At 40.0% G+C, this 72,089-nt stretch overlaps 1 protein-coding gene across 5 annotated transcripts; it reads right to left on the bottom strand.

The window, feature by feature from the left end:
• Nucleotides 1-17,696: 17,696 nt before the first annotated feature.
• FAM204A (family with sequence similarity 204 member A) lies at nt 17,697-58,993 on the bottom strand. Of its 5 annotated transcripts, none has more exons than XM_061192792.1 (8): nt 58,947-58,993; nt 52,812-53,053; nt 52,178-52,265; nt 52,016-52,046; nt 51,729-51,828; nt 39,705-39,794; nt 18,201-18,307; nt 17,697-17,898 (listed from the first exon to the last, which is right to left on the bottom strand). In XM_061192792.1, the coding sequence occupies exons 2-8, from the start codon at nt 53,043-53,045 to the stop codon at nt 17,847-17,849; spliced, it is 702 nt and encodes a 233-aa protein (XP_061048775.1). In that variant the 5' UTR covers nt 53,046-53,053; nt 58,947-58,993; the 3' UTR covers nt 17,697-17,846. The 5 variants fall into 5 exon arrangements, with proteins under 5 accessions (XP_061048775.1, XP_061048782.1, XP_061048768.1 ...); XM_061192799.1 differs by having other exon boundaries at nt 52,812-53,050; nt 58,947-58,986; XM_061192785.1 differs by lacking the exon at nt 58,947-58,993 and adding an exon at nt 58,416-58,633.
• Between the last annotated feature and the right edge of the window lie 13,096 nt (nt 58,994-72,089).

Below are 72,089 nucleotides of genomic sequence, written 5' to 3'. Positions count from 1 at the left end.
ACACAAAAGCCCAGGACCAGATGGCTTCACAGGCGAATTCTATCAAACATTTAGAGAAGAGCTAACACCTATCCTTCTCAAACTCTTCCAAAATATTGCAGAGGGAGGAACACTCCCCAACTCATTCTACGAGGCCACCATCACCCTGATACCAAAACCAGACAAAGATGTCACAAAGAAAGAAAACTACAGGCCAATATCACTGATGAACATAGATGCAAAAATCCTCAACAAAATACTAGCAAACAGAATCCAACAGCACATTAAAAGGATCATACACCATGATCAAGTGGGGTTTATTCCAGGAATGCAAGGATTCTTCAATATACGCAAATCAATCAACGTGATACATCATATTAACAAATTGAAGGAGAAAAACCATATGATCATCTCAATAGATGCAGAGAAAGCTTTCGACAAAATTCAACACCCATTTATGATAAAAGTCCTGCAGAAAGTAGGCATAGAGGGAACTTTCCTCAACATAATAAAGGCCGTATATGACAAACCCACAGCCAACATTGTCCTCAATGGTGAAAAACTGAAACCATTTCCACTAAGATCAGGAGCAAGACAAGGTTGCCCACTCTCACCACTATTATTCAACATAGTTTCGAACTTTTAGCCACAGCAATCAGAGAAGAAAAAGAAATAAAAGGAATCCAAATCGGAAAAGAAGAAGTAAAGCTGTCACTGTTTGCAGATGACATGATACTATACATAGAGAATCCAAAAGATGCTACCAGAAAACTACTAGAGCTAATCAATGAATTTGGTAAAGTAGCAGGATACAAAATTAATGCACAGAAATCTCTTGCATTCCTGTATACTAATGATGAAAAATCTGAAAGTGAAATTAAGAAAACACTCCCGTTTACCATTGCAACAAAAAGAATAAAATATCTAGGAATAAACCTACCTAAGGAGACAAAAGACCTGTATGCAGAAAATTATAGGACACTGATGAAAGAAATTAAAGATGATACAAATAGATGGAGAGATATACCATGTTCTTGGATTGGAAGAATCAACATTGTGAAAATGACTCTGCTACCCAAAGCAATCTACAGATTCAATGCAATCCCTATCAAACTACCACTGGCATTTTTCACAGAACTAGAACAAAAAATTTCACAATTTGTATGGAAACACAAAAGACCCCGAATAGCCAAAGCAATCTTGAGAACGAAAAATGGAGCTGGAGGAATCAGGCTCCCTGACTTCAGACTATATTACAAAGCTACAGTAATCAAGACAGTTTGGTACTGGCACAAAAACAGAAATATAGATCAATGGAACAGGATAGAAAGCCCAGAGATAAGCCCACGCACATATGGTCACCTTATCTTTGATAAAGGAGGCAAGCATATACAGTGGAGAAAAGACAGCCTCTTCAATAAGTGGTGCTGGGAAAATTGGACAGGTACATGTAAAAGTATGAAATTAGAACACTCCCTGACACCATACACAAAAATAAACTCAAAATGGATTAAAGACCTAAGTGTAAGGCCAGACACTATCAAACTCTTAGAGGAAAACATAGGCAGAACACTCTATGACATAAATCACAGCAAGATCCTTTTTGACCCAGGTCCTAGAGAAATGGAAATAAAAACACAAATAAACAAATGGGACCTAATGAAACTTAAAAGCTTTTGCACAGCAAAGGAAACCATAAACAAGACCAAAAGACAACCCTCAGAATGGGAGAAAATATTTGCAAATGAAGCAACGGACAAAGGATTAATCTCCAAGATTTACAAGCAGCTCATGCAGCTCAATAACAAAAAAACAAACAACCCAATCCAAAAATGGGCAGAAGACCTAAATAGACATTTCTCCAAAGAAGATATACAGATTGCCAACACACACATGCAAGAATGCTCAACATCATTAATCATTAGAGAAATGCAAATCAAAACTACAATGAGGTATCATCTCACACCGGTCAGAATGGCCATCATCAAAAAATCTAGAAACAATAAATGCTGGAGAGGGTGTGGAGAAAAGGGAACACTCTTGCACTGTTGGTGGGAATGTAAATTGATACAGCCACTATGGAGAACAGTATGGAGGTTCCTTAAAAAACTAAAAATAGAACTACCATACGACCCAGCAATCCCACTACTGGGCATATACCCTGAGAAAACCATAATTCAGAAAGAGTCATGTACCAAAATATTCATTGCAGCTCTGTTTACAATAGCCAGGACATGGAAGCAACCTAGGTGTCCATCATCGGATGAATGGATAAAGAAGATGTGGCACATATATACAATGGAATATTACTCAGCCATAAAAAGAAATGAAATGGAGGTGTTTGTAATGAGGTGGATGGAGTTAGAGTCTGTCATACAGAGTGAAGTAAGTCAGAAAGAGAAAAAGAAATACAGTATGCTAACACATATATATGGAATCTAAGGGAAAAAAAAAAAAAAAGAGGTCATGAAGAACCTAGTGGCAAGATGGGAATAAAGACACAGACCTACTAGAGAATGGACTTGAGGATATGGGGAGGGGGAGGGGTGAGATGTGACAGGGTGAGAGAGTGTCATGGACATATATACACTACCAAATGTAAAATAGATAGCTAGTGGGAAGCAGCCGCATAGCACAGGGAGATCAGCTCGGTGCTTTGTGACCACCTAGAGGGGTGGGATAGGGAGGGTGGGAGGGAGGGAGATGCAAGAGGGAAGAGATATGGGAACATATGTATATGTATAACTGATTCACTTTGTTATAAAGCAGAAGCTAACACACCATTGTAAAGCAATTATACTTCAATAAAGATGTTTAAAAAAAAAAAAAAAGAGGAAAGTGACTGCAAGAGGGAAGCCTACATTCTTTTCTTTTCTTTTTTTAACGTAAAGACAAATTTTTTAGAGCAGTTTTAGGTTTACAACAAAATTGAGAAGAAGGTACAGAGCTACCTCATACACCCTGCTCCCACACATGCATAGTCTCCTCCCTTATCAATATCACTCACCAGAGTGGTACATTTGTTACCAAGGATGAACCTATATTGTCACATCATAATCACCCAAAGTCCACTGTTGACCTTAGGGTTCACTCTTGGTGTTGTACATTCAAATGTATAATGGCATATATCCGTCATTATAACATCATACAGAGTGTGTTCACTGCCCCCCAAATCCTCTGTGCTCCACCTTTTTGTCTCTCCTCTTCTCCCCAGCTCCAGCCCTGGTAACCCGTGATCTTTTTTACTGTCTCCAAAGTTTGGCCTTTTCCAGAAGGTCACATAGTTGGCATCATACGGTGTATACACTCTTCTAGCCCAGATGCAGTTGCATTTAGAACACTCAGTGCAGCCTGGAGGCATAACAGACATCTGAAAGGGGCAGCGTGAAGCCAGGTTTCTCTACTGTAGAGGAACAGTGTTGGTAGTGAGGTGGTGTTAGTAGCAACAATAAAGTAATAATAATAATAATGGTGGCTGCCATTTACCATCCATTATATCGTTTAATTCTCATAACAGCCCTGATGAAGTAGATATTATTCCCCTCACTTGCAAACAAAGAACACAGGAAAGTTGCCCAAGGTCACACAACTTGTGAGCAAGAGAACCAGGCTTGGAACCTAGTGATTTGCATATTTGACTCTCCCAGGCCCTACACCCATTCTCATCTCCTTACCTTGGGTGTGTATGGAAGTGAGAGAACTAACTTTATATGTGCGGCTTTAAGTGTTTGAGCCCCAGTCCATGGAATCAGCCCATCTTCTTTCCCTGAATCCCTTCCCAGACGGGTCCCCTGAGTCAGACAGTGAACCCACTGGAATTTTAAAACAAGACCCTATGTGCGTAGTGCATGGCAGGCTACCAGTAACTCTCCTAATCCTGACTTTATACCCTTTTGCTAGGTACCGCCTCATCCTCTTGTAAAAGTCACAAATCTATCTCTAAACCTTGAAGGCACGTGGGTTTCTGAACAAAGACTCATACTGTCTCCTTTCAGGTACTTTTCATTTTTATGTTCCAGAAATTGTTCCTTACATAAACAGGAGGTATTTCCCTGTCTCTGCTCAGATACTGTGAATAATATGCTTTCAGCTGTCTGCAAAGCTGATCAGAGACAGAACTCCATTTCACCACCTCTAACAACCATTCTTTTCCGGTAGAGAAACTTGCCATAGGACAAGCTCTAGCTTGGGGTAGGTCATAGCAGAGCACTGAGAGGATTATTCAGACTGGATCAATGTAAAAATCTCTGACCTTAAGTTTTACAACGTTCAGAGATTATTGTTATGTCTCCAGTGTTATTTTTGGCATCGGGAAACATGAGGTCAAGTGATGAAACATTTGGGGGAAGAGGTTTCAGTCAACGGTCAATATTTTTAACATCCCACCCAGGAGTGATCTAACCTTTGCAAAAACCTTTACCTCAAATGTATTTTTATTGTTAGGTCACACTGATAATTCTGTTGCATTACCTTTCCTGTTTAAAAAAATAAATTAAGACAATCTAAGAAGGGAGATAATGTTTAATGGAAAAGGGCAGCGATGAGCTAATGGTTGCCTAGCAACTACTAGACATTGTTTTGCTGCTTCAATCTAGAGAAGCCAAAATGGCGGCTATAATCCTTCTCTAGCCCCCTGGACAGTGTAGGTATGAGTGACAGCTCCCTCTGGGCCCAAATCATTTTCTTCTTTGTCTTGGGCAGCAGATCATTCTTTTTTTTAGCTTCCCAAAGGAGAAAACTTGCTGCCTAATTCTTGAGTACGCTAAAGCCTATACTTTCATCTTTGCAGAAAATCTATGCCTGAACTTTTCAGGTTCTTTCTCTGGGCAGTTTTACTTAAGTATTTTCATCCATTCCCCATTTCTCCCTTTGAGTTTCCCTGTCTATCAATTACCAACCCTGGTGAAGTATTTTTTGAGGTCAAACAAGGCACTTGACATGATTTAGTTTTAGAAAGTCTTCTCCTGTCCAGTCCTCCTAGGGCCCAGAGAAGGTTGCTAAATCTTTGACCATTGGGTATTCTCACAACTAGAGAATGGAGGGAGAGAAGAAACTTAGTTACAGAAAGTATGTTAAGACTTTTCAGGATGATAAGCATGATCAGTAAGACTGAATGAACCTATTTTTACAATAACATTTCCCTGAGCTTATTCAAAAACCACAAATCTATTTTAAGGAACCCAAAATATCTGAAGTGCTTTCAGGTTTGCTCTTCTAAAACACAAGTAATTGGAAGTAGGTCTTATGTGGCCTTGACTAAAGGGATGAAATAGCCACTGTGTTATAGGTTGTCCATACTAGTTTGCTGATTTGGGACAGATAGAGGGGATCCCATCCCCTCTTGGCCTTCTTATCTTAGTGGGCTGGGTACTCTAGAACAGGAGTTTTAAGTAGGGTCCTCTAGATAGGAAGTGTTTAGGAGATCCAAGAACCACTGGAATCATATCAGAATACAGTGTATATCTTCACATGTGTGTCTTTTCAGAGAGAGGGTCTGTCTGTGGCCTCCAGAAGTTTAAAAGTCAGTGGCAGAGAGGAAGCTGAGGATCTTTGTCAAGAATCGTTTGGTTTCAGAAAAATATACTGAGGACATTTTAAAGCAAAAATGTCTCCAAAGGAAGGGAAAATAAGAATTTATTAATTAGCAGGTACTTCGGTTCATTCAGTCAGTCAAAATTTTTTATTGAACACCTATTATGTGCTAGTCATTGTGAAAAGTCCTAGGGATGCAGTCATGAAAAAGGAATGGTCCATTAAACCATGCTGTTGCAGCCAAGGGGACTGAATAACGTTGGTTGAATATATATTATGTGCTAGAGTTTTATGTTCAGTAATAAAATCTTTACAAACAACCATATAAACTTCAAATTATTATCATATTAAACCTCAAATTATATATGAACTGAGAGCTTTCTGACTAAAGTCAGTCCTTTATCCACCGCACCTATAGGAGCTTAATTTGGAGAATTTTTTGGGCAGAATCCAGAAATACACTGAGTTGGGGTTTGGGTAGTTGAAAAGCAGCTTCTGCCTGGAATACGGTACAGTATTGGGTCTGACTTCCCTAAAGATCCAGGGAGAGGATAGAAAATGCTCTGACCGTATTTTACACACAAAATTAATACAGTAATACGAGCCAATGGTAATTGAGCGCTTACTGAATGCCAGGTCTCGGGTTAAACTTTCTACGTGCATGATCTTAACGTCCACAACAAGTTCACAAGGTAAGCATTATTACTAACACCACTTGACAACTAAGATATTGAGGCTTAGAGAGTTCCCACAGAGTGAGAGTCCAGAGCCTAGATTCAAACCCATTTTACTGTCTTTCCTGTCATCTTTATACAGATATTTAACCTCTTTGGGTCATTAGGAAGCTCTCTGAAGGCTGGAGTCACCAGTTGTATTTTTGTTTCTTCCAGAAATTTGGCACATGTGGGGAGTAATAACAGTAATACTAACACACACCCAAACATTCATACAAGTATCATCAAGAACTATGAAGGGGCTGAGATTTCGCCCTACTTAAAGTCAGCAAGTCAGCCTGCCACTGTTTCATGGATGCTGGTAGAGGATACTAGACTCCTGGATCAGAGACAAAGGACAATTTATTACTCACAAGCAGTAGCCATTGTCTCAGCACTTTTTTGCACCGATTCCAATAGTGCGATACTAAGAGGGCCAGATGACACCTGCCCCAGATCTTTATAATGGGAATAGGCATGGCTGCCTTAGCTCCAAAGGAAGACATTCTTTATCATACTGGACAGTAAGCAAGGCTGCTCTTTGATCCAGAGGGAGACACGATCTCAATCTGCCAAGGCTGTTTATACATAAATGTCCTCGCAAAGATAGTCTGCAACAAAAGGGTAGTTCCGCCTTGCTTGCAAGATGTGAGTAATGCAAGAAACCCCAGAGAACTGTCTCCCCATGAGGATATTATTTGCTATGTATCAGGATCTGCGCACTTTCATATTCATCAGTTCCTTTAATCCTCACAGCCCTGTCACATAGGTACTATTAGTAGCTCCACCGTTCAGGAGGAGAACCAAGATACAGAGAGGTTAAGTGACCTGCTTGAGGTGACACAGTTCATAGTGGTAGTGCTGGCATTTGAATCTGGGCTGCTCCAGAGTCCAGGGTGCAACTGCTTCACTATTTTAACGTTTGCTGGTATCAGCAACACCCGCTCTGGACACTGTCTTTTTCTCCATAGCTTCTCACCACACGAGAGCTCAGTGGTTCTCAAACTGAGTGTACATGAGAGTCACCTGCAGGGTTTGTTATACCAATTTCTGACTCGGGTCTGGCCTGGAACTTGAAAACATGCATTTCTCCATCTCCCAGGTGCTGCTGGTCCAGCATCTCACCTTGGGAACCACTGTGATGTTGTCTAGTTTGTTTAGGGTCTGTCTTTCCCACTAAAATGTGGGCTCCATGAAGTTCAGGATTTTTCTGTTTTGCTCACTGCCGTATCCTCAGTGCTTACAATTGTACCTGGAGCATAACAAGCCCTCAACACATATTTATTGAAAGACTCAGGAAAGAAAATGCAGGGAAGTCCATTTCTTCCAGATTCTGTCATTTGACTGTAACTGTGGAAAACACTCTAGTGCCATCCTGGAGCAGTCAGTGCTTCCCACCACGAGACTCGAGGGAAAGGAACCAGGACAGGAATCCTGAAGAGGGCGGCGTGCTCCTGATGCAGCGAGGCCATTTACAAAGCTTTTGACCTCGAGAACTGTTGGAGCCACTTCTAGTAATATGTGAATTTCATAAAAATGCCTTCCAAGCTGCAGAGAAACATCTGAGGACTTTAATTAAGCCTTCCGCCATGGGGAATGGAACTTTTATGCACACGGACTTTGGATTTTCTCCTTTTCTTTTCTTTTTGAGCACTGCTGGTAAGGAAGCGAGTCCCAAGTGAGGATTCCAATTGAGTTCTTTGACACGGAACTTTTCTTTTTCTGTTCCTTTTTTTTTTTTATTAATGAATATGGTTTATGAGTAGAGCTAGGCTTTTTGGGAATATGAGCATATATATTAATGGAATTAGACTCAATATTTATACTGAGGTATCCCTCCCTCCCTATGGTTTGTGATAAGACGTGCAAGTTTCACTGGCTTGTTTTTGTCTTTCCCGTCCCAGCTTACCTGCATAGGAAGGAGGTGCTACTCCAAGACAACAATCCTTCAGAATTAATGTGCATTAATCACAGAGGAGCTTATTAAAATGCAGAATCCCAGGCCCCACCCCCAGAGAGGGACCCTGGAGTTCACATTTTTAACAAGTGATTCTTCTGCTTGCTGGTAGTGCATGGATCACACTCTAAGAATCACTGGAAGAGGGATAAAGAGCCAAGGCCTGGCCTGGGCCCTAATCCCAGCTCTTGTATGCTAGAGAGGGGGACAGATTTAGAGCTCTCTCTTAACCTCCTGGCATCTCAGTTTCCTCATCTATAAAAAAATATAATATGGGGCTTCCCTGGTGGTGCAGTGGTTGAGAATCTGCCCGCCAATGCAGGGGACACGGGCTCGAGCCCTGGTCTGGGAAGATCCCACATGTCGCGGAGAGACTAGGCCCGTGAGCCACAGTTGCTGAGCCTGCGCGTCTGGAGCCTGTGCTCCGCAGCAAGAGAGGCCGCGATAGTGAGAGGCCCGCACACCACGATGAAGAGTGGCCCCCACTTGCCGCAACTAGAGAAAGTCCTCGCACAGAAACGAAGACCCAACACAGCCATAAATAAATAAATAAATAAATAAAATTTTAAAAATAAATAAATAAAGCAAATAATTTAAAAAAAAAAAAGTATAATATGTATTGTCTTCCTTAGAGGGATGCTTCCAAGAGTATGGAACGTGTAATGAAAACATTTTAGCTTTTCAACCGCCAAGACTTTTATATGATGTATGTAGAATTAAGGTGTTTCTTTGAGGCAGGAGCATATACAATACTGATTCTCAGCATGTTTAAAAGTTTTTTTCAGTAGAACGATACCAATAGTTCCAAGGCTTATATTCTCAATGAGTCATGAATATTTAATACAGACATCAAGACTTCAAATGGTTCAACTGGAAGGACCAGGTATGTATATATTCACCCATCCACCCATCCATCCAACCACCATCCTTCCATTCACATAAAATGTTGGCCTGTAATCCTGTGCCAGTCTAGCTGCATTAGAATCACTGGAGACCTTGAAAATCAAACAAAACAGTTCCAGACCACATGCTCAGAGATCCAGTAGGTCTGGGTTGAACTCAGAAATCTACATAATATAAGCGTTCAGAGGATGTGATTTCCACACCCTGGGGGGAGATCCAAAGGAAAACTTGAGAGAATGGGGGTATAAGATGAGCCTCAAATAAAGGATGGATTTGGCTAGACAGGGGGGAGGGGAGGGGCTCAGCACAAACACAGAGGGGGAAAGCACAGAGGCCCTTCCCAGACAGGGTTCCCGGAAGCAAAAGCAGTGTTAGATAGTCTAAAATGTTACCATTCTAGATGTTGTACAGTTAGGTTTGTGTTTCCCAGAGCATTAAATACGCGGATTCATTCACGTGGATTGTTAATAAGTGGTAGGTGAAAAAGAAAAAAGATCACATTGTTAAACAAATTTGAGAAGCATTGTGATAAACAGCAGGAGGTTACTGACTTCTCAGAGGCCTTGATGTGCTGATGATGTGCACTGTCAAGGTCACAGTGGCGTTAACATGCAGTGTTTCCCAAATGTATTTAACCACAGAAACCTGTTTTTCTTAATGGGCCAAGATTCCACGGAACTTCCTATGGGAGCTCCTCCTCTCTACATCTATATGTACGTATCAATATATGTACATACATTTATCTACACATTGATATTTAAGCACATATCTTATAGTAGTAGATGGTTTCAATTTCTACCGTGTACTCACGGTTGCAGGCGCTCACGAGTTTTTTAAATCTTTAAGCAGCTCGGTTTTCATACTATCTCAGGGAGGGTTATTAAGGGGTTTCACTTATTATTGGAATCAATAATCACAACACTTATGATTTCAAATCCAGCAGGCTTCTACCCAGCTCCATGAGGCATCTCTATTTCTCATGTAATCAAGACACCAGGCAAGGTGGGGATGATTTAAACCCTTCTGACCTGAAGTTTACCACCCCACACCGTTTGTCCAAATTATCTCCCCCGGATAGAGCTGGGCCCAACTGCCATGATGAGGGCTGTCCGTCCTGTCCCGCACACACATCCACACTCCCTGCATCTCCCTTTACTGGGTGGGCCTATCTATCCCCCAGCTGCCACTTCAGCTGTTAACAGTGCCCGGCTGTCCCTCTTTGAGAGAACTGCCCTCCACTGAGGGAGGCCACTTTGCCCAGGGAAGTGACGCCCCAGGGAAGGCCCACAGCCACTGGCCGACTGGGATAAGGGCAGGAGAGGCTGGCTCCTTTGCCATGAGGCGCCAAGGCTTGACCAGCTCTTTCCCTTCCTCATCGGCTTCACTCTCTCCCTTACAGGTTTTTCCAGACATGCACACCTTTATACATCACTTTCAGAAGACATCTGAGACGTTGCTTCTCAGAAACCTGACCTGAGGTACCACTTATTGTGATCCAGATTTAAATCTCTGATTTGGCCAAGATGACCAGGGCCTTCTGAAGCCGCTGTCATCTTACTCGACGGGCTCAGCAGTGTTTGTTGCTGTTGACACTCCACCTTTTAAATAAGCCTCTTTCCTTTTAAATAAGCCTCTTTCCTGTCTTCTGCAACAACCTTCTCTTCTGACCTTCCAGAAGGAAATTCCACATGAACCTTGCCACAGTGAGTCTAAGTATCACCAGCATTGCTAAAAATGACCTATTACTCAATGTCTGATTTCACACGACGAAATTCGACTAAATTCATGGGTGAATAAATACGACCTACATTTCCTGCTCTCTGCTACCTGCCTCACTCATCCCACGTCACCGTCCATAGGCACCCAACCCTCCCGCACCCCTGTGCAAACAGTCAGCAAGTCTCATCAAGTCTCCCCCCAAACACCCCTGACATTCATGCTCTCCCCTCAATTCCCACAGCCTTGGTTTAGGTTCTCATCAGTTCTTCCCTGGGCTATTGAAATACCCTCGCTGCCCTACCTTCAGGTTTGCCTCCCAACCCATTTCTCATTATGCGAACATGCATTTCGTGCTTGCTTAATATGAGTCGATGTGTCCTCGCTCCCTAGAGACACAAGTCCAAACTCCCCCACGCGTCTCACCGTCTGGGTGCCAGGGGGCTCCAGCCACCCTCTCCAGCACCGTCGTTCTCCGGCTCGGCCTCCATCCTCCCACACTACCCCATTGCTAAACTCCTCGCTGGGCCCCCAATGTGTCATGCTGCTCCTTCCGCCTGGGATGATCTTGCTTCAGCTGGTCTCCTGTATGAAGTCCCAGTTTTACCCTTTTCGACTTAAACTAAGCATCGCCTCTGCCGTGACCTTGAATGACTTTCCGCGGGTGGCAACTACATTCTCATTTGAGTCTTGTTGAAATGTGATTCTACTTCAGCACTTATCATACATTGTGGGCGATGCTCGGGACCTCTACCATGCGCATTACCTGGCAATATGAGCGGCTATTTTGATCAGCTCTGTCAACACATCCAAGTAAAATGCTTACATCAAACCACAAATAGCAGTTTGTGGTATTCAACATCATGCCTCAGTAACACCTGGCTACTACAAGTCAAGGTCACATGTGATGGTCACATGTGGCAGACACGGCTAGCTCTTTACTAAATGTATTTCCTCCCCTTCCTGGGAAACAGTCTACATTTCCAAGCCTCCCTTGCAGTTAGGTGAAGTAATGAGGTTCTAGGTGGTACAAAGTGAGCAAAAGTAATGTATTCCCCTTCCGGGCCAGGCCCATCACCTCCCCTGAGTGCTATTCTATGGTTACTTCCCTTCCAGTTGACTGGGATGGTGACCCCCCAGGGTTACTAGGAAGAGGAAGTCAGAGAGCTGCTGTCAGCCTGGATCTCTGAATGACTGCATGGAGCAGAGCCCCCTGGTGACAGGAACATCCTCCTTTGTCCCATGAGCAGGAAATAAACTTCTATTGTGTTTGAGTCATTGTAGTTTGGGGACATATTTCTTGTAGTAGTTAACATTTCCCTAACATGGGCAGGCACTGTGACACAGCCATTGTAGTATAAGGGACGTGTTGGTACAGCCTAAGAAAAACCTTAAGCTTAAAATTAGGACGTATTGTGCAAAACAGTTGCATTCACCCCCTAGTCTCACCCCATCAGTGACCCTCACCTCTGCATAAGTCTAAGAAATAAGGTGAAAGTCAGGGTGTCAATCCCACTCACTGCGAGGTGAGTGCTAAGCTAGTGAGTGACTGTAAGCAGCTGCCCAGCGAGGGGACTTCACACCCTGGAGAGAACGTATACCCACAGAACTAAAAATTTTACATCTAAGTTATTTAATTTATTACATGTAGGTTATTCCTTTGTGTTAACAGCCTACCTAAAAATCAAGTTGTCCAAAACATGCTATATATATGTTTCCCATATGTTTCCCAATCACACTGTGCTTATTCATTTTTGCATCAGCACGAGTTAGTGTCTAACATTGAGTAGGTGTTCAGTGAATGTCTCTCAGATATCAAGTAGGGAGGAATTCAAAGAAACGCAAGGCTTCATTGTTTCACTACTCCTTGTGACATTCATAATTACTTCTAGTATCACTCACGTTACAAATGAAAACACTTTTTATTCTGGGCAGTCATAATTGGATACTATCCATCAAAAAATAAAACGTTTATAGCTGAGGCATATGCAGCCTGAAGATGAAGTGATATATTAACTTCTTGATCAAATGTCAGAACTTACAGATGAATATGAAACAGACATCAATAATTACAGCTTGTACCATAGATGTTGGTTTCTAAACCTTTCAGTTCAATGAACAAGTAATAACTGGACAGACACACCTTTCAGAAATTAGAAGTGGGAAAAGATTACCTCATTCCATACCCATCACATAGCTGGCCCCCTGCAGCAATTCAGCAAGAGGCAGCTCATGGGCCCTGGAGGAGATGGGGGCTGGGCCTTCTAGAATGACACCAGTAAGGACACAGGAGGAACCCCAGGCAGGAACACCCAGGAGCCAAGGCTTCTCTTGGACACTACCCTCCGTTCCCATCTCAGTCCCTTTTATTCTGTGTTTCCTTAAGAAACCTGGTCTGGATACAAAAGGCATGTACTGAAATTCAATTTTTTTTCTAAATTCCCTCCTACTTGGAAAATTCTTATGTTTTACTTGAATCTAAAAAGGGTGTTACTAATATTAATAAAAAGATAATTATCCCTCAGCTAATTCTTGATTTTACAAGCACATCTAAAAACCCAGCGTACTGAATGGCATTTAATAGATAGTCCCACCAAAGGCCTGTAGTTGTGTTCCAGGGATCAAGGTCATAAGAGCTAGCATGGCACCACTGCTGTATCTGAAGAAATTCTAGCAAAATGAACACATATCTCCAGAATACTCACAGGAGAGTAGGAGGAGATGCTGTTGAAGAAACTACACACGAGAGCACAACAGTTTGACTCCTTTCTAAGTTTCTTCATGGCATCTAGATCTTTTACACGCTGCCATGTTCTCGACTGGAGTTGAGAACCCCTTTCCCAGTATGTCTTCGTGCTGATTACAGCTACAACACTGAATGTGTGTGCGCGCGCGTGTGTGTCTTTTAAGGTGAGTAGAGTGGAGGAAGGATAAAATAATAAAAACTAAAGAATCCAGCTCTACTCATTTTAACAAAAGCTACAGAGCACCCCAACCTCAAAAATGGAAAAATGGATCTCATTGTCTCAGTATGCTACTAAGGTCAAGAATAAATAAATTGGGCTTCCCTGGTGGCGCAGTGGTTGAGAGTCTGCCTGCCAATGCAGGGGACACGGGTTCGAGCCCTGGTCTGGGAAGATCCCACATGCCGCGGAGCAACTAAGCCTGTGCACCACAACTACTGAGCCTGCGCTCTAGAGCCCACAAGCCACAACTACTGGGCCCGTGAGCCACAATTACTGAGCCTGCGCGTCTGGAGCCTGTGCTCCGCAACAAGAGAGGCCGTGACAGTGAGAGGCCCGCGCACCGCGATGAAGAGTGGCCCCCGCTTGCCGCAGCTGGAGAAGGCCCTCGCACAGACACGAAGACCCAACACAGCCAAAAATAAATAAATAAATTTTTAAAAATAAATAAATAAATTGATAAAAGTCTTCTGATAGTTCATTGAAATTTACTCCATATAGATTCTACTTTCTAGCAGAAAGTCTCTCACTAATTTAAATCTGAAAACCTAGAAAGATGCTCTGATTATTTCATAATAAAAATTAATTCCTTGAAATGCATGCCCTGGGTTTATAAGGACTTAGACTTTTCAAAGCATTTTCAGATCCATTACCATGTTAGAAGGCACTGATGCCACAAACACCAATCTACATTTGGTCTTGGAAAAAGATTTTCGTGTACATATTTTGTCCAAATATTACTATTTGTTTCATGAAAGTCAAGGCTAAGACTTTACTAGAGTGTAAATTTTAAGCCAATGAATAAACAGTTGGCTTCAAAAAACATTCAACTGACATGCAAAGCATTTGTTGCTCTGCCAGATACTAAAAATAAAAGCGACTTCTGCCAACATGGAAAAACTTGAATTATTTCGGTTGGTTCTGAATTTGACTACCAGGTTTCACTAAGTTAATTTTCCAAAATGGGGCCTGACGTTAATGTTACATTCTTGTTTCCTCAAACGTTACCTCTTAAAACAAACTACTCACAATTGGCATCTTATTTAAATATTAACCTCATATATTTTTTATAGTTTAGCAGGACATACCTTTCTAAAAATGTGATATCTTTACCTGACAAATGAAAATCTGAACATTTGAAAATCAACCTTCATATTTTAAAAATTAAGCTCAAACCTATCTTACCAAAGAATAAGCTAAGTTATTAAAATATTTAGATAACATTTTAGACAATAGGTATCAGGGAAATCAGTAGATTTTAAAGGTGAGGTTTTAAGCTGTTAGTCAAGTTCAGGTAACATTTTATTCCTGTCCTTGGACTGCTCCTCCCTTAGCTGTCTCTCTAAAAAAAAATAAGCATGTTTAAAATATGGAGTTTTGAGATTTATGATCAGTTGCAAAGACCTGCTTAACTACTGATTTACAGTTTTGGCCAAGGTATTTAAGTCTGTCATCAGAACTAATTATAGCAAACCTGAGATTATATATTCAAACTCTTCTTTTGGTGAAAGAATAGAATGTTCTGCTGAAAATGAGAAACATCCTGAGGGCTCCCAAAGAAGAATGCACTATCAACTTTACTTCTCAGAACCAGTGCTGCAAAGCTCAAAATTACTGTTCTTTAGTAAAGTGTTTTAGCCTGAAGTACTCAAACAGTAAACTGTAGTTACATTAATGCCATACCCATGGCCTGAAACATATTAATCTCGGTTAACAATACCTGACATTTACATTACTAATCTAATTCAGGCGTTCTGGTGGTAGTAAATGCACATGTTAAGCCTTCAGGAACTGAAGTTATTACTGATCCAAAAAGAATCTTTATTTCACTGTGACCAGACAGAGAGGACAAATGACTACACTTTGGGGGCAACCTGGGTTTTCTAAGAATAATGTCCCCATTTTAATGCTTTAATGAGTAAAATGTCTAATTCAAATTAAAACAGATGAAAAGTAAAGTGTTCCCAAATGACATGCCAGCAGGGTTAACCCAAGAAAACCAGTCCCTTTCTCTCCCTCAAATCCTCTTCCCCTCCCACCCCCTCTTCGGCTGCACTGTTTCAGAGCCTTTCACAACCCAGGCCCCGAAGAGTGGGGCCTTAGGCGTCATGGCTCCTCTTATCAAAGGAATCCCCTGCTACCTGATTCCACCATAATGCCATCTACTCAGGGAAAAAGCTCCCATCCACGTGGGACCTCTGAGTGGGGTAAGTGGGCAACCGCTGGCCCTGGAGCAGGCGGAAGAAGGGTCAGGGGAACTTTGGGTTCAGGGGCTCCCAAATCAGACCCTAAGGGAGGCCACTCTGGCAAGGCCTCAGCATGAGCAGAGTGGGGATGTGCCTGCAGGGGTCACTCACTGCTCTAAGGAAGTGGATCCAGGGGGAAAGGGGGGCAGAGACCGCAGGGAGATGCCTGTGCTGGGGCCCTATGCATGAGAATACTCATACTACCTGCCTGCTCAAAGCAAACATTTTTCATGTTTCAGGCAAAACCACTGGATTGTGTAGTGGATATTTCCCCCATGAAAGATTTTTTTAGAGGAAACTTTCCTATACTCTAAGTCTGTATTCACCTATAAGGAGTTTGAAATAAGATGCTGTAGCTAAGCAGTGTATGATTATATCCACAGAACCCAACAGGGAATATTAAATCATAAAATGTTAGATTTTCCAATATTTAGTCTGACTATATTTCCATTATGAATTCTATAAGAAGGTACACAATCTCCTAAAATCTTGCTTTCTCTATTATACTGGCTTTTGTCACCTAAGTGGAAGCAAGATATTATTTTTGTTCTCGTAAATAGCAATTAGTTGCTCACTTATTCCAGAACACAGAAAAAAAAATATGCCACCATAAATAAGTAAAATTTGATTACTGTTTGTAAGTCTAAGAATAACAAAATAATACTACTAATAATATCATCATGACTCATTTTCTATGTTCCTGAATTTATATTATCAACCTAGAGAAAGTTTGTATCGGACAGCTAGAAACCTCTGATGAAGGCTGAAGAAGGGAACAGACCTGATGAAAACCACAATAAGCAGTTCTTCACCTCCACTGAGCACCAAGAAGAGGTGCCAAAATACCTAGGCCTACCCAAAAAATCACAACATCCAGCTATGGTCTTGCCCATCAGCTTGTGACAATTTCTCAAAGCCCCTTCTAGTTAGGACTACGAAACACACTTTCAGTGAAAACCACTTCCCAGGGCACCAATCCCCTTTATCCTCATTCATTCACTCAATCTCTCCAGGAGTAATGGGGAAGAGGAGTAAAAATAATCAAACCATGTTTGTTCTTAGAAGGTTCAGAGTTACACTGTCTTGAGTTATAACTGTCTAATACTACTATACCAATTTCTCTTCTAAGAACTATCTCATAACTTAAAGAATGACATGGCTGAGAGAGAGATTTAGGAAGACACTTCCAGGCAGAGAACTTGAATTTAAATCATCCTCTAAATACTACATTCTGTCCTTTTTAAAAACTGTAATATTTAATCTGAAGGTACATAAAAATTAATCAATTGCTTTTATTATGTGACTGTGAAATATCAACTCTACTGCTTACAATAAAGAACCAATAATTACTTTTATAACATTAAGATAAAGTCATTTGTAAAGACAGTATCTTTCTTGCACTTATGACTAATCCATTATAAACAAATGCCAATCTTAAAAACACAGCTCCAGAATAAGTGCAGTTACATTGAGTACAGATAAGAAAGTACAAGGAGCTCATTGGCTATGCTACACCAAGTGGATGAAAAGTAAAATTGATTTTATACTGGAGGTCTATATAAATAAATAAATAAAATCCTATCTTTTTTTTCCTGTATGTATGCTTAGATTTCTTGTACAAATAACAGAATGCTCCATATCATTCACTTCAGCAGGATGAGCTCTTTAGAAAAAGACTGAAAAAAGATTTGATAATCAACTTCCAAATTTTATGCTTATTTTTTTCTATTTCCATCAATTTCCCGACATAGTTAACACGAACAGGAAAATCTTTTCAGTAAATTAAGCAACTGAAGACTCAAGTGAAGTCTCAAAGGTCTTGAAGAACTCTGGCAAGTCACATATATCCCATGTTGCTTTTGGTTTCCCACCTCTTCTTTGCTTCAAACCTAAAATGAAGAATATGAAAATCCCAATTTATTTCTAAATACTTTCCTGAAGTAACATGTTTACTAAGCGCCAAAGTAAAATAAACTTTAAAAGTTTTCACATACTCCATCAATTACAAAATAAACATCAAACAGGAGGAAGAAATGCCTCCACATTTATAAACTGATAAACATTCAGCAAAGATACAAAGAATAAAATGAATAACAATTACACACAAACTGGATTCACCAAATATATCACAGGATTTCTGTAATTCCTATGAATTTAGTAGAATTACTAATTTAAAAAATCTTGAACTCACCCCCAGGCAAGTTTCTTCTTTTTTCGAGCAACCTGTGAATTTTCAGCATCCTTTTTTGCTTTTACAAAGTTGTGGCAGGCAATCGCTTTGGCAATTTTTACACCAAGCTAAGAATTACAAAGGAGGAAAAGTGAAAATAAATATTCTAGCTGATACAAGAATTACAGTGATACAAATATTCGAGAATTTGTGGGTACGAAAGCCATGTCAGTGTTGCTTTAGACATGCTAAGAATAGAAATTCTTATGCTCGGCCCCCGAAACCACCGAATTACAACAAATGCAAAGATGTAGCCCCTATTCTCCTAACCTCCCACAGACCTTTATCCCAGCTGCACCAGCCGCCCAGTCTCTCAGATGGAACTCCTTCCCACACTAAGGCCCCTCGAGGGTCCACGAGGGCCGTGCATGAAGATCTTGAAGCGCTTTCAGCATTTCAGTAGGCCAGACAGGAATTTACCCCGATAAGGCTGCACAGGCTGACAGACATCCAGTTTCTTTGCTCTGGGCTAGAATTACAGAAACTCAGTATGGGTGTACCCGTTATCTCACGCTGATCAGAAGCTCAGATTGGCAGTCATAGATGTGATTAATAAAACACAGGAAAGCTAATTACTACTTCATAAACACAGTTTGTGTGATGGGCAATCGCTTGTCACTCACTGATAGAAAAAGGAATACAAGGGGAGCCAAGAGGCAAAAAGGCGGGGCACCAGGACCACAGTACCGAAGCGTTCCCTCTGCCAGTCACCCTGCGTGCTCCTCCTTACACCCATCTGCCCCAGTGCTAGAAGGCTGAAGCAAAACAAAGCCTCCCCTCAGCCCCACCCCCAGAAGACTTCTCTAACTCCACCCAACAAAGTCTTTGTTTCTGTATTTCTCTAGCCCTTCAGCTTCTATGCCATAACCTATGGTACAGCTCTCTGGCCACAGAGCTGTTCCTCGGCGAGCGTCTCCAGGACAGGCATGGTAATCCCCTAGTTTTGGTGGGCTCTGATTTTAAAAACGCCCACCTATATGGATGGCTCAAAAGTATCTGTTAAGAACCCAGGTTAAACAACAAAGGCTAAAAATCTCTTCCTGGGATTTCTTTCCTTTTCTCTCTCTGTACACAGCCTACTGCATTTCAGTAGCCAGCAGACTTGTGGACGAGAGGCAAGGACCCAGAAGCTACTCTCAAGTCAAAGTATTACAGCCCAAGGTTTAGGGACCTGCTGGCCAACAGTGAGGCACGGCAGGCAGTCAGGGGCTCGTGTGTAAGGAAAGAAGCCGACTTAGGAAAGTGAGGTTTGACATGCCCGACACTCCTTTCAGCTCATCTTGGAGAACAGTTTCCTTTAGAATGAAACAAACAAGCAGTCATCAAGCACTGACTGGGTTTTATAAATGAGAACAAAAATAGATCTGATTTTTCAGTCTAGGAAAGAATACACATAAAGAAGGTAAGTAAATGGAAGCAATATGACAATCAAGCCAGCGTGCTGAGGTAGTCGACACCAAAAGGAAAGCCACTGAAGGAAGGAGGGTCGATTGTGGCTGTGAGCCCACCTGGGAAAGCAGACCAACTCGGAGCCTTCCTGACACTCAAGCCAACACTAGCAGCAGCATCTTTGTTTCACAAGCACGACATTCATTCAACCAATATCACGAGGGCACAAATGCATTATTTTGCCAGGCACTGTTGCAGGCGCTGCAGATACAGCTGTTAAAAAGAGGGCTTCGGGGCTTCCCTGGTGGCACAGTGGTTGAGAGTCTGCCTGCCAATGCAGGGGACACGGGTTCGAGTTCTGGTCTGCGAGGATCCCACATGCCGCAGAGCAACTAGGCCCGTGAGCCACAATTACTGAGCCTGCGCGTCTGGAGCCCGTGCTCCGCAACAAGAGAGGCCGCGATAGTGAGAGGCCCGCACACCGCGATGAAGAGTGGCCCCCGCTTGCCGCAACTAGAGAAAGCCCTCGCACAGAAACGAAGACCCAACACAGTCATAAATAAAAATAAAAATAAATAAATAAATAAAAATTAAAAAAAAAAAAAAGAGGGCTTTGGGGGCAGGTGGGTGGGGTGGGGTGGTGGGCAGCTGGGGAGAAGGGGTTGCCAGTTATATCTGACCGCTTCAATCCCGGACCTGTTCTTTTGGCTCTCTTTTCATTTCCAGTTCTTTATTACAGAAAAGTTCATATAAGTCAACTAAAAAAAAGGTTAAGAATCAAAGGGCTGTAGCATCATCATCTAAGGAGAAAACGAAGCTCTGGAAGAATGCTCTGGAATCACTGATCACAAAGATGGATTTCCTATCGACTGAAACACCATCCACTTGTCATAAGTGTTAAAACATCAAGTTACGCCTGTCTGGTTAGGCTAGTCAAAGCTGCAGTAACAAACCAACCCCCGAATCTCAGTGGCTGAGCTTTTATTTCTTGTTTCACTTAATGTCAGCTGTGGACCGGCAGGTCTCTCCACCTTGCGGTGCCAGCATCTCAACACGAGGCTTTCAAGGTGCTGTGGCAGAGGAAGAGACGGCCGGAGGGCCTCACACTGGCTCTTAATGCTTTAGTCCAGAAGCGACACACAGCGTTTCTGCTCAGAGCCATCTGGTCAGAACTACTCACAATTCCACCTGGCTGCGAGGCGGCCGGCCACAGGGGTGCTGGGGGACATCAGGGGAACACTAAATGCACCTAATGAACTGTCTACTGTCATAACACGCAGCTTGCCGCCTGGGTTTAAGGTGTACGCTGGGTCTCTCCACACTCGTGTAGGAATATTTAGTCTCTTCTCTGTCCCCCACCTCCAAAAGCTAAAACACAGAACTCAGTATTTGTCTGTCTAATTATATTCCTATGTTTTAGATAGCATATGCAAATTTGAAATATGATATAGTTTTGCCAGGATCACCCCCTAACAAAAGTTCCGCTCAGCTAGTTTATCTTAGATTTAAATTGAGCCTATACTTTTGAGCATGAAACAAAAATGACCTGAACTATATTTGCCATGTACCATTAACCCCGTGACAAAATTATTCCCTAAAACTGTTGTAAATTAAGATGCAGCTTACATTTTTAGCTTATTGAAATGTCCCAGTATGGATTTTCTGGTTTTGGGATAGACAAACCAAAGAGCGTCTCAGTGTGTCTGGACATTGACCGTGGTCATGTGATTTAAATGGGGCCTCTTCAACATGGTCATATACTCTTACAATGTAAAAGATTTTAGTTTTCTAGCAACACGAAGGACAAACCCAGCACAATCAGCATCACAGTAAAGACTGAGAGCACATATGCCACATAAGACATAGTATAAACTTGTTAAAAAGAATTCATTACAATGTAAGAAACATGTATTTACATGCGAGGGCTCCATCGTTTTGTAGACTAATTAAGTATAGTAAACGATTAGGTACGTAGGCAATACGTTCAAGCAGACCTGTTTGTAGGAAAGGTGTATTTTCTAACTGTATTTTGCCTGGGGTTAGGTTCAGTGAAATGTTCTTTAACTGATAAACATTAAACAAGCCTGGTCTATGCATTTTACAGAAAGGATCTTTTAGCTTGTGATGATGATGAAAAGTCTTATCAATGTTGTGTCCTTCCCATGCTTAAAGTGAATGTTTCACTTATTCCTGTGGAGAAAGTAAAAAGAATGGAAATATTTGGAAATATGAAAGGATCATGAGATCTTCTCTAGAAGAGACAGTTGAGAAGAAACATGTTTTCTCAGGCAAGATGACCAGCCCAAGTTCCAGAAGATAAAAGAATACCGTGCTATGTTTCCGTATTACAAACAAACAATATAGGCCCACAAGAATCCCCCTTTCGCTTCTCTAAAAAGAAAAATGCATCTTCGTGCCCAATGTAAACATCACAAAAGCTTGGTCAATGGTTTTTATATTAAAAAACTGTTTCAGGTCATCAGATAACTATAGCAACACAATGTGGGAAGAAATTTTTTTAACCAAACAAAAATATATACAGAATTTCTTGTATGTGTAGCCAAAGTATCAGCATTTTCCATATAGAACATCCAATATTTTGCTGCATTTTAATTAAGGTGTCTAAACATTATCACAAAGAACTGCAAATTGGTCAGAGCAAACGGTAAGGAAAATTAAGCTCTAAAGGCTTTTTATCACCATATTTCAGGAACCAAGGGTGTAAAATGTTCTAATTTGGGATATATTAAAAGCCATAAAAGGTCTTTCAAAAAGATTAATGGTACTTTGCCTGGATTTAAGATAAGGGCTTTAGCTGGTTGGAAAAGCAGGGCCCTGGCTGGACCCTTGAGGCATTCATCTTTACAGCCACTTGGAAGATTTGTAAAAGCGTCTGCATAACCTCAAGCAAATGCACGGGCGACATTTTTTTAATTCCTTTCAATTTTACAGGTTTAGCATGCGTAAATCATATTGGGTTGTAAAATAGATATAATGGCACATCTTGTAACACAGTAGAGGTTTTTAAAAGACAAACTTGCAGAATAAAGTTCATTTTTCTCACTAAACCTTGCCCTACTAAAGTTTGCCGATAATCATTTGAAGCATCTGATTCAAACAGCTTAATCTAGCATCACTGTAAACTTCTTATCCATTTCATAAAATACTTTACTCATCTTCGAATTACTAGCTTGTAACAGATTTATGAAGTTTTCCTCCCTTCTGAACACTTTCAAGGCACTTATTTAAAAATACCAATTATCATACTTTAACTTTTGATGGAATAATGGGTCTCTATGAAAAATATTTATGCCATTCTCTTTTGTTCTTTAATTAAATGAAAACAGATGTTTTCTGAAGTAAAGCGGAACCATTACTGGAGCACTTAAAGTGTTAAGGTCTTTAATTTCTATATCAGTTTGGTCGACAATTCCTGATTGTCTTTACTCGAGCTCAACATTAATGTCAAGCAAGTTACCTAGGAGACGAAAGAGATCAAAGAGACAAAAACCCCTCCAATGTCTGATTAATCAAGCCTGCAAACAGCTTATTTCTTTTCGCCTGCATGCAAGTATGAAAATGAGATTCTGGGAGCTGAACACTGTGCAGATTTGTTCATTCTTATCAGAACAAAGCCAGCGGCAGCTTATTTCATGGATCGTTGGCACCGTCATCAGCGCCACACGGAACGGGTGACAGCTCCTCATTCTGAGGCTTGAGCAAAATTAGCAAAAAGTCAGCACAAATTAGCCTCTCATCTTTCTGGTAATATGACATTATTCATTTACTTTTTATCCAATTTTTAATTTTTTCCTTGTCAGCTATCCCTTTCTAGTGTCTCCTGCATGGCATCATAAAATGCCTTCTTAAAAACAAGCAGAGAAATAGCCAAAGTTGAAATAACATGCAAAGTTCAAAAAGTAAAGAAGAAAAAGCACTTCCAAGGGCTGATGATGCTTTATTTTTTTTTTTTAGTAACTTTCAAAACTTTGCAAAAATATTAACAGCTCAGAACACCATGCAGTTAAGGAGTTTTATGAAATCGCTAGTATATTTCAATAAAGAAGATGATGTGGCTAATGTATTTCACTCAAACCACAATTTAACATGGCAGGTGCTATAGTAAATTCAGGATGTCTCCACTTGGATTGGTACCTTTCTCTCCACGGTCATACCTGAGATGCCAAAGCTCTGAGGACAGCAAATAAGCTCTGCCATATCCAGTCATTTAAACACTGACTGTAAATCAAGTCTTTTTCTCTCTGTTAGAGGAAACAGCCCAATTTCACTGTCATCTTAAAATGTGCACACACAGGTTTGCATGTTTGTGTACCACTTACATCTATGTTGTGTGCACAACTGTACAAACACCTGTTATTTATTTTTATACCTACAACTTCATTATCAGTTAAATCCAAATGGTTTTTATTTCAAAGCATAACCCAACAAACCCTGTTTTTAAAATACATTATAAGATATATTTGTATAGACATATTACATATATATGTGTGTGTGTGTGTGTGTATATATGATTCACCTTGCAATTTATAAAAAGATTTTGTATTTGGTCCATGAGGTATGAGAAGATAGACTTTGATTCATATCCTCAACTCTGATTTCATAGTGGAATAGTTTATATAACACCTGGCTTAATGAGGACTATTAAGGCTTCAAATTATATGTAGATTACAGTATTCCAATGGGGGGAGAAAAGATGTTATACTGCTGAAATCACTCCTGGATAGAGACATTTATATTCGAGCAACTTATTCCATTCATAAGGGGAAAAACAGCATTAAAAAATTAACCATAAGCTGTTAGATGCTTTACACAGTCCCCATCAGAAAGACAGTTTTTTTAAAGAACTGTAGTACTGTTTTCAGCAATTTCTTTATCTCTGTTCTTCTAAGTAAGAAAGCTTATTAACAAGCTTTGAACTTAAAATCACATTTACAATAATGTGCCATCAACAGTTTTATAAGCTAATTAGAAAAAGATTAATTAATGACTGGCTGCTAATAAAATGGCAATCATGAAGAAAGAAACCATGGGTGCTAAGCTTCAACTACCACCAATTAAGAGCTAATTACAAACAAATTATATATGTGTTTTGCTGTGGGCTTTAATTTACTAAAATGGTTTTAATTAAAAGAGAAAACATGCTGATTAATTGAACTGCAGAAAAAAATCTACAGTATAAACTGTGCTTTGTCTGTCTCTTTAATTAGACTTGTAACATCTGAAATTTTTTTTTAAGGTTTGTTAAAAGCACAGATAAACATAATTAAAAGAGAGCATAAGGAACACCATTCTAGGCGATCACCCAATCATACCCCAGAGGCTAAAAGAAAATGTCCTCAGTGCAATGAGATCTAAAAAGCGTATCTAAAAGCCTGAGAGGAAAACCCATCCCTCAGTACCATTTTTATTTTTCTCTTGAAGTTGGAGCATTTCTAAAATGCCCCAACTTCAAGGCTGTACACCATTTTTTATAGGAAAGAACATATCCTTAGGTTCCATGTAAAGGAATTCAACTAGGCCTTCCCTCACCTGGATAGGCATAGCTTATTTTCCATATGTTGTGCTAATTGTTCATCTATATGAAATAACTGACATTTAAGAACTAAGGAGAACAAGGCTTCAAAGAATTAAAATCACCATTTAAAGGTCCCGCATACTATGCACAGACTACAAAATGACACACAGAGGAACATCTAAATTAAAAAACCACTGAGAAATGACCAAAGTTAATGAAAGTGAGTCAGTTCTAGATGATCCTAAATGGAAGCGCACACCCCTCCCTCCGCGGCAGGCAGAGCGCAGCCGGCTTCCCCAGGTGGCTGATCACTGCCAACTAGCAAGAGCCTGTTCAGTGAGGGCTTTCTCTCCCTAGTGTCCTAGATTCTCTCCCAATGCTAATCAGTGAAATATACCACAAAGAAACTGGTCCTACACTCTGCTAACTGGAAAGAGAAAAAGAAAGAAAGAAAGAAAGAAAAACTAAGGGATGGAAGTCAGCGTAGGAAAATTTCAAATAGGGGCATAAAACAAATTTTGCCAGAGAGTTTGCAGGCATTAGATGACTTTGTATGAAATAATATATTCTTCATACACACCCCCGGTACTAGCAAAAAAGGAAATCTCCTTTCTGTAAAAATAAAATGTTGAAATGGAGATATTTAATTTTAAATTCTTAATATGTACAAATGAGTACTATTTAATGCATTTTTACTTTGTTTACCTTACCTTCAGTGGCTAGAAAACACAATAATTAAGAAAATAGAAAGTACCTGCCAGCCTTCTTAGAGTCATGGGTTCTAATGATAAATTCTTACAATAGAGGGAGGGGCAAGATGGCGGAAGAGTAAGACGCGGAGATCACCTTCCTCCCCACAGATACATGAGAAATACATCTACACGTGGAACTGCTCCTACAGAACACCCACTGAACGCTGGCAGAAGACGTCAGACCTCCCAAAAGGCAAGAAAATCCCCACGTACTTGGGTAGGGCAAAAGAAAAATGAAATAACAGAGACCAAAGAATAGGGACGGGACCTGCACCAGTGGGAGGGAGCTGTGAAGGAGGAAAGGTTTCCACACACTAGGAAGCCCCTTCGTGGGCAGAGACTGCGGGTAGCAGAGGGGGGAAGCTTCGGAGCCACGGAGGAGAGCGCAGCCACATTGGTGCGGAGGGCAAAGCGGAGATTCCCGCACAGAGGAGCGGTGCCGACCAGCACTCACCAGCCCGAGAGGCTTGTCTGCTCAGCCGCCGGGGCGGGCGGGGCCTGGGAGCTGGGGCTCGGGCTTCGGTGCTAGCCGGGAGGGAGTCCGGGAAAAAGACTGCAGCTGCCAAAGAGGCAAGAGAATTTTTCTTGCCTCTTTGTTTCGCGGCGCGCAAGGAGAGGGGATTCAGAGCGCCTCCTAGGCGAGCTCCGGAGACGGGCGCGAGCCGCGGCTATCAGCGCGGATCCCACAGCAACAGGGACGCAGAGGGAAAAACGGAGAGATTCCCGCACAGAGGCTCGGCGCCGAGCAGCACTCACCAGCCCGAGAGGCTTGTCTGCTCACCCGCCGGGGCGGGCGGGGGCTGGGAGCTGAGGCGCGGGCTTCGGTCAGATCCCAGGGAGAGGACTGGGGTTGGCTGCGTGAACACAGCCTGAAGGGTCTAGCGCACCACAACTAGCCGGGAGGATGCACGAGAAAAAGTCTGCAGCTGCCGAAGAGGCAGGAGACTTTTTCTTGCCTCTTTGTTTCGCGGCGTGCAAGGAGGGGGGATTCAGAGCGCCACTTAAACGAACTCCAGAGACGGGCGCGAGCCGCGGCTATCAGCGCGGACCCCAGAGACGGGCATGAGACGCTAAGGCTGCTGCTGCCGCCACCAAACAGCCTGTGGGCGAGCACAGGTCATTCTCCACACCGCCCCTCCCGGGAGCCTGTGCAGCCCGCCACGGCCAGGCTCCCGTAATCCGGGGACAACTTCCCCGGGAGAGCGCACGGCGCGCCGCAGGCTGCTGCAACGTCACGCCGGCTTCTGCCGCCGCAGGCTCGCCCCGCCTCCTCCATACCGCTCCCTCCCCCCGGCCTGACTGAGCCAGAGCCCCCGAATCAGCTGCTCCTTTAACCCCGTTCTGTCTGGGCGGGGAACAGATGCCCTCAGGGGACCTACACGCAGAGGCGGGTCCAAATCCAAAGCTGAACCCCGGGAGCTGTACGAACAAAGAAGAGAAAGGGAAATCTCTCCCAGCAGCCTCAGAAGCAGCGGATTAAAGCTCCACAAACAACTTGATGTGCCTGCATCTGTTGAATACCTGAATAGACAACGAATCATCCCAAATTTAGGAGATGGACTTTGGGAGCAGGATATATTAACTTTTCCCCTTTTCCTTTTTTTTGTGAGTGTAGATGTGTATGCTTCTGGGTGAGATTTTGTCTGTATAGCTTTGCTCTCACCGTTAGTCCTAGGGTTAGGTCCGTCCGTTTTTTTGTTTTTTTTTTTTTTTTGGCTTAAAAAAATTTTTTTTTTCCCTAATAAATGTTTTCTTAATAATTTTTTCCTTATTTTCTATTTTTAAAAAAATTTTTAATAAGTTTTTTCACATTTTTTATTTTAAAAAATTAAAAAATTTTTTTTCTTAATAAATTTTTTCTAAATAATTTTTTTCTTATTTTTAGTATAAAAAATTAATAAATCTATTTTTAAAAATTAAAAAAAATTTTTTTTTCTTAATAAATTTACTCTTAATAATTTTTTTTCTTATTTTTTATTATAATTGCTTTATTTTATTTTATTTTATCCTCTTTCTTTCTTTCTTTCCATTTTTTCTCCCTTTTATTCTGAGCCGTGTGGACGAAAGGCTCTTGGTGCTCCAGCCAGGCATCAGGGCTGTGCCTCTGAGGTGGGAGAGCCAACTTCAGGACACTGGTCCACAAGAGACCTCCCAGCTCCACGTAATACCAAACGGCGAAAATCTCTCACAGATCTCCATCTCAACATCAAGACCCAGCTTCACTCAACGACCAGCAAGCTACAGTGCTGGACACCCTATGCCAAACAACTAGCAAGAGAGGAACACAGCCCCATCCATTAACAGAGAGGCTGCCTAAAATCATAATAAGGCCACAGACACCCCAAAACACACCACCAGACGTGGACGAACCCACCAGAAAGACAACATCCAGCCTCATCCACCAGAACACAGGCACTAGTTCCCTCCACCAGGAAACCTACACAACCCACTGAACCAACCTTAGCCACTGGGGACAGATACCAAAAACAACGGGAACTACGAACCTGCAGCCTGTGAAAAGGAGACCCCAAACACAGTAAGATAAGCAAAATGAGAAGACAGAAAAACACACAGCAGATGAAGGAGCAGGGTCAAAACACACCAGACCTAACAAATGAAGAGGAAATAGGTAGTCTACCTGAAAAAGAATTCAGAATAATGATAGTAAGGATGATCCAAAGTCTTGGAAATAGAATAGACAAAATGCAAGAAACATTTAACAAGGACGTAGAAGAACTAAAGAGGAACCAAGAAACAATGACAAGCACAATAAATGAAATTAAAAATACTCTAGATGGGATCAATAGCAGAATAACTGAGGCAGAAGAACGGATAAGTGACCTGGAAGATAAAATGGTGGAAATAACTACTGCAGACCAGAATAAAGAAACAAGAATGAAAAGAACTGAGGACAGTCTCAGAGACCTCTGGGACAACATTAAACGCACCAACATTCGAATTATAGGGGTCCCAGAAGAAGAAGAGAAAAAGAAAGGGACTGAGAAAATATCTGAAGAGATTATAGTTGAAAACTTCCCTAATATGGGAAAGGAAATAGTTAATCAAGTCCTGGAAGCACAGAGAGTCCCACACAGGATAAATCCAAGGAGAAACACACCAAGACACATATTAATCAAACTATCAAAAATTAAATATAAAGAAAACATATTAAAAGCAGCAAGGGAAAAACAACAGATAACACACAAGGGCATCCCCATAAGGTTAACAGCTGATCTTTCAGCAGAAACGCTGCAAGCCAGAAGGGAGTGGCAGGATATACTTAAAGTGATGAAGGAGAAAAACCTACAACCAAGATTACTCTACCCAGCAAGGATCTCATTCAGATTTGATGGAGAAATTAAAACCTTTACAGACAAGCAAAAGCTGAGAGAGTTCAGCACCACCAAACCAGCTTTACAACAAATGCTAAAGGAACTTCTCTAGGCAAGAAACACAAGAGAAGGAAAACACCTACAATAACAAACCCAAAACATTTAAGAAAATGGGAATAGGAACATACATATCGATAATTACCTTAAATGTAAATGGATTAAATGCTCCCACCAAAAGACACAGACTGGCTGAATGGATACAAAAACAAGACCCATATATATGCTGTCTACAAGAGACCCACTTCAGACCTAGAGACACATACAGACTGAAAGTGAGGGGATGGAAAAAGATATTCCATGCAAATGGAAATCAAAAGAAAGCTGGAGTAGCAATTCTCATATCAGACAAAATAGACTTTAAAATAAAGACAATTACAAGAGACAAAGACGGACACTATATAATGATCAAGGGATCGATCCAAGAGGAAGGTATAACAATTGTAAATATTTATGCACCCAACATAGGAGCACCTCAATACATAAGGCAAATACTAACAGCCATAAAAGGGGAAATCGACAGTAACACAATCATAGTAGGGGACTTTAACACCCCACTTTCACCAATGGACAGATCATCCAAAATGAAAATAAATAAGGAAACACAAGCTTTAAATGATACATTAAACAAGATGGACTTAATTGATATTTATAGGATATTCCACCCAAAAACAACAGAATACACATTTTTCTCAAGTGCTCATGGAACATTCTCCAGGATAGATCATATCTTGGGTCACAAATCAAGCCTTGGTAAATTTAAAAAAATTGAAATCGTATCAAGTATCTTTTCCGACCACAACGCTATGAGACTAGATATCAATTACAGGAAAAGATCTGTAAAAAATACAAACACATGGAGGCTACACAATACACTACTTAATAACGAAGTGATCACTGAAGAAATCAAAGGGGAAATCAAAAAATACCTAGAAACAAATGACAATGGAGACACGACGATCCAAAACCTATGGGATGCAGCAAAAGCAGTTCTAAGAGGGAAGTTTATAGCAATACAAGCCTACATCAAGAAACAGGAAACATCTCGAATAAACAACCTAACCTTGCACCTAAAGCAATTAGAGAAAGAAGAACAAAAAAACCCCAAAGCTAGCAGAAGGAAAGAAATCATAAAGATCAGATCAGAAATAAATGAAAAAGAAATGAAGGAAACAATAGCAAAAATCAATGAAACTAAAAGCTGGTTCTTTGAGAAGATAAACAAAATTGATAAACCATTAGCCAGACTCATCAAGAGAAAAAAGGAGAAGACTCAAATTAATAGAATTAGAAATGAAAAAGGAGAAGTAACCACTGACACTGCAGAAATACAAACGATCATAAGAGATTACTACAAGCAACTCTATGCTAATAAAATGGACAACCTGGAAGAAATGGACAGATTCTTAGAAATGCACAACCTGCCGAGACTGAACCAGGAAGAAATAGAAAATATGAACAGACCAATCACAAGCACTGAAATTGAAACTGTGATTAAAAATCTTCCAACACACAAAAGCCCAGGACCAGATGGCTTCACAGGCGAATTCTATCAAACATTTAGAGAAGAGCTAACACCTATCCTTCTCAAACTCTTCCAAAATATTGCAGAGGGAGGAACACTCCCCAACTCATTCTACGAGGCCACCATCACCCTGATACCAAAACCAGGCAAAGATGTCACCAAGAAAGAAAACTACAGGCCAATATCACTGATGAACATAGATGCAAAAATCCTCAACAAAATACTAGCAAACAGAATCCAACAGCACATTAAAAGGATCATACACCATGATCAAGTGGGGTTTATTCCAGGAATGCAAGGATTCTTCAATATACGCAAATCAATCAACGTGATACATCATATTAACAAATTGAAGGAGAAAAACCATATGATCATCTCAATAGATGCAGAGAAAGCTTTCGACAAAATTCAACACCCATTTATGATAAAAGTCCTGCAGAAAGTAGGCATAGAGGGAACTTTCCTCAACATAATAAAGGCCGTATATGACAAACCCACAGCCAACATTGTCCTCAATGGTGAAAAACTGAAACCATTTCCACTAAGATCAGGAACAAGACAAGGCTGCCCACTCTCACCACTATTATTCAACATAGTTTTGGAAGTGTTAGCCACAGCAATCAGAGACGAAAAAGAAATAAAAGGAATCCAAATCGGAAAAGAAGAAGTAAAGCTGTCACTGTTTGCAGATGACATGATACTATACATAGAGAATCCAAAAGATGCTACCAGAAAACTACTAGAGCTAATCAATGAATTTGGTAAAGTAGCAGGATACAAAATTAATGCACAGAAATCTCTTGCATTCCTGTATACTAATGATGAAAAATCTGAAAGTGAAATTAAGAAAACACTCCCGTTTACCATTGCAACAAAAAGAATAAAATACCTAGGAATAAACCTACCTAAGGAGACAAAAGACCTGTATGCAGAAAATTATAGGACACTGATGAAAGAAATTAAAGATGATACAAATAGATGGAGAGATATACCATGTTCTTGGATTGGAAGAATAAACATTGTGAAAATGACTCTGCTACCCAAAGCAATCTACAGATTCAATGCAATCCCTATCAAACTACCACTGGCATTTTTCACAGAACTAGAACAAAAAATTTCACAATTTGTATGGAAACACAAAAGACCCCGAATAGCCAAAGCAATCTTGAGAACGAAAAATGGAGCTGGAGGAATCAGGCTCCCTGACTTCAGACTATATTACAAAGCTACAGTAATCAAGACAGTTTGGTACTGGCACAAAAACAGAAATATAGATCAATGGAACAGGATAGAAAGCCCAGAGATAAGCCCACGCACATATGGTCACCTTATCTTTGATAAAGGAGGCAAGCATATACAGTGGAGAAAAGACAGCCTCTTCAATAAGTGGTGCTGGGAAAATTGGACAGGTACATGTAAAAGTATGAAATTAGAACACTCCCTGACACCATACACAAAAATAAACTCAAAATGGATTAAAGACCTAAGTGTAAGGCCAGACACTATCAAACTCTTAGAGGAAAACATAGGCAGAACACTCTATGACATAAATCACAGCAAGATCCTTTTTGACCCAGGTCCTAGAGAAATGGAAATAAAAACACAAATAAACAAATGGGACCTAATGAAACTTAAAAGCTTTTGCACAGCAAAGGAAACCATAAACAAGACCAAAAGACAACCCTCAGAATGGGAGAAAATATTTGCAAATGAAGCAACGGACAAAGGATTAATCTCCAAGATTTACAAGCAGCTCATGCAGCTCAATAACAAAAAAACAAACAACCCAATCCAAAAATGGGCAGAAGACCTAAATAGACATTTCTCCAAAGAAGATATACAGATTGCCAACACACACATGCAAGAATGCTCAACATCATTAATCATTAGAGAAATGCAAATCAAAACTACAATGAGGTATCATCTCACACCGGTCAGAATGGCCATCATCAAAAAATCTAGAAACAATAAATGCTGGAGAGGGTGTGGAGAAAAGGGAACACTCTTGCACTGTTGGTGGGAATGTAAATTGATACAGCCACTATGGAGAACAGTATGGAGGTTCCTTAAAAAACTAAAAATAGAACTACCATATGACCCAGCAATCCCACTACTGGGCATATACCCTGAGAAAACCATAATTCAGAAAGAGTCATGTACCAAAATATTCATTGCAGCTCTGTTTACAATAGCCAGGACATGGAAGCAACCTAGGTGTCCATCATCGGATGAATGGATAAAGAAGATGTGGCACATATATACAATGGAATATTACTCAGCCATAAAAAGAAATGAAATGGAGGTGTTTGTAATGAGGTGGATGGAGTTAGAGTCTGTCATACAGAGTGAAGTAAGTCAGAAAGAGAAAAACAAACACAGTATGCTAACACATATATATGGAATCTAAGGGAAAAAAAAAAAAAAAAAAAAGAGGTCATGAAGAACCTAGTGGCAAGATGGGAATAAAGACACAGACCTACTAGAGAATGGACTTGAGGATATGGGGAGGGGGAGGGGTGAGATGTGACAGGGTGAGAGAGTGTCATGGACATATATACACTACCAAATGTAAAATAGATAACTAGTGGGAAGCAGCCGCATAGCACAGGGAGATCAGCTCGGTGCTTTGTGACCACCTAGAGGGGTGGGATAGGGAGGGTGGGAGGGAGGGAGATGCAAGAGGGAAGAGATATGGCAACATATGTATATGTGTAACTGATTCACTTTGTTGTAAAGCAGAAGCTAGCACACCATTGTAAAGCAATTATACTTCAATAAAGATGTTTAAAAAAAAAAAAAAAAAATTCTTACAATAGCTAATTGGAATATATGTTCAGCTTCATACCTGAACAAATCGTTTTACCTTTGCAATCATGGTTGTTAAGATAGTTCAAAAAGTAGTCACAAAAACAGGAAGAAGATAATTTTGCTCTCTGGAATACAGAACAAAGAGTTTAGAACCACAAGACTTGCTTCACTATAATGTCTTTCAATTTAGCCTTTTTTTTGTATGTGATGCAAACACCTTTCCTAAAATATCGAAGCTCTGAAAATAGCACTGATGAGAAGGAACTTCAAACTGATCAAGTTTGGCAGCATCTCTATCTCAAAAATGTAAACAAATGTTTCAATTCTGAACTTTAGATATGAGAATGCTCCAGGTACTTTGATGGATAAATCTGTCAAAATTGTACTATCTGGGGCAGGGTTTTTTTTTGGAGGGGGGGGAGGCAGTGAATTCAAGCTCTTATTCCATCAGACAACACAGCATGTACATCGACATAAAATTAATAATCAAAATGAAAAGGGTGAATTGTAGCCAGAATCCTCCCAGGGAAGCTAAAGCCTAACAACGAATGGTACTGGAAAAGTTCTGAATGCTAGGGCCAAGCGTTGTAGCATCTGAAATATTTCTGAGAAAGGACCACTTCTCACATGTTAACATAAAATACAGATGCTATCTCCTCAAATGTGTGTGTGTGTGTATAAATATATATATATATATATATATATATCCCTCTCCAATGAGAATGCCTTCAGATTTTCTAGGAAATGGCTCTAAAAATAGAACTTAGGCAACAAATTAATAATCTGCCCAAATTTAGAGAGTATTTAATGTATTGAGCTAGGAAAGAATACAACTCAATCAATTCAAACATTAGTTTCTAAAAAGGCCATTCCTACCTTTGTTATTTAAATATTAACAAACTATTACTATTTCAACATTATTAAGTTCACCTATGTTTGGAATCCAAAAATCTAGGTAGTCTATTTAATAAATTTAATAAAGTTAAAATTAAATTCTCAGTTTAATTCATACTGCCAATGTAATATTTATCTATATCTATAAAAAGAACACTATCAAAGTGAGATACTCTTTTTTATCATTTTATACTTGTGATACCTTGGTTAGGTTCTAAATAAATACTATACTTAACAGCACTAAAGGCTGAAGTCATTGCCTTAGGCCTCCATTCAGAAGTTGGAGCAAAAGAGCGTTAAAATGTGAAGCATTTTATATCATTACTCCAAACTGAAAGGTTTTGGCCTTAGCAAAGATGGTAGCAGATTATAACCAAAATATCTCAGATGTGAATATTAAAACCTTGCAAATTATTTTTTTAAATGACTATTCTAAGTTATACAAAATGGTTATAACATTACAACATGAAGTATGTACTGATGTTTTCAAGGAATTAAGTTTAGCTGGTGCTGCCGAAGGCCATCCTATTTGAGTCACTTACAGAAAAGGCAACCTTTAAGGGCATGAGGTATACAAAGCGCAAACCAAATTCACAGGCCACCTCCCTTCCCCGCTCATTTCTGCCCTGACATTGTACAGCTATAACTGAAAGCAATATATCTAGCTAACGTAGGTGTGACTCATTCGATGGGAGAAACTCACTGTCTGCTGCCAAACCAAGCTGGTTTTTATCTACAGCAGGCTAACACGAAGATGCCTAGAGAAAAATTCTCTTTCCAAAATGTGAGATTCAGCTGAAGTGCAGCTTACTTTATTAAATCTAGGCTTTAGCACTTAATTTTGAAACACTTGTTTCTCCCGGTTTCTACAAATTGGTATGATCTGGATTGTAACAAAGATAGTGTGCCAGAAAAGGCAAGTACCACAGGATGGCATTTTCGAGGATCACTATCAATGAATGGAATGTTCTTCCAATTCAGGCCTGAGGTTAACAAGCTACAAATGTGCTCAAACACCTGTGTGCATGTGCGTGTGTGAATGTACACGTATGATATATATACATAAATAGTATTGTTCAGAAAAAGAACTTTTGTTTTCAAATTAGAACAGTTTCATCAGTATGACACAAACCCAAGTGTACTTTTCCACTTTAGCTCTCCTCCAAGATTGTTAACAACAAAGAAGGATTTAATCAACAGGACTTTTCCACTTTAGCTCTCCTCCAAGACTGTTAACAACAAAGAAGGATTTAATCAACAGGAGGGACAGTCCCAAAGCAACCACATTACTACACGGCAAAACCAAACTTGATAGCACAATCTAGGTTTCCAACATGTGAACTTGAGCCATCCCCCAAACCAGATTAAATACATCTTTAATGTCATCATTAATTTAAGGGAATATGATTCTGGAAAAGTATGTGCTTGCTGTGTCATAATGCTAGTGCACTGACAGCTTTGTTCTGGCATGCCGGTTTGTTCTGTTTTGTTTTGTTTTGTCCTGTTTTGAGGAACTGTTTTCAAGGCCCATTCTCAGACATGGTTCTTCTTTTGGCTTCATTTTTCTCAATACTGATGCTGCCCTATTGGTTTCACAGGCTTATAAATGTTAAACATCAAAAATTAGTTTCACTTATTATGGTTGGAAAAGGCTTTAAGAACTCTGGGGTCTGTGCCTCTAAGCAAAGGCTTTATCAGCAAGTCCCAGTCACTGCTTCTTAAAAAAAAGAAAACGGTACTGATTAAAAACCCATATACCTGATTTCCAAAAGGACACCTGCCATGCACGTATACATTTAATTCATAAAGGGTTTCTGCCCCAAACTCACAATTACTTACTTCGCAAAATCCCATCTTTCATATCCACAGTGATTGGCACCAAGGAGATAAACATGAAAAACTAAACCTCAAACTAAACTATTTATTCAAGAATTCCATCTTGATTACTTTAGTTATTCTTCGCGGGTGTTTAATTAACACGGCATCAGTATCTCTCCAACGTCTGTGTCTGACCAGCAAAAACTTTCCAGGTGTTTTTCCACTTACACAAGTAAAAGAATAGGGCCCAAATTATTGTTTTTCCTTTTAATCAGAATTCTTTAACCCCACACTAAATAAATTTCTTTTACTAGAACAAAGCATTATACTTGTATGGAAGTAAAAAGAACACTTGGGAAAAATGTTTACTATCCTTACAAGTGCTAAAAATAGTATAAATCTCTAAAGCAATCTCATATGCCATGAAGTGTGACAGGAAATAACAACTCTTAAAATGGAAAATACCTAGTCAGTATTACGCAATTCCCATTTCTAAAACAGCAGTCTGACAAAACAAAACACAGAAACTTAATATTCTCAAAGGAAACACAGATTTCTGAGGCCCCGGAGGCACTACTTCTGTTCCCTCTGACAAGCAGCTTCCTGCGGCAGGGAAGGGAGAAGCTCACGCGTGGCCACTGATGAGGCAGACAAGGAGGGAGTGAACATGCAACCCTGGTGGACACAAGGCCACTGCAACCCCAGCCCTCTCAGCGCATCACTTAGGGAAACTATATCCAATTCCCAACTGACCAGGTTACTGAGAGATTTAACATAGATACATAAAAGATTCTAGAATCTGGTATCTCACTGAAGGCACATTTTAGATCTGATTTGCCAGGTAAAGATGAAAAGTACAATCAAATAATGTTTTCAAGATCTTACTGTAATAATAATTGTCTCAAGCAGGAAAACAATCAGCAGTGAATACTAAAACTAGCAAGTAAAGAACAGTGAGGAAAAGCATATTTACAGAGTCTCAAATCATCTCCCACCTCTCCATGCGATACTCATTAATTATATAGGGAAGAACAGTAACGTTACAGAGGGGAAACCTGGAGACACCACCTTACCCAAATAATCAAAGGAAATAAGCAATAAATTGGACAAATAGATATCACATGCCTCCTGACATCCTGCACTGAGAAGGACACAGTATCATTTCTGTGATCTTCCTGCCAAAAAATGCATAACCTGAATCTAATCATGAGGAAGCATCAGACAAACAAAAACTGAGGGGCATCCTATAAGATAAGTGGCCTCTACTCTCTAAAAATACCAAGGTCCTGAGAAACAAAGACAGACTGAGGAACCATTCCAGATTAAAGAAGACTAAAAAGACATGACCGGAAAAAAGAAAATTTTCTTTTGCTATAAAGGAAATCAGTGACATATTTGGTAAATCTAAATAAGGTACATAAATTAGAAAGAATGGTAAAGCAAATGTTAACTGTTAACATTTCGCTAATTTTGCAACTTTCTGAAAGTTTGAAATTATTTCAAGATAAAAGATTTTTTTAAAAAAATCAAAGTGTTCAACTCTTAAAATTTTAGCATTACTAACTTTACCTAAAAGGAACACAGTGCCTGCAGTAAAGTAAATGCTTCTCTCTGAATTCCCCTGGCCTATGGTATGGGTGCTAAAAAACAGAAAAAAGACAAAAAGAAAAATAGCCAGCCACGGATGGATCACGGGGAGCCCACATTCTAACGTCATAGACCAGGGCTTGCATTACTCTTTCTTCCTTTAGCAAGGCAAAGATCTGAGGAAACCTAGTGACTGAAGAAGCCACTACAATAACCAACAACTAACACTGAAATCCTACTGAGTTTGTGGTACCATTCAACACACCATCAAATTCACTGCATTCAAATGTAATACCTGAATCTTTCTACTTGGAAAGAGAATAATAAAATGCTATTATACTCAATGAATGCTATAATCAATGAAATCAAAATATGGTTACTTTAAAGATGAAAAGAGCAATTTTCAAACTGAAAGCACAAGAATATCATAGGCTAGGAGGGATGAATGAATCTTACCAAAAAAAAACACCTTTTTTAAAATCTCACATTTTTGAAAGGCCACGTAACTGCCATTTATGCTGCTTCTTACCTAGGTCCCAAACTCAAGCTCATAGCTTCCTAATTTTCTTTAGATTAGCCATTAATAAATGCACATACATATACATAAACATTATAAATGGAAGTATCAATATCTAATGTGACAACTGATTTTAAGGCTTAGGGGGAAAAAAAAGACAACCTGTGAATCCCTAAGCCTTGCTTCTGAACTGGTTTTCTCCCCTACATGAAAGTATAAATCCCACAAGATACCTGTGGCCAGCAACCAAAAAGAGAAAACAAACAAGCCAACAAACAGCCACCAATGGTAGATGTTTTGACATCAGAGGATGTAACAGTGGAATGGTGTTTCCATAAAAGAATTTACTGAAATAGTAATTTCACCACTAGTCTCAGTTTAGAAAAAATGTTCACCAGCAGGCGAGTAAGAAAGACCAGTGCACATGCCAAGAGTTTACACAGGTGACCGATGATGTTCTCTATGTAATTAAACACCATGGAGTAGTTATAGTTTAAGAATGAGGCGAAGAAGGTAGGGATATATTAAAAAAGAAAGCTTTGATAGAGCTTTCTTCCTAGAAACTAGGACAAAAAAGACCTACAAAACAACGACAAAAAAACATATGCCAATTATGAGCTCTTTATGTGTGACTTTACCTAGCGATACCTGGCAGTCATTCCCAATTGGAGGAATATTCCTCCCAGAGGGTGCACGTGAGAACTTTCTGATGCCTTGGTACTTGGAAAAAGAATATTCAGTATACCTATTAGTTTTATACTATAGACTATAGGTTTAAAAAAAAGGCTAAAAATTCTTTAGGGTTGAGGGAACTACTTAGAATATGCAGTAAGAAAGCATTCTGGGGAGCAAGGGTTAGGAACACGTTGAGAGATGTGACATTAGAACACACGGCTGCCCTCAGGGAGAGTTAAACTGAGTTAAAGATGCAAATGGAAAAAGCAAGCTAGCCTTTTAATCATAACTGGCAAAAAGCTCTCTGAACTAGATGAAATCTAGGGGTTGAATATTAATCATGGATTATTTCCAGCATAAGACTTACATCAGAATAATTTAATAACATTAAAGACAAAAATAAAACCCAGCATTTCGAAATAAAAGGTGGATTTAAGAGGGAAGAAAATGGACAGAAAGGAAAATCTTAGGTCAAATATTTGAATACTGAACGTACTCATGATCACAGAAAGAACACACGCTCATTTTAGAAGATGTGGAAGCACACGAGAGTGTCATCAGTTGGGCTGACTCACCTCTCGAGTAGCTAGCTGATTGCTGAGCTCCTCAGCCTGCTCAACGTTCCACTCTTCCACAGCCTGGTCTATGCTCTTTTCAAGGCCCGACTAGAAAGAAAAGAAACGTAAAATTTAGAGGCAAGAAAGAAAGGCAAACATTTGCTATTAAGACTATGTCACAGGACCACACCAAACACATTACATACTTAGACTATTTACTTTTCACGATGATCGTATATGGTAGTTGGTACCACCCCCATTTACTGATGAGAAGGTGGTTCAGAGGTATTAAATGACTTATCCAAGGTCATTATCACTTCTTGAACTAAGAAAAAGGAGATGCAAATCCAAACTTTTGTGACCCTAAGGACTACGCTTTCCCTTAACAACAACATAATGCTAATGATAATAAGTTAGAAATTACGGCATGCTTATTATGTGGTACACCCTGTGCTTAGTACTATAAGAAAGCTCATTTAATCCACATAACAACTCAATGAAATTACACTGTTATCCTGTTTTGAACATGAGGAAACAGAAGCTTAGACTCACTAATTTGGCCAAGGTCACAGGGTCTGTAAATGTTAAAGCCACCATCACATGAATCTAGGTTTGCCCAGAGCCTGTATTCTAAACCACCATTTTCCTCTGCCTCCTTTCACTATGGCCTATTCCTGTAACTTGAGACTTTCATTCAACAGCCCCTCTTAGTCTCTGACGATGGGATGGGTATTAAGTTGGATATTAAACACGGGAAGAAAGTTATATATAAGAATGATTGTACTTTCCTATGGAAATGTTATTTACTAGTTGAAGATACTTCAGGAAATCACAATTAAAATTTTCATGGGATCACCAAACAGATTGTGTAGGATACATCATACTTTATGGAAAGATGCTTCTTAGAGTTAAATAACTGAGTTTTAGCTTATGGAAATAGTTACTAAAGAAAATATAAATTTTTAAAAATAGTCTAATATATGCTTCTTAGAAGAAAATTTTATCCCAACAATGGCTTATCTAGTGTATCTTCCACATTTTCAGTTAATGGACTTCTCCCTCCTTAGCCTAATAAAAGAAGCCCAGGGAATGTCTCTTCCAGCAGTGTACTGCTTGATTATACCAGTCAACTAAGAGAAACTTTGCTCCCATGTAGCCTTTATTGAAACAAGATTTTAAAAATGCCCACACAAAATTTGCCTAAAACGATTACAGAAACAAAGACCAGCAAGGTTGTCACTGACGTCCGTGTTAAAGTGAAGACTGTTCCTTCTCACGATCCCTCATTCGACAACCCAAGGGCCTGGAGGATGATTAGGCTTCTTTTACTTGCTCCCGACTGGAGCCTGAGACTGGCATTCAATAGCCTCTCAGAGCCTCAGAGCCCAGGCCATGCTGCTCTACTGTCCTTTTCCCATTCTGGTCCTGTGATCATCCACCAGTCTCCAGAAATTTCTCTTTTTTGTATTTCTGCAGAATTCTTCTCCTGATAGTCCAAACAACATCCTGGACTCACTCTTCCAACAGCCTTCATTTTCAGGGCCTGCTAGATAACACCCCACCCCAGAATCTATACTCAAGGCCAGGGATTCTCCAAGTGCGGTCTGTGTACCAGTTGAGGTCTGCGAGTGATGCCAGTCTAGGAACTGAGCTTGTGCCAGGATGCAAATCAATTACATGACTACGCACAGGTTTGTCTAGCTGACTTTTTTTTAGGGGAGGAAGGGTATGGGATGGGGACAACAAGACTTTCTCAAAGAAGGAAGTAGTACACTGAGTTACACTCAGGCACAAGTTCTTTATTTCCTGGAAGCCCAATACTTTGAATACGCTTGCTCTAGGCCATGTAAGAGCTTTACAATCTAGGATTCTCTCTAAACACAAGATTCTGTCCTTCCACTTACCCCAAGTCCTCAGAGCCAGTGAACCTGCCTTGTCTTCATTCGGAACCCCATACTCTGTCACCATCGTATTTATTCTCACAGTCCTTCAGCCCCTTCCTGGAGTCTCCTATCCTGCCTCTCTGGCCTGCAACCCATGATTAACCTTTTCAAACTAGACTCTAAGCCAAAAGTTCTCAAAGCCTGAGTCTGGACCAGCAGCATTAGCACTACTTGAGAACTTGTTAAAAATGCAAATTTGAATCAGAAACTCTGGGGTTGGGGTCCAGAAATTCATTGATTCTAACCAGGCTAAAGTTTGAGAACCACTGACCTAAGCAATACCTTAGGCAACTAAGCAACTTTCTCCAACATCACATCTTGTTTTGGTTGTTCCCAACCACTTGTTTCCACTACTTTAACATCTAGGTGTCCCAGCAATGTCAGAGAAAATCAAATGACTCAATTCACTGGCTTTACTAAATGCTCTTTTTCAAACTCAGCTGGGAGTTTCTGCCCTTGAAAGTTCCCACACTCCTTTAAGAAGTTGTTGCATGTCCTTTTCATTTTTTCAAATACCCTCAACCCTACCTCCTTCCTTTTCAGCAGATTATAACTCTACCCCTACTTCATGAGAGGCTGAGGTGGTGGGAGAGAGGGAAGAGGATAACCAAGGGCACGTATGCACTTTCTATAATCTTCCTCTCACCCGCTTCTCACTTACTCTGTTCTTCCATCCTTATTGCCTCCAGGAAAGAATCATCTCTCTTCCCAAGACTTATCCCACCTCCTGTGCCCATCATAATTCCACCTGCTTACGTGTTATCCAGAACCCTTCTCTTTAAATTTTCTCCTCTCTCTCTCTTTTCTCCATCTTTCTCTCATCCTATAAATAAGCTTGTCCTCCCCAATCTGGACCAGGGGCTGGATGAGATGACACAGCTCACCTCCCTCAAACTGATTTCTTCTTATGTCGGTACTTCATCTCTCTCGAAAGCAGTGTATCAGTTGTCCCATGTCATCTCCCATTCTTCTCTATTCCTTCTGTCCTCATCATTCCTCTGAAACTGCTCCCTCTACAGTCATAAATGATACCATTTGTCCTCCCATCATCTCTTATGTCAACTACATCCTCATTCTTAAAACTATCTCCCCAAATGTCTATCTTAATTCTCCTTTGATGCCCCTTATCTCCTCCTGCTGTCCCCTCATTATAGTAGTCCTCAAGGTTCTGTGCTTGGCCCCCTTGTCTTCTTACTCTTCCCTCTCCTCAGTATTATACTCAATCCTAGGGCTTCAATTATTTCTTATAAGCTGCTTTATATCTCTAAATAATTCAAAACATCTGACCTCTCCCCTGTACTAAGACCTGTGTCTCCAGCTACTTGCTAGTTATCTTGATATTGAAGGCCTTGCAGAGGTAGGGGCTTCAATTTCTATCACGTGGAAAAACAAGCCCATCAATTCCTGCCCTGACTCTCCTTCAGAGGTGACCACCCCCTTAGTCACCCCGGAGAGAATCCTCCGTTAGATTCAATGCCTCCGATCCTTGGCTCTTATTTTCACTCCGTTTCTGTAGTGTTTCTCATGTCTCCCTTCTGTGCTTCTTCAGGGCCTCATCATCTCCTGTCTGTAAGATTTAAATCCTCGTCAAACTAGTCTTCTGTTTTTCTAAAGGAGATAGCATGTCACTACCCAGCTCAAAACACTATCACTTCTTTACTCGTTTTGAATAGCATCCAAATCCCTTCACAACAGGGTCCCCAAATGCTTTCTCAGCCCCATCTTGGGCAAGGCTGTACTTCCTATTCTCTGGCCACATTTACCAGTCTCTTCATACTCCCTGTGCCTCCGGATGTGTTTCTCTTTGAAAAATCTTAACCACCCTGTAAGTCTCATGTCGATTGTTACCTTCTCTATCCCTGCAGGTGCCCTCATGCCTATACACCCGCTGACCCCACTGCACCCTCCCCGATGCCCAGTACCTAACCGCTCCCTGCTTGCTGCCGTGCCTGCACGCCACGTCTCTCTCCAGCACTTTCAGCTCAGCAACCTAACAGCACCCATTCTCAAGCCTGTCCTGCTTATTCCACATAATAGCTCCGTTTGTTTCCCTCTAATTATTTAGGCTTCCTGAGATTATTTAAGACCTGGGTGCTGTACGCCTTTACTCCAGGACCTAGGATAATGCAGATCTCTTTTTACCACCAATGCCCAGGAATTAAACCAGTGGTCTGCTTACTTAGCAAGGCATTTTGCTGCATCAACTGGCTAACTTAACTCCCTTTGGTTACCACAGAGCCACAGCTTACAGTTAATGTCACAAAGTGGAAAACAAGAACATTCCCCTTTTCTGGAAACTTATATGAACTGCTGGGCTGATAGGTATAATTTTCACTTAAAAATAAATTAGCTAAAATTACAAATCTCTCTCTCCACCATCAACTAACTCCCATTCCCCCAGCCATTCCAAGCAGCATCTAATATAGTGGAAAGAGCGCTGGACCAGAAGTCAGAGGACATGGTCACAGCGCCAGGTAAAGGAGGTACTTAACTCATAAGCCTCAGTTTCTTTAAAGAAAATGAGAGAATCAGCTTGGATGACCAAAATTCTCTCCTAGAAATAAAATCCGAGAATTCCACTTACATAGTCAACTTTGTTTTTAGCTCTTTTAAGTTTTTTTTTTTATTTCAACAAAGTTTCGCTACGCATGACTGGTTTTTTCCTCCCTTTTCTTTCTTCTTTCTTTCTTTCTTTTTTTTTTTTTTTTTAGCAATTTATTTAAGTAAAATATAATAGTTCTTTTTGGCTCTGAAAAATTTCTGGTCCCATATGCACACCTAAACTCTCTGCTTCTATAAGAAGATACTAACATTCCAAATATTTTCAAAATGCTCATGTTAAAAAAAAAAAAAAAATCCTGAGATAAAACACTTCCATCACCTTAAGACCAAAAGTTAATAATAGTTTACAAAGAACATGGTTGTTGAGGTCAGACCTGGGTTCAAATTACAGCTCCTCTACTTACTGGCCAAGAAACCCTGGGTTTTGTTCCTAAACCTCTATAAGGTTGCAGTTATCTCACCTGTAAAATGAGAATAGTACCACATTCTTTGCAAAGTTACGGTAAAGGTAAAAAAAAAAAAAAAAAAAAGTAAAATACCTAGCAAAGTTCTTAGATCATAGAAGTCATTCAATAAATAAGCTATTTACATTATATCTATCAGGATACCATTAAAACAAAAAAAAAGGTTCAGCTCTATATTACTACAGACTTCATTATAGTTTGTCAAGGGCTCAGACCCAAGTATAAGACCCAAGATTTCAACTTTGAGTCAGTAAGTAGTCTCATGAAATAAGATTTGAGTATTAAAGCTTTCTAAAATTCTCAAGTTGGACCCCAGAGTAACGTCTATGGGAATTATCTAGGGCATCTTTCATACCACAGGAGTGGCAGGGGGCACAGAAGCACTGCTGATACTCTGCAGGTCCTCAGCATGCTCCTAAGACGCCTTCTGGCAGGAATCGAAATTCAGCTTAAGATATACCTCAATACAGACAAACTTAGGGATGGCAATTTGGTCCCAGGTGGAAAATCATCTAAGGCCAGTATCTGACAGGTTCCCACGAGGCAATAAGTAAGCTCTAATTAACAGTTTTGTTGCAGATGTCAAGGCAGTACTATAAATATCTAAGAAATTTATGGGTATTAGGTTTAACGTTAAGGACTAACCATCCATATGTATGTAGTAAAATCTCTTTTAACATACCGATTAAAGCTCTTTAAGTCAAACTGTAACAATATATTTCTACAGAATTTTGCTAGTAAATATTTATTCAGATAATATATTCAATTTTCAAACCTTAATACAAATGAAGTGTCCACTCAAGTTTGCTGTTCTATGATTAGACCTAAATACCTAGGGGGAAAAATTAGGTAATCTCTCCATAAAGGAGGAAGAAAAAACAGAACTAAGAATTAAGTGCTACTACTTTTACATAAAAATCACGCCTACCTAAATTATTTGAATCAGGTAAGTAAAAACTAAGTTGGACTGTTACTTCAGAAAAATCTAGATTTGGGACTATTTTACTTTTCAACCTGCTCTGTTTTCTTAGACAAATCATGCTAGGCTTCAGTTTCTTCATCTGTATTGTGAGAATAATACTGGCCATACTACCCACCCGACGGGGATCACATAAGGATGACGAGAGAATGGTTTGTACCTGATACCAGGGGAACAACATGGTACCTCTACAACCCACCCCACCATCCACCCTACCCACCCGACACCCACCCACTCAAGGCAACCAGCCTGTGATCTTTGTATTGGCGCTCCGTGTAAGATTCTAGTAAGAAAGAGTATTCTGCTAAAACAATAAGTTTGAAAAAAGCCGCACTATACAATAGCAGCTTCCTCTCATAAACAACTAAAAATTATCAAAGACATTGTGCAGTTACTCTCAAAATTATTAAAAGTACCTCTGGTTTTTCTTGCCAAAAAGTATCCATTAAGTATACATAAAACTACTTTCAAAAATGACTGCTGACTAATCAAATTGATTCAACTAAAGAGTACTTGAGACATTTATAATGAAATTAATGAGTAAAATTTATTCTAAAGAAATTCCCACATAGACACAAAATAATTGTTATGATTACAGAATTATTGATAAGTTTCAGAACTGCTGCCAGAAACACAATTATAGCTGTATTTAATACAAAGAACACTTTAAAACAGCTTTGGATATTAGGAAGAGTACATTTTAAAAATATAAGTCTCTCTGCACTGTCAGGGAAGCAGGTGACAGCAGTGTGGTAAATACACATCCTTGGTTGAGCAACAGTTTTGGCTTGACAGACAGACAGACGGGAGAGAGAGACAGACAGACAGACGGGAGAGAGAGAGACAGACGGGAGAGAGAGACAGACAGACAGACGGGAGAGACAGACAGACAGACAGACGGGAGAGAGAGAGAGACGGGAGAGAGAGAGAGAGAGAGAGAGACAGACGGGAGAGAGAGAGAGACAGACAGACAGACGGGAGAGAGAGAGACAGACGGGAGAGAGAGAGACAGACAGACAGACGGGAGAGAGAGAGACAGACGGGAGAGAGAGAGACAGACAGACAGACGGGAGAGAGAGAGACAGACGGGAGAGAGAGAGACAGACAGACAGACGGGAGAGAGAGAGACAGACGGGAGAGAGAGAGACAGACAGACAGACGGGAGAGAGAGAGACAGACGGGAGAGAGAGACAGATGGGAGAGAGAGAGACAGACGGGAGAGACAGACAGACGGGAGAGAGAGAGACAGACGGGAGAGAGAGAGAGAGAGAGAGAGACAGACGGGAGAGAGAGAGAGAGAGAGAGAGACAGACGGGAGAGAGAGAGAGACAGACAGACAGACGGGAGAGAGAGAGACAGACGGGAGAGAGAGAGACAGACAGACAGACGGGAGAGAGAGAGAGAGAGAGAGAGACAGACGGGAGAGAGAGAGAGAGAGAGAGAGACAGACGGGAGAGAGAGAGAGACAGACAGACAGACGGGAGAGAGAGAGACAGACGGGAGAGAGAGAGACAGACAGACAGACGGGAGAGAGAGAGACAGACGGGAGAGAGAGAGACAGACAGACAGACGGGAGAGAGAGAGACAGACGGGAGAGAGAGACAGATGGGAGAGAGAGAGACAGACGGGAGAGACAGACAGACGGGAGAGAGAGAGACAGACGGGAGAGAGAGAGAGAGAGAGAGAGACAGACGGGAGAGAGAGAGAGAGAGAGAGAGACAGACGGGAGAGAGAGAGAGACAGACAGACAGACGGGAGAGAGAGAGACAGACGGGAGAGAGAGAGACAGACGGGAGAGAGAGAGAGAGAGAGAGAGACAGACGGGAGAGAGAGAGAGACAGACAGACAGACGGGAGAGAGAGAGACAGACGGGAGAGAGAGAGACAGACGGGAGAGAGAGAGACAGACGGGAGAGAGAGAGAGAGAGAGAGAGACAGACGGGAGAGAGAGAGAGACAGACAGACAGACGGGAGAGAGAGAGACAGACGGGAGAGAGAGAGACAGACGGGAGAGAGAGAGAGAGAGAGAGAGACAGACGGGAGAGAGAGAGAGACAGACAGACAGACGGGAGAGAGAGAGACAGACGGGAGAGAGAGAGACAGACGGGAGAGAGAGAGACAGACGGGAGAGAGAGAGAGACAGACAGACAGACGGGAGAGAGAGAGACAGACGGGAGAGAGAGAGACAGACGGGAGAGAGAGAGAGAGAGAGAGAGACAGACGGGAGAGAGAGAGAGAGAGAGAGACAGACGGGAGAGAGAGAGACAGACGGGAGAGAGAGAGACAGACAGACAGACGGGAGAGAGAGAGACAGACGGGAGAGAGAGACAGACGGGAGAGAGAGAGACAGACGGGAGAGACAGACAGACGGGAGAGAGAGAGACAGACGGGAGAGAGAGAGACAGACGGGAGAGAGAGACAGACGGGAGAGAGAGAGAGAGAGAGAGAGAGACAGACGGGAGAGAGAGAGAGAGAGACAGACGGGAGAGAGAGACAGACGGGAGAGACAGACAGACGGGAGAGAGAGAGACAGACGGGAGAGACAGACAGACGGGAGAGAGAGAGACAGACGGGAGAGAGAGAGACAGACGGGAGAGAGAGACAGACGGGAGAGAGAGAGAGAGAGAGAGACAGACGGGAGAGAGAGAGAGAGAGAGAGAGAGACAGACAGACAGACGGGAGAGAGAGAGAGAGAGAGAGACAGACGGGAGAGAGAGAGAGAGAGAGAGAGAGAGAAGGAAGGAAGGAAAGGAGGGAGGGAGGGAGGAAGGAAGGAGAGAGAGAGACGGAAGGAAGGAAGGAAGGAAGGAAGGAAGGAAGGAAGGAAGGAAGGAAGGAAGGAAGGAAGGAAAGAAAGAAAGAAAGAAAGAAAGGAAAGAAAGAAAGAAAGGGAGAGAGAGAAGGAAGGAAGGAAGGAAGGAAGGAAGGAAGGAAGGAAGGAAGGAAAGAAAGAAAGAAAGAAAGAAAGGGAGAGAGAGAAGGAAGGAAGGAAGGAAGGAAGGAAGGAAAGAAAGAAAGAAAGAAAGAAAGAAAGAAAGAAAGAAAGAAAGAAAGAAAGAAAGAAAGAAAGAAAGAAAGAGAAAGAAGGAAAAGAATAAAAAAGAAAAAGGACTACACGATAGACGCAAGAAGTTTGTTTTGTTTTACCATTCTTGAGAGTTGAGTGATTGAGTGAAAAGAGACTAAAAAGGGTCTCTGAGATATGGTAACAGATCAGCCTCTGCTCCAGAGAAGTAAAATAATGGACTAGAAATCCATGCTAGTTTTGTCCATTACTGCATCACGGATTTTCATGATCCTCTCTAGATTTCTTGGGCAGTGCTATTATCTGCTGAACTTACATTTATTCTTAGCATTTATCTTGGTGCCCCCAGTGTGGACATTCTTTAATGTCTGTTTACTCTGTTGGATTCACAGTAGAGACTTTGGCATGACAGCAAAAGGGGTGCATGTGAAACAGTGATCCCAAACCAAAGAATGAGTGTGAACCTGCTGGCATGCAATTAAGCTGAACTACCAAGAGAATATGAGATAATCCGGCTTCACCAAATCCTTCCCTTCCTCTTATGCTTGCACTTATTTATAGAATATTAAGTGCTGGCAACATCCTGGGGAGATACAAGCCTGGCCAGCATCAGTTTCCTTGTTTAGGTGACGCCATGACTTTCTTAGGCAGATGTCATGCATACAGAGGAATGCCTACCATTAGGAAAAGCCAAACTTATAAAACAGATCAACAGGTGATTACAAAAGGATTTAGAGCGGTCTTCCCTTAAACAGAAATTCCTTTTTAAAATGGTGTTTGACTCATAATTCTTTCTAGAATTCATCTAATGTACAATGCAAAACAGAACACTAGTTCCTAAAACTGAGTTGTTTAAAAGATTTTGCACATGGAATCCTAGTATCCTTGAATAAAGTTACTCTTCACAAATTCCAAATTTTACACAAAGAATAAGTTGGCCTTATCTTGCCAGTATCAAGAAGGTACAATTTCATATATGTAGGGCAATAAAAATATTCTAATACAGATAGATTGTAAACAAATGCCCTCAGAATTTCTACTTTTTAGAAAGGCTAAAATCTGAATTTCATAGCTTTAACTTCACTAAGAAACAATTCAGACATTCTAAAGTCAATACAGTTATGAGAAAACACAACAAATACTGTAAACAGCTGAAGATCAAAGACCACCTAATTCACAAATAAAACTTTAAAAAATATTTCCTATGAGAACCAACATTTAACCATTTCTTCCCTCAAAAGAACAATCCAGTCAGAGGCTGGGACTCTCAAGCAGGTGGGCCAGAGGTGGCCCGCGGACCACTGCCATCAGCATAAGCCCCCTCCCGCATGCTCTGCAACAGGTTTGGTACAGCCAAGGGCATCCTCCTCACAAGATCCCTCCTCCCAGCCCACCAGAATCGCAGGAGTCAAGAGCACAGCAATCACACTTTGCCATGCTTACCAGCCCCCTGGGCAGTGAAGCTGGAGAACTGAGAATGGTGCAATAAAGCCTGGGTTTTAGTTTCACCTCTACCAGTGCTCTTTCTGTGTAAGAAATTTAGCATTTCTGCACCTGCTTGAACATTTGGAAAAAGGAGATTGCTCAATAGCTCTAATTATTTGCAGCAGAAGGTGATCCTGGTTCCAATTCCCCAGTGTTCTAGGGATTAGGTGACAGGCATTCTCGGCAAACTTGGAATCAAAAGGTTCGCATGTAAAACTCTGTTGTATCAGTTTCTTAATGCACGTGCCCTCAATGAGGCAATTCCACCCAATGACGGGTTTAAAAATCAGAGGTTTTTCATAAGAAATACTGATTAACCAGAAAATGGTAATCATCTCTATACACAGTAGTATACAGCAATGATCCTGTCTATACATGCAGGATACAATATCCTTGGGCTTCAACCAGCAGGCCTCTGTGCCTCTATCCCTATGGCCCAGAGCTCAATTTTCATGCTCCTGGAGTCTGTCAACATTCCCCTATGTGAACGTATAAGTTATTCATTCATTCAAGCCTCTACTAAATATTAACACCATCCATAGACTGACAACTCCCAAGCACGCATCTCAAGCTCAGACTCTCCTCGAAGCTCCTGCCTCGTTTGACCAACAATCTACTCTGTTCCTGCTTGCTGATATTACCCATGCCCCAGAATTAACTTTGGATAGGCCCCACTCTAAATCTTCTCCCCTCCAAAGCTTTCCCATCTTTGTAATTCACATGACTATTCACACCATTGCTTAAGTAAAACCCTGAATGGTTCTCTCCCTGTCCTCATAATCCTAAATCTCCCCACCACCTCTTAAGCAATCAGGAGGCAAATACTGTTGATCCTACTTCTACAGTGTACCTCAACTCTATCCACTTTTCTATCTTCAGCAGCACCATTCTTGTTCTTCAAGCCGCCATCACCTCATGCCTAGAAGAGTCTCTTAACTGTCCTCTTCTCATCTGCTTTTGCTGCCCCAAGATCCATCTTCCACATAAGATGCAGTCTTTTCAAACATAACTTAGATCCCATCACTCCCTTAACTTAAAACCCTTGAATGGCTCTCAACTGCATTGTGACTAAAACCCAATTCCTTACCTTGTCCTCTAAGGTCCTACAGAGTTTGGTCCCTGCCTGCCTTCCTGCCTGCCTCTCCAATCTTACCTTGGGCCACCCACCCTCCTCCTCACTGACCCCATCCAGCCAGGCTGACCTTCTTACAGCTACTCAAATGTTCTATGATGACTCTTCCACCCCTAGGATCTTTACCCAGGTTATCACCCCTACACTAGCCTTCCTTATACAGATGGTTCCTTCCCATCCTTCGGTCTCAGTGAGACGGCACCCTCTAAGAAAGGCCTTCCCTGACCACTCAGCTAAAGTGGGGCTTCCATTTTAATTTCTTCACAATACCCTGTTCGTTTCTTTCTTAACAGCTTTTTTAACGATTTGTAACTATATATTTACTTGTTTATCTAGCATCTTGAACACATTAACTTCTTCACTGAACGAATTAATGAGGAGAAACACCTTAGGCAAGGTTAATTACAAACATTTCCCACTGGCTAATATAAGATGCAATAAAAAAGATCTTACCTTTTCAATTTTTTTCCTTTTAACAGGGGGGTCAAACCTATCGTTGACTCCAAAATACTGAGTAAGCTCCTTCCACTGGGTTTCACTTGAGGACTGTTCACTGTAAGAAGAGAGACAATAACATGTTTTACACAAAATGTACTCATTTTTACATTTACTGTTTTTAATTGGTTACTACAATTATATTACATCTACTAGTTCTTACGTTTCAGAGGTAAGTAGTTCAACTATTTGTACAAGTTCTACAATACTATCTAGGACAGAAAGATATTTTAAATTCCACCTACCTTTGAGATTCTTCTTCATTCTTCAATTTACCTGAAAAAGAATTCACAGTGTCAATACCTAAGTATTCGGTTATTTCAAAATTATGGTTATTAAAAATTGTTGAGCTCAATTGGTCACAATTTAATATTAGCACTATTGACAATTAACCTAAATTAAAACACCTTTTCTGGAGCGTTTTCTTTTTTTCTTTCTGGATCTTGAAGTTGAGGTTTTCTGTTCAGAATGTTTTGTATGCAGTTCTTGAAATTTCTACATAAAAGTAAAAAAAAAGAAAGAGAAGCAAATATGCTTTGAAGCAAAGCATACATCTGAAAAATAACATGTTAAGTAATAAAAAACTATAACATTTATAAAAATACAAATTTAATGAAACTAGTTCAGTTCTTCTTGAGATACTCTATTGTCTGAGACTTTCACAACCTGAGTTTTTATCTTCATTTATTTCCAAATAAGTCAATCTGATAATCTGAGGGTAAAAGTCAATGGCTCATAGACAACAAAGAGATTAAGACTGAAACTCCTCGTGTATTATGTTAGGCCAAGTAGCTAATCCTACTAAATGTTTTTTTTCCCTTCCTCTTTTTATGAAAAACAAAACAAAAATGAATATAAGTATCTGAGTGGCCAGTGAGTTGGCCACAGACCCACAGAGTAATAAAATTATTCTGAGTCAATCTTCCCTACCTATTTACCTCCCAAGAACATATACATTCTGACCACGGCAGAGACACACACAGGACCATGCACAAACACACAGGTACAGGCTTTAATAAGAACACATCAGAGAAAACCTACATTCCACATATTTAAGGGAATTCCAGAGGGACACTCTTCATATGCATTTACATTTGCCTCTGCTTCAGTTTTTGGTCCATCTGTAGGGATATCTGAGATCTCTGTGTTTGTAATGGTCCCATCTTCTTTACCTTCCTGTAAGTTCAGTTCAGAGCTCTCTACTGTGGCTTCATCATCAGAATTCAACTCAACATCACTTTCATTTAGGCCAGGAGGTAGCAGCCCACTCCACATCTTTTCTGCTAAAGGGAAAAGAATGAATTAAGACATATAAAGTAGACATGGAAAGAATTTTAAAACCATTAAAAGATACCCCAGGAACCTAATAATTATACCAATGGTTTGGGAACAGTCTATCTAAACTTTTTTTTTTAATTGGTATAAAGTGGGATGTACCCTCCATATTAAAATAATTTAAATATTTTGCTTGTATAAATTTTTAAAAAGTGTATTTTCAGCAAGTTTGTTACAAGACACACCTACAGATGAATGACTTAACGACAACAGAACCTCGATTCTCTAATATATGGATAATCTCGTCCAAAGAAAAGAGGAAATTCAGTAAAAGCATTCACTGCTCAAGAATGTTAAGAGCCTAACAATATACACTGCAGGTAATTTAAGAATTATAATACTATATTTCAAGCTGTAACAGTTAGAGAAGAAAATAAAATTGGATGTTTCGCCTGTATTTGAACGTACAAAACTTCAGGGGACTTATTACCTACAGAGTAGGAAAAGTATTACTCAAAGGAAAAGTTTTAAGCTGTGCAGATAGTTTGAGAAAAGTACGGTGGTAAAAAGGATGTCCTATTTTTACATTTTATACTGCTTGCTAAAGTAATACTAAATGGAGTATAATCCTAACAATTTAACAAAAACATACAGCTTTTTAAAATAACACTGTATTTGGGAAACAAGTTAAAGTTCAGGGTAATTCTTATCATTAGTTATACAGCCCATTGGTAGAGAGAACCATTAACTATTGTTAAGTCTAATAAAAATGATTTTTAAAAATTGAGGTTGTAATCATTTGCTAAAATTATAATTGAGTATATTTTCACTATTAATCTCCATGACACAGTCTATTTTAGCATACGTAATGAGCCAAAACCAGTTCATTCAAAAGATGCCTAGAATAGAGAAGTTGGCTGTACTGCTCAAGATTTACTATCAACTTAAAGGAATAAAATAGAAGGATGGAAATCTTTTTTGCTAACCTTTCTGCCCCCTATTGCGTTAACCTAGTAAGAAAACCACCAGCATTGTCTCTGAGACAAAGTATGACGGGATTTTGCATTACTCTGAATAATGGATGCCTGATAACTTTTAAGGACCTCCTCCCAAGTCCAAAGAATCAGCTCTCACTTTTCACAGTTTGGGTCCAGCCTCATAGTTGCTGGCTCTCTGAAACACCCTCACCAAAACATTCTCTTGGCTTTTTAAGAGGAAGGGTTCTAACATCTAATTACTCCAACTGTAATCCTGACTCCACCATATATTAGTGGTATGAGGAAATCATTTTTAACACCTCTGACCCTCAGTTTTTTCATCTGTTTTACAGGAGTAACTACATTGCACACAGGGTTATTCTGAGGATGAAACGAGATAAGCTACTGAAACACTCAACACAGTGTTTAGGAGGTTCTGGGGACTTAATGCTAAGTTCTTTTTGCCATTATCATTATTACTTCTGTGGCTATGTACTGCATTTTTATCATTTCTATCATGGGTGGCAGCATCCATAAGGTAGCTTTGAAGTTTCTAATGTTTTAGGCGCATTCACTTAGCAATTGATGCAAGTCATTTACTTCCTTGATTTCCACAGTCTGACTGAAGTTTCAATTAAAAATGTTGATGTCTTTTTCTGAATGGAGCAATAAAACCAGAAGCAAATTACCAGGAAGATAATGGAACCTAAGCTTCAAGGCTCTTCTTTTTCACAGGTCCTTCCAAAGCACTATACCTGATTTTCTATATTTTTAATCTGTATTCCTTTTTTGAAAGAGGAGACCTCAAATTACGTAAGCTCCAAGCCCTATAAAACCTGGATCCATCCCTAAAGCTGGCCTGAGGATTTTAAAAGTTGGAATGGAGGTTATGTTGAGATATTCTGTTAGCACAAAGGACATAGTGTAAAACATGCCAATATTGAAAAACAGGTGTTGTGCTATTAATAAAAATATTTCTACTGTTCTGAGAAGCAGGGGGAGGGGAGTGATAATCAGCTCCATCATGACTTTGCCACTGGCATATAATATACCTTCAGGCTCACTATCCCATTTCAGGACTTAAGAACAGTAACAAGTTTCAGAGTTAGTTTTCTTAGCACCAATTGGGGTTCTACGTTTGAAGCCACTGTTTCTTTTCCCTGTCCATAGCATCTTTTGCATGCCCACTGTGTGCCAGGCACTCTTCAAGACATAGGAACAGCAGTATACAAAACGGGCAAAGATGCCTAACCTCATGGAACCAACATTCTATACAAATGGCAAGCTCTGTCCATCAGCAGCCAAGTACCACTCAGCCCAGACATCAGCTGTGACTGCTCAGATGGGCACAGTTCCTCCACTGGGCCACTGCTTCAGTATCTCCACAGGCTGAGTCTGTGCTCTGGGCACCCAAATGGGTTTCACCTTGGGAAGCAGTGCCAGTTGCCGTGGACAGGGCATGCCTTTCCTCATCAGCCCTCAATCATTTTTTATCACTTTTGGACTTTCTCAAAATCATCTGTTTTTAATAAGTTCTTGCTGATGTGGCATTAAGAACTGTCCTCAGGACGCCACTGACCGGTATGATAATTTCTTGCGTGTGCCCACAGGGGAAGAAAAATTAAAATAACTTTTAAAAAGTGGACTCTATGTCCAAATCCATAAAACAAGGCAAAGTTCAAATAAGGTGTGTTTCTGAACTTAATTCCTAAATATCTGTAAAGTGACGTGCCATTCTCCTCTGACCATAAAACACATACACACACACAAATACCAGGGCAACTTGGTGGCCACGGACAAGCACAGATTATTCACTGAGGAGCCTGCAAAGTGAAGCTGCCCACCTGAACAGCAGCCTGGCTGCAAATCAGCCAGTATGGAGTGGCTGCTTCGTGACTTGTTTTAGGCTTACGTTCCAAAACACTGTCTTTCTATTCAAAGCACATACATGTTATTTACACATTTCTAATTGTACTATGGTACCAACTGGTCCTATTAGGCCCCCTGTTACTTCTGTTGGGTTCCTCTGGATTGTGATTCTCTAGTTCTTTGAAGTGTCGCTCACCTCACACCTTTCAGAGTGCATTCCTTCATTTTAAAGCAGATCACTCCAAATTACCCTTCACATGTGAAAATTACTCAGCCATTCTCAAGAGACGTGGCATACCAGAGAACAAGAAACAAGTTTTTTAGTGTAGATTACAGCCAGGTCTATATAACAGTCCGTGTATCAATACATAAATTTTCACGTTTTTAGCCTGCACGTCAAATATTTTAGTTTTATCATTTAGCCCCAAAGAAGATGTAAATCATTCAGAATTCCTTTCTTCTCTATGGTTTTGAGTATCAGCCTCTCCATTTCATATTGGAGAGATTTTTCCAATTCCACTATTATTCTACAAAAAAAAATTCTGTGTATGCTATGCAGAACACATCTTTAGTCCAGGGCTGACATGATTTATGATGAACAAAAAATATTTACATATCATCCTCGTCTCAGTGGCTGGGCTTTCTTTTGCCCGTGGAAGCCAAACACAGTCACTACCCTTAGCACAGCTGGGCAGATGGCAATGCACCTAGAAGAACACGACACAGCTCAGCAGTTCCTCAGCTTAGGTTCTCCCAAAGTTTTATTACGACAGTAATGGAGGTCTCTAAGCTACTTTCAATATTCAAAAAGCCCAATATATTTTATTATCCCTCAAACAATATCATCCACCTTTAGGTCAGGAGACTTAAATTCAATGAAACATTATTCTTCACCACACATTCATTCATCAGAGACTCTGATTGGTAGCTACAGACCTGATTTTCATTTAAAAAAAAAAGAAGAAACAACAACAAAAATTAATGAATATAGTTTAGTGGACACAATCTTTCAAAATATAGCATCCACGGAGATATCAAATTATAATAAAAGGGGTTCTAGGTTGTGAAAGGATTGGGAACCAGTGGTAGAGCAGCGGAAAAAAACACTGTTTTGAAAGTCAGAAGATGGGTTCCTGGTCCTGAACAACAAAATTGTGGGGAAGCCACTGCATCTGTCTGGGTCTTCATTCTTAAGCTATAACATGAAGGGTTTGATCAGATCTCTGGGATGTCTTGCTGTTCCAAAATGTTTCTTTATGGATCTCAATATTATACGTGCCCAAATGCCCAGAATCACCTCATTCTTTGCTGTAACACTCCATCCTCTCGCAGTCAGAACAATACTAATTAAACCTCAACACCCCAGAAGATAAGGGTTCTCTCCTAACCCAGCCACCACAGGCAAGCTTGCTAGTTTTCAGTAAGACTCTGCACTTCAGAGAGAACACCTAAAAGATGCTCTGGAGAAAGGGAAAGAAACCCCAATTATGACAGAAAAAACAGAAATAAAAAGAAAAACAAAGCAGGTCACCGCTATACATGGCATACAAACAATGTGACAGGCACTGTTTTACCCTTAATCCTCACCAATGACCCTTCCACTAGGAATTATTATCTAAACCCCTTTTACAGATGAGGTAACAGACTCACCTAATGCACTGTAATCCACTTATCTTAGAAAAATAGAACTCCATAGCTTGAAAACTCTATAGAGAACAGACTTTAAGTAGTAATATATTCTTGGTGACACAGATTAGAGAATGGGTCTGAAGAATGTCTCCAGCCTGTAATTCTGTTAACATTTGATTAAGAATTTTCTTCTCACTTTCTAAGGGCAGAAAGCTATGTAAAATGCTAGGCTAAATCACATACATTGAAGTCACATTCAGAGGTCTGGGTAATAATGTCACATTTCCTGGAAGTCCAGGCAACTGTGTATAACCAAATCTCAATCTGAGCAGTCTACTGGGTAAATGTCTCCTGCCTCTAATATTCCAGAATTTCAATTCCATTTTTACCAAATGAAGCTGTCTTATTTCCCAGATTTTATATTCAATTAGAAATAAAGAAATCTGAATCTTGTCTGATCTGAATTTTATCTTACTTGTATGACAGTCACAAGCCACCACCCACCAATCTGAAGACTGTGTTAAATAATTTCCACAATAATCGGTTTCTGTGACTGGGAATTAGTTACTTAACTGAAATACTTTTAAGCATGCTGTCATCAACATTTATGTAAATGTCCTATTCATGTTTATGAAATAAATACGCTCCCTTTTCTCAAAAAGGTAGAGAAAGTACAACTGAATCACAGGCCTGACTTCGGATTTAAGTTACCAATCTGATTACCCAGATAAACTATTTAGCAGGATTTTGCATGTATGCATATGTTTTCATCAAAGTGAGTGTTTTGTTTAGCCAACACTTCCCCAGACTCAAAACCCTACACGGAAAGATTTACAAGTAACCAATAACACTTCGAGGCTCATTTCAAATTGGATGCCGCTGTGAGAATACTTACAGGGTGCAAGACAGCAACAGGGTGGCTCTAGAAAGGTACACCTTTTCCTGTTTGGCTGCACAACCCGTAACTCTGCAGGCTTTCCGGCAGCAGGGTCACACTCCGATTCCCAAGCGGGAAGAATCCCCTCCCGGCACAGAACTAAGCGCTGCAGATTCTGATGTAGGACGTCTAGCTTGCTGACACTCCCATTGACTGCAGCTCTCTTCCGGGTAGAGCAATTGTAAACAAGAGACTGTTTCCCGGATCGAAAGTCTGTCTCCTCATCCCCTCTCACTCTGGCTGGGGTGGGACGGAGAACCCCTCTCCCACCAACAGGATGGGGAAGGCGCTGCGACGCCGGGTCCGAGCAAAGCGGAGGCCAGCTCCGCCGACTCTCCCGCAGGCCCGGCCAAAGGGTTTGAAGGCTCCGCGGAGAGGCTGTGAGGCCACCCACGCTGGCTCCCTCGCTCCCCGCACCCGGCCTTCCCAAATCCGTCACACCGGAGCCCGGGCCGCCGGGGAGCCAGCCCAGCCACCAGCTCTACTCACCGGTCCGAAGCCGGCCGTCCAGCAGCCATCTTAAGACCCGTCAACATCGCGCCTTCTCATTGGCTCTGGCATCTCAGCCAATGGGCTAAGGCCGTTCTGGCCTGGGGTCGCCATGGAAACCGGCCGCGCTCAGCTATGCTTTTAAATAGGCAGGAAGGGGTTGATTCCTTTCTTTCTACTTCTTTTCTCCCAGCTTTTCTCTCGCGTTTTCTTCTTTCTTCTGGACGTTTTAAAGACTGTTCTTTCTCCATTCCTTCCCGTACTCCGTGGTGAGGAAAGTGCTGGCTTAGACCTTGAAATGAGTTCATTCCCCAAGGACGGAAAGTCACTGCAGAAGCTCTCTAGACCCTTCTGGGAACGTTTCCATTCATACACCCTTTTCTCCTCGCTCCCTTCCTTACTTTTTTTTCTTTCTGTACATATTTATTGCGCAGGCACCCTGCCAGCCTATGTTTAGAGCAAAATGATCCCTACTCCTGCTCTAGTGGCGCTTACCGTTTGGTGATCGTGGCAGCTGCTTCACTGACCAGCTGTGTGGCCTTGGCCAAAAGCTCATTGAGCTCCTTTTCCGTGGCAGCCACTGTCTTAGGCTCTGAGAAGGGGCTTAGGGAAGCATAGAAAATAAGCAAAGGAAAAAAAACAGGGGGAAAAAAAAAGCTCTATGAGGAAAATAAAAGAGCATAATATGACCGTGATGGGAGTGGGGCTATTTTAGAAATGCTTCCATTTTCTGAAATAACGTTCTGTAATAATAAGAAGAAGAATACATTCCTATTTTCTAGTGTTGTAACGATTATGTAACAAAATACACATAAACCCCTTAAGGCATTACCTTGCCCACAGTAATTTTCAGTTGGTATTGGCATTAGCCTTACCAATAATGCCTTTCTTTGAAGCATTCTAAAGATGTGAAAGAATTTTGTATTGCACTCAATAACATATCACAATTTAGTATAAACCGATGTTTAAGTGTAATACTTAAGTATCAACTACCTCACCCCCATTGTTTTCCAGAAGATGTGCCAGGTGTATGGAGTAGTTTTCTATGACCCCAGAATCATAGCAAAACCTGAAATGACAAGCTTGGGTTACTAAAGTCCTTTCTCACACTCACATTCTCTGATGCTCGATTAGAAGCAGGGCTGAGTGGTGTAAGGATCTGTATGAAACTCTCCTGGCCACATGTGTCCAGCCCCTCAATAGTATTTTTCCCTGAATCCAATCCATAAAAAGTAGTTAAAGAGAGGACGTGTAGGAAAATGCTGTTGTGACTGTTACATTGAGCCTCTTAATTGCTATCTTAGTCTGCTGGGGCTGCCATAACAAAATGCCACAGACTAAGTAGCTTATGCAACAAAAATTTATTTCTCACAGTTCTGGAGGTTGGGATGCCAAAGATCAAGGTGTCAGCAAAGTAGGTTTCATTCTGAGGCCTCTTCTCTTGGTTTGTAGGCAGCATCCATCTTGCTGTGCGCTCATAAAATCTTTTTTGTGCAGTTGTGTAAGGAGAGGGAGAAGGAGAGAGAGAGAATGGGGTGGGTGGGGGCAGGAAGGACTCTCTGGTGTTTGTTTCTTCTTAAGAGGGCACTAATCCTATTGGATCATGGCCCTACCCTTATGACCTCTTTTAACCTTAATTCCTTAAAGGCCCCATTTCCAAATACAGCCACCCTGGGGTTAGGATTTCAACATATGAATTTTAGGGGTACAGGAACATTCAGTCCATAACAAATGCTGATGGTGGAGGTGTAACCAAAATGGGGAAAGAGAGCACAGAAGCGGAAGAACTGAGACATGGGGTAGGAAGGAAATATTGTTGGCCTGTTTCAGAACTATCTGGATTGTTTCTACATAGGTTCCATCAAAGAATACTCATTGTTTAGTGCATATAAATGTGCAAGGGATAGAGGGGGAATATAATTATAAGTACTCCAAAGACTTACAGCCACCAGATTTCACATCAAAGGTTTCTGGAAAGTCCTACTCCAAAAACGTGTAGTTTAAAATGTTCTCAGTGTTAACTTGAGAATTCTCAAATATCTGATTATTTACTCTTATGACATTATTGGATTCCTATAATAAACGTAAATAGCTCAGACCTTTCTTTCAGTTTTGCTTGTAAGACTTTCAATCTCTGAATATTATTATTTTGCCAGTTTTCTGGAGGAAATGTCAGTCATTGGATTTATTTTAGTCAATAAATATACCTTCCCTCCAGCAAATTCCTGCCCTGGAACCCTGCCAAACCATGCATTTTGTGAATGAAATACTTGTATTTGTGAGATTTCTATGAAACATAGAATTATTGAATATCTTTTACTAAATCATAGTGAATGTGATGCAGCTAGTGAATTGTACTTGAATTGTGTTGCATCTGGCACTAATTTCAAACATGTAAGTTTCATTTAAATTTTCAAACATCTTAAAAAGCATAAAGCAGTTTTTCTTTGCCAAGAAATATTATAGTTTATGAATCATTTTTCCTTATATTTAGTAATTTTTATCCTTAGTGTAGAGATTACAAGTCACACTCATATTATAAAAGATTAATTGTGGAGGTCTTTTTTGACAGTTGCTAAATATCTGATTGTTGAAAATTTCCCCAAATATAATGAAATCCCTTAAATATTTCTCAGTTGGAAAAAGTGAATATGACTTTGTTGAACAAATGATAAATGTGCTTCTTGCTGAAACTGAGAAAGAGAATAGTTATTTCCATCTGTACAAAATGCCTCATTGAAGAAAAAGTAGTCTAGTGACTTATGCGAAAGAATAGAAATAAGAGAGTTCTGAACTTTAGGGATTGTGTGACAAATTCTCTATCTGAATTTTTTTTTAATTTGCAAATTGAAGCATCGATAACAATGTTAATCTTCCAAGAATATGTTGAACAACTAACACTATGACATCAGCAACTGTTGATATTGGAGGAAACAAAATTTCTGTAATATAGGATGTTGCCAAAGAAAAGTACTTTTTCTTTATTCATCATGTCTGGTACTTTCAAATTCTTCAGGTCCAATAGGTTGTACATAGGAAGGTAGGAGAGGAAGCATTTCTGGGTGCTAGGTATTTTGCAACTAATGTCATATAAACCATTAGTTGCAAATAAACTATATGTCATATGGTGTAGTTATTATTGTATCCATTTGACAGACAAGGAAATTAAGGCTTCAAGAGTTTTAAGAAACTTGCCTAATGTCACACAGCTAGTAACACGCAAAACTAAGGTGGGGACGTTTCACTGCACTCTGAAGCTCCTGCTCTTTCTGCTGTCACACACTGCCCCTTTTACAGTGAAGTTCCTGATAAATCCCAGCATAGCACAGTCAATAAAGTGTAGACATCATTAATACCCAGTGAGATGTGTACCGGATGGGAGCTCGTGAAAAGAGAGGCTTCAGGAGCAAAATGTGTCTTCTCTCTCCATCTCTCTTAGTACCTAGTGAGTGATCAAATCCCATCAGAGGCATCCTCTTCAATCATTGCTGGATTGCTGCATTGAAATCTATGTCACTCTCCCTTTTCCTAACACCTTCATCCTCTGAAACAGCCCATTGCCTGATTAATCTCTCTAAATGAAGGAACACATGTAAAGCTTTTAACACTCATCCTAGCATGTAGTCAATAGTCAATAAACATTAGTTCCCTCCCCTTACACATAAAAACTGTGTGTGTGTGTGTGTGTGTCTGTTGGGGCAAGGGGAATTGAGCAGGCAGAACACAGAGGATTTTTAGGGCAGTGAAAATACTCCATCTGATACCATGATGATAGATACATTTGTCCAAACTCATAGAGTGTACAACACCAAGAGCAAACTGTAATGCAGACTGTGTACTTTGGGTGATTATGATGTATCAGTATAGGTTCATCAGTTGTAACAAATGTACCATTCTGGTGGGGGAATATCAGTCGTGGGGGAGGGGCAATTCATATAGGAAAGAATCTCTATACCTTGCCTTCAATTTTGTTGTGAACTTAAAACTGCTCTAAAGATAATGTTTTAAAAAATCATAAGACGAATAACACTTCATTACTTGTGAAAATTACATGAAATCCAAATTTTAATGTCCATAAATAAAGTTCTATGGGAACACATACACACAAAAAAACTGAGTACATAAACGTTGACAGATTATCAGATTAATCTGTCAACATCTTCGTGGTCTTTATTATGTGCCCAATGCTTAGCACTTTGCTAAGGTTTGAGGAGAATACAAATGAAGTATATGAACTGACCTGTCAAGAAGGTTGTAGTCCAAGACATGTAATGAGGTTATAAATGATACATTTTACGCCATGAGTACCAAAATTATGAGGTCCATGATGTAAGTAGAATCTACAGAAGTCCCAGAATGGAATTCAGCATGTGCTATTTCCTTGGCCTGGAATACCTTTCTCTTTTCTAGCTGTTGAACTTCTTTTCATTCTTCAAAACCTAGATCAAATATTACCTTCTAAGTTAAACCTTTCCTGACTCATACTGTTCATGCCTTTCTTCTCTGTGCGTTCATAACAGTTGATACACAGCACAACTAGGGCTTCATCACACTGAAATACAATTATTTGTCATAGGTGAGTCTTCCCTGATGGATTGTGAACTCCTTTGAAGGCACAGTCCTTGTCCTGCAGTAGGTGCTCAGTAAATGTTTGTGGAGAGGATGGATGGATGATGGAAGTGGAGATGTCAAGGCATGAGATGAAGAGAAATGGAGACGGAAGAAGAACTACAATCCTGCAGAGTGTGGAACAAAAACCACATTCACAGAAAGATAGACAAGATGAAAAGGCACAGGGCTATGTACCAGATGAAGGAACAAGATAAAACCCCAGAAAAACAACTAAATGAAGTTGAGATAGGCAACCTTCCAGAAAAAGAATTCAGAATAATGATAGTGAAGATGATCCAGGACCTCAGAAAAAGAATGGAGGCAAAGATTGAGAAGATGCAAGAAATGTTTAACAAAGACCTAGAAGAATTAAAGAACAAACAAACAGAGATGAACAATACAATAACTGAAATGACAAATACACTAGAAGGAATCAATAGCAGAATAACTGAGGCAGAAGAACGGATAAGTGACCTGGAACACAGAATGGTGGAATTCACTGCTACGGAACAGAATAAAGAAAAAAGAATGAAAAGAAATGAAGACAGCCTAAGATACCTCTGGGACAACATTAAATGCAACAACATTCACATTATAGGGGTCCCAGAAGTACAAGAGAGAGAGAAAGGACCCGAGAAAATATTTGAAGAGATTATACTTGAAAACTTCCCTAACATGGGAAAAGATATAGCCACCCAAGTCCAGGAAGCACAGAGAGTCCCATACAGGATAAACCCAAGGAGAAACACGCCAAGACACATAGTAATCAAATTGGCAAAAATTAAAGACAAAGAAAAATTGTTGAAAGCAGCAAGGGAAAAAGGACAAATAACATACAAGGGAACTCTCATAAGGTTAACAGCTGATTTCTCAGCAGAAACTCTTCAAGCCAGAAGGGAGTGGCATGATATACTTGAAGTGATGAAAGGGAAGAACCTATAACCAAGATTATTCTACCCAGCGGGGATCTCATTCAGATTCAATGGAGAAATCAAAAGCTTTACAGACAAGCAAAATCTAAGAGAATTCAGCACCACCAAACCAGCTCTACAACAAATGCTAAAGGAACTTCTCTAAGTGGGAAACACAAGAGAAGAAGAGGACCTACAAAAACAAACCCAAAACAATTAAGAAAATGGTCATAGGAACATACATATCGATAATTACCTAAAACGTGAGTGGATTAAATGCTCCAACCAAAAGACACAGGCTTGCTGAATGGATACAAAAACAAGACCCATCTATATGCTGTCTACAAGAGACCCACTTCAGACCTAGGGACACATACAGACTGAAAGTGAGGGGATGGAAAAAGATATTCCATGCAAATGGAAATCAAAAGAAAGCTGGAGTAGCTATACTCATATCAGATAAAATAGACTTTAAAATAAAGAATGTTACAAGAGACAAGGAAGGACACTACATAATGATCAAGGGATCAATTCAAGAAGAAGATATAACAATTATAAATATATATGCACCCAACATAGGAGCACCTCAATACATAAGGCAACTGCTAACAGCTATAAAGGAGGAAATTGACAGTAACACAATAATAGTAGGGGACTTTAACACCTCACTGACACCAATGGACAGATCATCCAAAATGAAAATAAATAAGGAAACAGAAGCTTTAAATGACACAATAGACCAGATAGATTTAATTGATATTTATAGGACATTCCATCCAAAAACAGCAGATTACACTTTCTTCTCAAGTGCGCACGGAACATTCTCCAGGATAGATCACTTCTTGGGTCACAAATCAAGCCTCAGTAAATTTAAGAAAATTGAAATCATATCAAGCATCTTTTCTGACCACAACGCTATGAGATTAGAAATGAATTACAGGGAAAAAAACGTAAAAAACACAAACACATGGAAGCTAAACAATACGTTACTAAATAACCAAGAGATCACTGAAAAATCAAAGAGGAAATCAAAAAATACCTAGAGACAGATGACAATGAAAACACGATGATCCAAAACCTATGGGATGCAGCAAAAGCAGTTCTAAGCGGGAATTATATAGCTATACAAGCCTACCTCAAGAAACAAGAAAAATCTCAAATAAACAATCTAACCTTACACCTAAAGGAACTACAGAAAGAAGAACAAACAAAACCCAAAGTTACTAGAAGGAAAAAAATCATAAAGATCAGAGCAGAAATAAATGAAATAGAAACAAAGAAAACAATAGCAAAGATCAATAAAACTAAAAGCTGGTTCTTTGAGAAGATAAACAAAAATTGATAAACCATTAGCCAGACTCATCAAGAAAAAGAGGGAGAGGACTCAAATCAATAAAATTAGAAATGAAAAAGGAGAAGTTACAACAGACACTGCAGATATACAAAGCATCCTAAGAGACTACTACAAGCAACTCTATGCCAATAAAATGGACAACCTGGAAGAAATGGACAAATTCTTAGAAAAGTGTAACCTTCCAAGACTGAACCAGGAAGAAATAGAAAATATGAACAGACTAATCACAAGTAATGAAATGAAACTGTGATTAAAAATCTTCCAACAAACAAAAGTCCGGGACCAGATGGCTTCACAGGTGAATTCTATCAAACATTTAGAGAAGAGCTAACACCCATCCTTCTCAAACTCTTCCAAAAAATTGCGGAAGAAGGAACACTCCCAAACTCATTCTATGAGGCCACCATCACCCTGATACCAAAACCAGACAAAGAGACTACAAAAAAAGAAAATTACAGACCAATATCACTGATGAATATAGATGCAAAAATCCTCAACAAAATACTAGCAAACAGAATCCAACAACACATTAAAAGGATCATACACCATGATCAAGTGGGATTTATCCCAGGGATGCAAGGATTCTTCAAAATATGCAAATCAATCAATGTGATACACCATATTAACAAATTGAAGAATAAAAACCATATGATCATCTCAATAGAGACAGAAAAAGCTTTTGACAAAATTCAACACCCATTTATGATAAAAACTCTCCAGAAAGTGGGCATAGAGGGAACCTACCTCAACATAATAAAGGCCATATATGACAAACCCACAGCAAACATCATTTTCAATGGTGAAAAAGTGAAAGCATTTCCTCTAAGATCAGGAACAAGAAAAGGATGTCCACTCTCACCACTATTATTCAACATAGTTTTGGAAGTCCTAGCCTTGGCAATCAGAGAAGAAAAAGAAATAAAAGGAATACAAATTGGAAAAGAAGAAGTAAAAGTGTCACTGTTTGCAGATGACATGATACTATACATAGAGAATCCTAAAGACGCCACCAGAAAACTACTAGAGGTAATCAATGAATTTGGTAAAGTTGCAGGATACGAAATTAATGCACAGAAATCTCTTGCATTCCTATACACTAATGATGAAAAATCTGAAAGAGAAATTAAGGAAATACTCCCATTTACCACTGCAACATAAAGAATAAAATAGCTAGGAATAAACCTACCTAGGGAGACAAAAGACCTGTATGCACAAAACTATAAGACACTGATGAAAGAAATTAAAGATGATACCAACAGATGGAGAGATATTGCATGTTCTTGGATTGGAAGAATCAATATTGTGAAAATGACTATACTACCCAAAGCAATTTACAGATTCAATGCAATCCCTATCAAATTACCAATGGCATTTTTTACGGAACTAGAACAAAAAATCTTAAAATTTGTATGGAGACACAAAAGACCCCGAATAGCCAAAGCAGTCTTGAGGGGAAAAAACGGAGCTGGAGGAATCAGACTCCCTGACTTCAGACTATACTACAAAACGACAGTAATCAAGACAGTATGGTACTGGCACAAAAACAGAAACATAGGTCAATGGAACAAGATAGAAAGCCCAGAGATAAACCCACACACCTATGGTCAACTAATCTATGACAAAGGAGGCAAGGATATACAATGGAGAAAAGACAGTCTCTTCAATAAGTGGTGCTGGGAAAACTGGACAGCTACATGTAAAAGAATGAAATTAACACTTCCTAACACCATACACAAAAATAAACTCAAAATGGATTAGAGACCTAAATGTAAGACCGGACACTATAAAACTCATAGAGGAAAACATGTGAAGAACACTCTTTGACATAAATCACAGCAAGATCTTTTTTGATCCACCTCCTAGAGTAATGGAGATAAAAACAAAAATAAACAAATGGAACCTAATGAAACTTCAAAGCTTTTGCACAGCAAAGGAAACCATAAACAAGATGAAAAGACAACCCTCAGAATGGGAGAAAATATTTGCAAATGAATCATCAGACAAAGGATTAATCTCCAAAATATATAAACAGCTCATGCAGCTCAATATTAAAAAAACAAAATACCCAATCCAAAAATGGACAGAAGACCTAAATAGACATTTCTCCAAAGAAGACATACAGATGGCCAAGAAGCATGTGAAAAGCAGCTCAACATCACTAATTATTAGAGAAATGCAAATCAAAACTACAATGAGGTATCACCTCACACCAGTTAGAATGGGCATCATCAGAAAATCTACAAACAACAAATGCTGGAGAGGGTGTGGAGAAAAGGGAACCCTCTTGCACTGTTGGTGGGAATGTTAATTGATACAGCCACTATGGAGAACAGTATGGAGGTTCCTTAAGAAACTAAAAATAGAATTACCATATGATCCAGCAATCCCACTACTGGGCATATACCCAGAGAAAACCATAATTCAAAAAGACACACGCACCCCAATGTTCATTGCAGCACTATTTACAATAGCCAGGTCATGGAAGCAACCTAAATGCCCATCGACAGATGAATGGGTGAAGAAGATGTGGTACATATATACAATGGAATATTACTCAGCCATAAAAAGGAACAAAATTGGGTCATTTGTTGAGACGTGGATGGATCTAGAGACTGTCATACAGAGTGAAGTAAGTCAGAAAGAGAAAAACAAATATCGTATATTAACGCATCTATGTGGAACCTAGAAAAATGGTACAGATGAACCGGTTTGCAGGGCAGAAATTGAGACACAGATGTAGAGAACAAATGTATGGACACCAAGGGGGGAAAGCCGTGGCGGGGTGGGGCTGGTGGTGTGATGAATTGGGCGATTGGGATTGACATGTATACACTGATGTGTATAAAATTGATGACTAATAAGAACCTGTTGTATAAAAAAATAAATTAAATTTAATTTAAAAATTTTTTTAAAAAAAGAAAGTATTTACAAAATGCCAAGATTGTCTTGGTACTATAAGTAAATTCAGTATATAACACGATTGTTATATATGAGAAATTAGATGTAAAACATTGTATAATGTGGCAATCATAATTAATATCAATTTTATTAAGAACATAGAAAATATTAAAAACATGCACATAATTGTCTATTATCTATGTCAAGAAGTCCAAGCTGGACAAATTATGTTTGCTTGGAATTGATGTTTTGTAATGATTTTATGGCCCTGGCAACAGTGGTTATTCATCCATTCAATAAAAAGTTGTTGAAAACCTACTGCCAAATGCAGATCTGAATGCCACCCTCATGGTATGAGAAAACACATAGTTGGACAACTTCAGTCCTGTGTGATGAGGACTGTATTAGAGGTAAGCAGGAGTGCTGTGTGAGTATGAGGAAGGAGGACCTCATGTGTGGAGAAGACAAGGCTTTGCTGAAGAGAGAGTGCCATCTCCAGTCCTGACATTTGTGTTTATGTGCTTTTGTGAATTCAGGTGGTCATTATGACTGGATTCCTTCCCTGTAATGACAGGCACAGTTTCTTTATGTGGTAGATTTGTGGAACTACAAGTTATTTGCAATTATGTTTTATTAGGAAATAATTATCTGTTGAAAACATTTATAATATAAGATTAAAACATATTTAAAAAAAAAAAAAGAGAGAGATGGGGACGGTAGTTTAGGAGTATCACGTCAACAAATGCAGAATGGCAGGAATGCTGTGCTTTAGGTAAGACGTAAGAAACCAGCTTGGGTCAGACTCTGGGGGACTTCCCTAAGCCAAACACACAATTTCTACCTTGACACAGTGGAGGGAATGAAAGGATTCTAATCAAGGGAGTAATTAGAAAAAGCAGGTCCTCCAGGGAGAGTAATGTTATAGTCTTGTGACTATGAAAGATGTATTTGGAAGTAGTTGAGCCAACATGAAAGACACCTAGTTAGAAGACCATTATGGAATAAATGATTAGCATCTGGATAAAAGCAGTGGTAATGGAGGATAAGAGACAAATCTGATCGTCAAGTCTAATATTTTCTCCATTCATTCATTCATTCCCTTTCATTCTTGCTTTCGTGCCTTTGCTCTTTTATTGGTCCCTGCTTTCTACCCATTCATATTCTGCATTCAGTTTTATGAATTCAACCCAGCCTTTGAGGATACCCTTCACTAGGAACTCCCTTAATCAAATCTGACTTTCAAATAACCCCCTCAAACAACCTGTTGTATGCCACCTCTCACCTCCCTTCTACCTTCAGCACAACATCCTCAATTTATTCTAAAAAATAGCAAAGTTGTTCCAGATGAGCAGTGGTCATGTAGGTGGCCTCCTGGTGGTCTGCTTGGAGACTGACTTGACACATTTTCCTCTGGTGCAGAGAACGGAAAAAGTGTGCTCTGCCTCCCCTTTGATTCTTGCAGTTCACAGGATGGAAATTCCACGTCGGCTAATCTCTTCCTCGTAGATACAGGTACCCCATCTGGAAACCTCTTTTCCAGTTTTAGCCCAATAACTTTGATGTCTTATTCTTCATTGTCTTTTTTGTGTGTGTGACACATAAAACACCGCTACCCACCACGCTCATCCTGATTGCCAAGCACAAAGTGATGATGTGCTGGCGAAGAAAAAGAAAGCTGGAAGTTTAAAGTGAAGTAACTAATTAAAGAACTAGCATCTCACCTTGAATGTGTCCAAAAGAACCCTTCAGAATGTTTTCCAAAGTTTCCACCATTCAAAGTAAGGGAGAATCATTTCTTATACAGTATTATTATTTTTTTGTTTGATTTTTTTATTACCATGTGGAATTATCTTTTATGACCTGGGAATCTAATTGGCATTTAGGATATTGTCTGTCTCTAATGAAATGACTATGCTGAATTTCCTGTAACTATTTGGAAATAAACACTTGAAACCATGTACTTGCTAAATTGAGGCTATCCTGAATGATCTGCCTCATACCATCTTACCCTTGCTAGGTTCTGTCTTGGGATTTTTTTCGAATTGCTTTCTATATAAACTTTGGGTAAATTTACTTATTTAATTCCAGTTACGAAAAGCACATTTTCAACAAGGACCTACTATATAGCACAGGGAACTTACTCAATATTTTGCCATAACCTATAAGGGAAAATAATCTGAGAAAGAATATACATATATATGTGTGTGTATATATATATAAATGTATAACTGAATCACTGCTGTACACCTGAAACTAACACAACATTGTAAATCAACTACACTTCAATAAAAAAAATAGAAAGAAAAGTACATTTTACTCTGTGGTTATGTTCTCAGTCCAGCCAACCAAATCAGAAACTCAGCCACACAGACCCTGCCATCTTGCCCTCCCAGCTCTGAGCCTTGCCCATCCCTAGAGCAATGTCTTCCCTCTTCCCAAGCACACTTCCTAGGTCCTTTCTGGAATTTCATTTTAATTTATATACTGGCTTTTTCTTTTTACCTCTTTGTCTTATATTTTAGTGGTCACTCTAGGGATTACAATGTTCATCCTTAATTTTTCACAGACGACTTAAAGTTAGTCTTTTAACAGTTCATGAAAAATATAGAAACCTTGCAACTATACAGGTCCATTTACTGTTCTGGACACAACCTTGATATTGTCACATACACTACAGCCACATACATTGTGAATCCCACAATCCAGTATTTGTTTGCTTTAAACCATATATGTATATTAAAGGAATAAAGAGGTGGAATTAGTTTTTTACACCTACTTACATATTTAGTATTTCTGATGCTCTTCATTCCATCCTGTGGATCTGAGTTTATATCTGCTTTCATTTACCTGCGTTCTAAAGAATTTCCTTTAGCATGTCTTGTTAGAGTAGTTTTGCTGGCAATGGATTTTCTTAGTTTTCTTCTATCTGAAAACATCTTTATTTCACCTTCATTCTTTTTTTTCAGTCAAGTTTATTGACGTAGAATTTAAGTACAATAAAATTTACCCCTTATAGTGTAAGTTCTATGAGATTTGACAAATGAATATTGTCATGTAACCATTACCACAATCAGCACACCGAATTTTGCCACAAGCTCAAGTTCCCTCATGCCTCTTTGAAGTAAACCACTTCTCACCCTCAGCTCCTGGGAACCACTGAGGTGTTTTCTGTCCTCATGGTTTTGCCTTGTCCAGAATGAAGTCATATAAGTGAAATCCAGTTGTGTGTAGTCTTTTGAGTCTGGCCTATTTCACGCAACATAATGCATTTGAGGATCATTCATGTTGAATTTATCAGCAGTTTGTTCCTTTTTATTGCTGGGTAGTATTTAATTATGTAGCTCTAACAGTTTGTTTATCCACTCACCA

The sequence above is a fragment of the Eubalaena glacialis genome, chromosome 1 (assembly GCF_028564815.1).
Source record: "Eubalaena glacialis isolate mEubGla1 chromosome 1, mEubGla1.1.hap2.+ XY, whole genome shotgun sequence".
Lineage (NCBI taxonomy): Eukaryota > Metazoa > Chordata > Mammalia > Artiodactyla > Balaenidae > Eubalaena > Eubalaena glacialis.
The sequence above is the reverse complement of the archived record's forward strand: the minus strand, read 5'-3'. Positions and strand labels throughout refer to the sequence as shown.

What these genes read in the sequence shown, in the direction of transcription:
- FAM204A (XM_061192792.1), bottom strand. Translation starts at nt 53,045, where the DNA reads ATGTGGAGTGGGCTGCTACCTCCTGGCCTAAATGAAAGTGATGTTGAG. An exon ending in AAGAAAACGCTCCAGAAAAG is followed by an intron (nt 52,047 to 52,177) that starts GTGTTTTAATTT and finishes ATTCTTTTTCAG; the next exon opens with GTAAATTGAAGAATGAAGAA. An exon ending in ATCAGCTAGCTACTCGAGAG is followed by an intron (nt 18,308 to 39,704) that starts GTGAGTCAGCCC and finishes TGTAATTCTTAG; the next exon opens with CTTGGTGTAAAAATTGCCAA.